The 72,089-nt window shown below is 40.4% G+C and overlaps 2 protein-coding genes across 2 annotated transcripts; one reads left to right on the top strand and one right to left on the bottom strand.

Annotated features, from left to right (window-relative positions):
• The first annotated feature begins 34,156 nt into the window (after window positions 1–34,156).
• Window positions 34,157–34,958, top strand: LOC145819029 (uncharacterized). The gene is made up of 2 exons (XM_082913009.1): window positions 34,157–34,531; window positions 34,668–34,958. The coding sequence occupies exons 1-2, from the start codon at window positions 34,157–34,159 to the stop codon at window positions 34,956–34,958; spliced, it is 666 nt and encodes a 221-aa protein (XP_082769135.1).
• Window positions 34,959–44,325: 9,367 nt separating this feature from the next.
• Window positions 44,326–58,328, bottom strand: LOC145819028 (uncharacterized). Its single transcript, XM_082913008.1, has 9 exons — window positions 58,325–58,328; window positions 53,062–56,280; window positions 52,896–52,966; window positions 52,448–52,793; window positions 52,251–52,342; window positions 52,062–52,172; window positions 50,750–50,824; window positions 50,357–50,460; window positions 44,326–44,569 (listed from the first exon to the last, which is right to left on the bottom strand). The coding sequence occupies exons 1-9, from the start codon at window positions 58,326–58,328 to the stop codon at window positions 44,326–44,328; spliced, it is 4,266 nt and encodes a 1,421-aa protein (XP_082769134.1).
• Between the last annotated feature and the right edge of the window lie 13,761 nt (window positions 58,329–72,089).

Raw genomic sequence — 72,089 nt, 5'->3', positions numbered from 1 at the left:
GGTTTAGCCAAAAGAGCCGATTGAGAATTGGAAACCTTTTTATTAACCAAAGATTTAATGCGCTCAAGACCATTGTACTCCCCCGAGATAGGGGTACCAAACAACTTGGTATAGAACTGGACAAAAGTATCATGAATATCAGTTATCTTAGTGGACTTAGTACCATCTTCCATAACCACACTCATGATTTTACCTCTATTAATATTACTCTTCACAGACCTAAAAAAGAAGCTGCTATTCCTATCCCCAAGACCAAGCCATTGGACTCTGGATTTTTGAAGAGCAAGACACTCTTCCAAATTGCTAAGGTCAATGTATCTTTTCAGCTCCTCTCTCTCCTTAGATTGAAGCTCACAGTTCAAAGGATCCTTATCAAGGTTAATTTGAGCAAGATCCAAACTAGCCTTAGAGATGAGGACACGAGTGGACAGATCACTAAAATCTTTTTTATTAAGAAGCTTAAGGCTGGCTTTGAGTTGTCTTAACTTCTGACAAACTCTGAACATAGGGACACCACGAATATATTGAGACCAGGTGTTTGAAACAGTGCTCAGAAAATCTGGGTGATGGGACCAGAAGTCAAAATATTTGAAAGGTTTCTTAAAGGAGCTACTGTTATCACTGATGTTGACCACAACAGATGAGTGATCAGAAATACCAGCCGGGAGAAAAGTAGCCGTAGACTCAGGAAACTTATCCAGCCAGGCCTCATTAACCAGAACTCTGTCAATCTTGGTAGCTATGAAAGCTCCCTCGCTTCTTTTATTAGCCCATGTGAATTGGCATCCACCATAAGATAGATCAGCCAATTCATATGCGTTAATATAAGTATTAAACTCCTCATTTTCAGAAGTCCAGGAAGGAGAACCCCCAATTTTTTCCTGTTGGTATCTTATAGCATTAAAATCACCCAAAAAAACACAAGGAATTTTGGACTTAGCACGGGAGATGTTAAACATTTTATCAAAAAATACTTTCCTCAAAGTGTGCTTGTTTTCAGCATAGACAAATACAGCAAAGAAATATTCATTTGTAGCCAAGTCAAGAATTTTACACAAAATATGCTGATTTGACATGGAAATCAGTTGAAGATCACAAAAAACATTGTTCCAGCACACCCAGACTCTCCCAGTTTCAGTTGGTTGTGAATTGGAGAGCATAGACCAGTTACCAAAACATTTACCACAGATTTTCCTCTCATTGATTTGCTTTATTTTAGTTTCCAAAACTCCTATGACATGAACATTTTCTTTAGCCACAAAATTCTTAACTTCTTTTTGTTTAGAGGGATCATTCAAACCTCTAACATTCCATGAAGCAATTTTTACAGTCATAAGGATACAAAAAAGAGAGGTGACAAAAGACAACCACAACCAACTGAAACTGGTTACTTCTTCTTCTTCCTCTGGCTGCTGCTACCTTTGCCAGAGGACTTGTTCTTTATATGCTGGTTTACCTGAGATACAGTTGGTGACTTCTTTACCTCTGTTCTATTCTCTATGCAAGTTTACTGGACCTCTTTATTCATCCTTCCAAAGAAGGTCATTAGATCTATAGAGAGTTTGTTTAGAGCTTTCTTTTGGTCTGGGTGTGAGCTAAAAAAACATGGGGCTAAGGTTTTTTGGGATAGAATTTGCTCTCCTAAGAAGGAAGGGGGGCTGGGTTTTAAGTCCCTCACTGTGTGGAATAAGGCTGCCATTGCCAAACATGTCTGGTTCCTCTTCTCTGGGGGAGAGCAGTCAATGTGGTGTATTTGGGTTAAGTCTTATATTCTGAAAGGTAGGAGTTTTTGGACAGTTAGGGTGCCAAATGACCCTTCTTGGGTTTGGAGGAAGATCCTCTCTCTTAGACCTATCATTTACCCTCTAATCAAACATAGGGTGGGAGATGGATCTACGGTTTTTTTGTGGTTTGATAATTGGCACCCTATGGGTTCTTTGTGGGACAAATTTGGTGTTAGAATTGTGTATGATTCTGCTCTTGGTATAGATGCTAAGGTTAGTGAGATTGTGGAGGGTAATTCTTGGAGATGGCCTTTTCCCTCTTCATGGGAGCTTATAGATCTTTATTGATAGCACTCCCCCTACTTTCCTCCCCACTGGTGGGTCTGATGATGTTAGTTGGTGTCTTGCTTCCAATAGCCAATTCACTATCCAATCTACTTGGCACTATTTGAGGAAACATTTTGATCTTGTGAATTGGTCTACTCTCCTTTGGGACCCTTATAATACCCCGAAGGTGAGCTTTGTGGTGTGGATGGCTATTCTTGGCAGATTAAATACTGGGGATAGGTTGCAAACTTTTGGTGTAACCCTATCTGTGAAATGTGTTTTCTGCCAGCATCATTGTGAGGACCACAATCACCTTTTCTTTGAGTGTCCATTCTTGGAAAGGGTGTGGTCTTGCATTAAAGGTCGAATAAATGTGCACTGGCCCTCTATACCTTGGGATGATTTGGTCCAGCTCATTGCTCAATCTGTGAAAGGCAAATCTCTTGGGGCTATTATCACTAAGCTTGCTTTTACCTGTACTGTCTACCAGTTGTGGATTGCAAGGAATAACAGAGTGTTTAGCAAGGATATGGTCCCGGAAGAGGTGGTTATAAAGGGTATTGTGGATATGGTAAGGTTCAGGGTAATGCATATTACCAATCTGAAGTCCCACCAAACTGATAGTTGGTGTCTCCAATCATGGAGACTTCCCCATACTATGGTGAAGCCTTCGGTAGCTGCTGTAAGGAATGAGAGATCCTAAATTGTGGGTTGAGTGATGGTTAGCAAATACATGGTTTCCTAATGTTTGTTATTGTTATAGGTACCTGGATGTCTGGCAAGTTGTTTGTTGAGTGTTTGCCCCATAATCTGAGGGCCGAGTATAGTGTGAGGAGTAGACAATCACCCACCCCAATATCACTAGCCACATTGAGAGAAACTAACATGTTTTTATGTAGCACCTGTGACTTTTCTTTTTTTTGCAGGTACAAGGAGCATTATTTTCCGAGTGATGTGAGTTTATATAATTGTGGGTTGAGTGTAGTGAGCATATATATGTGTGGTATACCGAGTAATCCGTCATTGATTCTTGTATGTTCTCCTGTTGATGAGCTCTTAATACTTTTGGGTATTTGCTGGTTGACAGGGTCCACTACAATGTCTAGATACTGTTCGGGTTGCCTGGGATGGCAGCAAACTGTTTATGTGGATGTTGTGGTCTGGAGATTGGCTGATTTGGTAAACAATTCTGATTCATTGTCTAGAGCAGGCTGGTTTTGTGCAGATGCAAGCAAGAGGCGTCTTTGGTCTACTATGATTGTGTTGATGGCTGCTATATGCGCCTCGTGTGTGAAGAGTGACTTCCCTTTATGTTTGTTTTCTTTAGTGTGTGTTGATATTTTTGCCTACCCATGTGGGATGTACATGGGTTTTATGTTTTTTCATCCAACTTTTGCTACTTAGATATCGGGTGTGTTCATGTTCCTCATCACATTTTCATGCGGCACATGAACACACTTTGGGTGCTTCTTATTATGTATGGTTGCTTCAGTTTAGTTTTTGGCTTATTTTCTTTATTTTGTCCAGCTAGATTATGGTTTGGTCGTTAGTTTTTCTGGGTAATCTTGGATTGGCTTAGTCTTTTTGCTTTCTTTTGGTTATTGTATAGGGTTTTGGTTAGGGCCTGGGGTAAGCCACTTGTCGTGGTGTAAGTTTTTTGCCTTTTATTTTATGACTTATCCACCCAAAAAAAAGAAGAGAAAGTTAGAGAAAAGAATGAGAAATAGAAAGGAAAAGAAAACAAAAAAGAATCAGAGGGAATTCAAATTCATCATTTTGGACGTGAGAATTGAACACTAAGGTGATTTAGAAAATATTTAATGGGTTGCTTAAGTTAAACTAACATGATTAAGCTATAGTTACACAGAAGATTCCATTTCTTACAGGCTAGGCAAGGTTAGTTTGAGTTAAACTTGGCCAATTATTGAGCTTACGAAACAATTAGTTACCTAAGCTAATTAGCTTCTAGAAAAAAAGAAAGAAGGACAGAGAAAGTTGCAGCGAAACTTTGTTCTTGAGAGCCAAAAGAGAGAGTTAGAGAAAGGAAAGAGAAATAGGAAAAAAAAACAAAGGAAATTCAACTTCATCATTTTTGACTTGAGAATTGCACACTTAGGTGATTTAGAAAACCTTAAATGTCGTTAAGCTACAATTACACATAAAATTGTCTTTCTTAGAGGCTAAGCAAGGTTAGTCTGAGTTAAACTTGGCCACTTAAGCTTGTAAAAAAATTAGTTAGCTAAGCTGATTAGTTTCTAGAACAAAAGAGAGAAGGACGGAGAAAGTTATAGAGAAACTTTCTTCTTGAGAGCTAGAAGAGAAAGTCAGGGAAATGGAAGAGAAAGAGGAAGAAAATCAAAAGAAATTCAAATTCATCCTTTTGGACTTGAGAATTTAAGACTTAGATGATTTTGGAAGCCTTAAATGAGGTGCTTAGATTAAACTAATATCGTTAAACTAGAATTACTTAGAAAAATCTCTTTATTAGAGGCCAAGCAAGATTGGTTTGAGTTAAACTTGGCCACTTAAGCTTATGAAACAATTAGTTGCCTAAGAAATTAGTTCCTGGAACAAAAGAAAGAAGGAAGGTGAAGTCAAGATAAACTATCTTCTTGAGAGATAGAAGAGAAAGTCAGAGAAAAGAAAGAGAGAAATAGGAAGAAAATCAAAGGGAGTTCAAATTCACACTTTCGGTCCTGAGAATTGAACAGTTAGGTGAGTTAGAAACCTTAAATGAGGTGATTAAGTTAAACTAATACTGTTAAGCTAGAATTACTCAGAAAATTCTCTTTCTTAGAGGCAAAGCAAGGTTAGTTTGAGTTCTACTTCCTCACTTAAGGTTATGAAAACAATTGGTTGTCTGAGCTAATTAGTTTCTAGAACAAAAGAGAGAATGAAAGAGAAGGGCAGAGAAAGTAACCGAGAAACTTTCTTCTTGAGAGCTAGAAGAGAAAGTCAGAGAAACAGGAAGACAATAAAAGGGAATTCAAATTCAACCTTTTGGTCTTGCACTTAGGTGATTTAGAAAACCTTAAATGAGGTGCTTAAGTTAAACCAACATCGTTAAGCTACAATTACTCAGAAAATTCTATTTCTTAGAGGCTATGCAAGATTAGTTCGAGTCAGACTTGGCGACATAAGTTTATGACTAAGCTAATTAGTTTCTAGAATAAAAGAGAGAAGGAATGAGAAAGGACGTAGAAAGTTATAGAGAAGCTTTCTTAGAGGCTAAGCAAGATTAGTTTGAGTTAAATTTGGCCACTTAAGTTTAGGAAACAATTAGTTACCAAACCTAATTAGTTCGTAGAACAAAAGAAAGAAGGTAGGAGAAGGACAGAGAAAGTTGCAGAGAAATTTCTTCTTGTGGGCTAGCAGAGAAAGTTATAGAAAAGAAAGAGAAATATGAAGAAAATCAAAAGGAATTAAAATTCATCATTTTCTGGGTTGAGATTTGAACACGTAGGTGATTTAGAAAACCTTATATGTGGTGCTTATGTGAAACTAGTATCGTTAAGCTACAATTACTCAAAAAATTCCATTTCTTAGAGGCCTTAGTTTGAGTTAAAATTGGCCACTTAATCCTACGAAACAATTAGCTACCTAAGCTAATTAGCTACCTAAGCTAATTAGTTTCTAGAACAAAAGAGAGAAGGAAGGAGAAGGACGGAGAAAGTTACGGAGAAACTATTTTCTTGAGAGCTAGAAGAGAAAGTAAGAGCAAAGAAAGAGAAATTAGAACAAAATGGACAGCTAGAGTTTGGGTTTGCTGGGACCCAAATTTATGCGATATTTTGTTGGTTCAAAAATCAAACCAGTTTATTTTTGTTGAAGTGATTGTTTTTGAAAATGATTTCAGCTTCTTCTCTACGTTTGTATATGCAGAAAATAAGCATGATTTGAGAATTCCCTTATTTTTTGATCTAAAGAAAATTGCTTTACCCTTCGGTATTTCTTGGTGACTTTAATGCTATCCGTTTTCCTCATGAGAAAGTGGGGGGGAAGGAGGTGTGGAGTCGTGGTCATGATGTGTTTAACAGCACGGTTTTGGACTCTGAGTTTTTTTTTTGGGTGAATAAGAAATAAAATAAAACAGAAAGATTTACACAATTACAAGGGGCATACCCCAGGCCCTACAAACAAAACCCCGCACTAACCTCGGCACAAAACACAAAACTATACAAGGCCGAGAGACACTACATCCGAAGCTCGAGGAAAAGCCAAACGGGATGAACAAAGTCCATGTGAACAGAATAAAAAACCAGCATCCCACACAAGACCGTCCCAGCTAAGAGAGCACAGCAGCAAAGAACCCGACCTTCACAGTCCATAGGACTAGGCACTTGTAGCATTATCATACAAAATAAAAACCCCAAGAGAAACTAATGAGAATATCAAAACAGACACATCCCAACCATTTGCTAGAATACCTATAACACAACCTAACGAAATGCACTAAATTCCACCTACACAGCCCGTAGGGGTAGGAGAAATTACACAATAAAATAATGAACAAACAATACAAGAGACTACTGAATGTACACAACAAACAGCCACCATGCCTCCATGCCATTCTGTATAACTGATCAAGATGTAGCAGGCTGGAACTGCCGAAACAGTGAAGAAGAACTGCAGAAACAGCCCCATTCCAAAAAGAATCTGCCAAGAACCAGCGTAACCTGTAACACAGCAAGGCGCTGAGAGCAGCCATCACCTCGTTACTCATACACTCTTCTAAATGCCTGATGAACATCCAAATATTAAAGCAACTTGTAAACCCACTAATCACGGCGCCATTTGCAGCCATAGTTGAGAAGCAGCATCCAACCGAAATCAGATTACAAGAAGGGCGCAGTTTACAGCCACCTCCACACCACCAATACATGAGCATATGAACCTGTTGAGCGAGATACAAGAGGTAAATGCCAATATTACAACTTTGATCATAGAGCAGAAGGAAAATCATACTAAATATGAGAGACCTCCCACCACTCAACCCACAACTAATAACAGAACTCCACTCTTTATATCTACTCACATCACTAGGCCCTCTACTCACAATCTCACTCACAATGGTCACTGAACTGAATGTGAAAGCTTCCTTAACCTGCATATAAAGAATATAATATATAATAGCAATTAGAGAAAACCAAATATATAGTCTCACATCCCTCAACCCACATTTTAGGGAGAATGTATATAGGCTCTCTACACTCGGCCCACACAAGAAAGTGACCGAAAATGCTGAGGATAGGAAAGACAGCAACTTTTGAATGCAAGCAACCATAATAACAATCTGCAAAGAGAAACCACATTAGAAATCCCACAATATATGCTCACCTTCACTCAACCCTCAATATAGGTGCACTCTCCACACTCAAGCTGCTCCCAGCATTGTTAGCCTGAGACAACTTCAATATTGTAGAAGGAAGATTCCATTGATATAAGTACCAGGGATCACCTGCAGAGTTAATTAAATTGTCCACAGAAAGCATCCTACCTCTAACCATTTGAACAATAAAATTAGTTACAGTATCCACAGGTTTACTTTCCTTGCTGAAAATCCTCCTATTTCTCTCAAGCCAGATGTGATAAACAGTGCAGAGAAAAGAGAGTTTTATGATGGAAGATTGCAAGGACTTACCTTTGATGAACTCAGTTGCATAGATCACAGTCTCCTGCCAAGGTAAATGGGGCCAACTAATATTACATTTGACCTGAATGGCACCCCAAATCCTGGAAGAATACATACACCTAAAAAATAAGTGGGAGTGATTCTCCTCAGGAGCTTGACATAAGGGGCAAATAGGATTAGGAATAATGCCAAACAACTTCAATCTATCCCCCGTATTTAATCTCTCATGTATAGCCAACCAAAACACGAAACTAACCCTAGAAATGGAGGGAGGCCCCCAAACTAGGTTAGCCCAAGGAACTTTAGAGCCCTTATCCCTCCAACAATTCCACGCGGATCGTATAGTAAACGTACCATCAATAGTCAAGTCCCAAACAGGTTTATCCTGGGTATCCCTACAAGGCATTAATGAAGGGGGGGTGGAGGAGATCCATTCCTTAATTTCCCAGGAATTCTCAATAGGCCACTTCCAACCATTATTAGAGATAATAGCACTGAGTTTTGAGTCAAGAGGAAGGCCCGTGTCATACAAAATCCTATGCCCAAATCTATCCCATAAAGATTCAATAGGGTGCCAATTATCAAACCACAAAAACACCTTCTCCCCATTGCCAATCCTGAACTTAATATGGCGAAAGATGTTCTTTCTTAGAGACAAAATTTTCCTCCAGACCCATGAGGGGTCACTAGGCATTTTAACATGCCAAAAACTATTGCCTTTGAGTAAGTAGGACTTAACCCATTGGCACCACATAGGACTTAACCACACATGCTTAGCAATAGCAGCCCTGTTCCAAACTCCTATATATTTGAAACCTAAACCTCCTTCATTTTTAGGCTTACACACATAGTCCCAGGCTATCTTAGCACTGTGCTTTTTCAACTCAACACCGGACCAGAAAAAAGACCTCAATAGACTATCAATCTCTCTAATAACCTTTTTAGGAAGAATAAAGAGCGAAGACCAATAAACTTGCATTGAAAAAAGGATGGATTGGATAAGTTGAGCTCTACCCCCATACGAAAGAAGTTTATTGGTCCAACTCTTAATCCTCTTCGCGATCCTCTCAATCAGAATTTGACAATCAGTGGCCTTAAGCTTAGTAGTAATCAAAGGAACACCCAAGTATTTCATCGGAAGAGTGCCCTCAAAAAACTTAGCAATACGAAGAATATCTTCTTTAAGCTCATGACTACACCCCGAGAAGTATATATTGCTCTTGGTAGGACTAGGGGTGAGACCAGAAAACATTTTGAACTCCTCTAAGCCTTGCATAATGAGGTTAACAGTAGCAGGATCACCTCTACTAAAAATCATAAGGTCATCAGCAAAGCAAAGATTGACAATCTTAGTTTTATCGCACCTCCAGTGGAACTTGAATAGAGGATCATTGGTTTTTTCAGTAAGAATTCTAGCTAGAATTTCCATAGCTAGAACAAACAGATAAGGGGACATCGGATCTCCTTGTCGGAGCCCTTTAGCCCCTTTGAAATACCCATGAAGGCTACCATTTATGCTGATCGAGAACGAGGGACTCGTCATACAAGCCTTAATCCGGGTTATCATAATGGGGGGGGGAAATCCAAGGCATAAATGGACATCAAGAATAAACTCCCATCTCACATTATCATAAGCTTTCATTATGTCCACTTTCATAGCACACTTAGGAATTTTGGAATTCCTGTGATAACCACTCATTATCTCATTATCTCATTATCTCTGAGTTGGATGACCTTTGCTATAAAGGGTGTCAATTTACTTGGTCTAACAAGCGCGGGGGTGGCAATTTTATTACCTCTAAAATTGATAGAGTTCTTGTAAATGAGAGGTGGTTAACCGTTAACCCTAACTCGTATGCTCTTTTCTTGCCTCCTGGTATTTCTGATCATTCTCCTGTGATTGTGAAATTTGGAGGTGAGATAGCCAAGTTTAAAAAACCTTTTAAGTTTTTTGATTTTTGGGCGGACCACTGTGATTTCCTCCCCAGAGTGTATGATGTTTGGAGGAAATACATCAGGGGCTCTCCTATGTTCCAGATCTGTCAAAAGCTTAAAACCCTGAAAATTTCTCTTAAAGAGTTGAACAAGAAGGAATATAGTGAGATTTCCACTCGTGTTGGAGTTGCTAAGGATCATCTTCTTAATTCTCAGATTAAGCTTGATAAAAATCCTTTAAATTTAACTCTTCAGGAGGCGGAAAGGGCTGCTTATGTGCAGTATGTTGACCTTATTAAAGCTGAGGAGAGTCTTGCCCATCAGAAATCTCGTGTCCAATGGTTAGGGTTAGGTGATAGGAACTCCAAGTTCTTCTTTAGAACTGTTAAGGGTAATGTTAACAAGGGGCGGATCAATAGTGTTGTGCTCCCTAATGGGGATAGAGTGACTAAATGTGCTGAGATTCATGCTTCTTTTGTGGATTACTTCACTAACTTGTTTGGGAAACCTTTTGAAGGCCAGTATAATGGGTATGCTAGAATTAGTAGCCTTATCACCAAAAGAGTGTCTGAAACTCAATATCGAATTCTTGCTAGGGAGGTTACGGAGACTGAGATCATTGCTGCTTTTAAGTCTCTAAAAGCTAACAAAGCTCCTGGTCCTGATGGGTATTCTGCGGGGTTTTTTTCTGAAAGCTTGGGACATTGTGGGGAGAGAGGGTTTTTTTTTTTTTTTTTTTTTGGGTGAATAAGACATAAATAAAAACAAGAAGAATACACATTTACAAGGGGCATGCCCCAGGCCCTAACCAAAAACAAAACAAAAACAACAAAACGAAAAAACAAGAAACAAAAAAAAAACAAAAAAACCTAGATCAACGCCGACACAAACCCGAACTTACAAAAATGTTCATGTGTCCCATAATAAACATATGGGAAAGATGAACACAATCAGACAGGTTCGGGACCAAACAGACCAGCTTAAACATGCACATCCCGCAGTTAAAGCATAAGACCTAAAAATAAACAAGCATTCATCAGGCTTTGACAACCAAATAGTCAAATAAATAAGAAGCAAAAGGTTCCTCCCATTCTGGACATTTCCAGCGGTCACAGTAAGCAAAGAAACAGAAGCCCAACCCGTGGCTATCCCATTTATCAGAGAACCTAGGATGCTATCCACAGATATTGGTCCTATGCAAAAGAGGAACCTGTTGAGAGAATACCAAGCACAGCAACCAGGCTTACCAAAGTCCACAGTACGAAACCCACAAAACAACAAACCAGAAATGCCGTGCACATCCCGCACGGATAGGCCAAAAGGAATTAAACACAGCAGACCATTTATAATGTCCAACCGTAATGAGTTAAAATGACAGGAAAGAAGAACACTCATGCTAAACCATGTACAGCCCACACGGTTAGGCCAAAAGGAGTGACAACCAAGCAAAACACTCATAGTCCATACACATTCAAATAAAATAAAAGTAAACGAAAGACAAGTACCCACAAAGGCGCTATAAGCAGCCATCAACATTTGCCAGAAAACACGACCACCCATAGTGCCATCGAACCCAAAACAGTTCATACAGCCCCAACAGAACTCAAACATTTTAGTGTACTCACAGCAACCTGATCTGCCCAGCATAGGAGTTGCGTAACAGCTACATCCTTCAGACGCGTAGCACGTATCCCTATCCAGGCAGCCACCATATTGCTCAAACATTGTAATAGACCCTGTAGAAGAAGTCAGAAGTGAGTATATCCAGTGATACCAAGGACCAATCATAGTAACAGCACACTCAATGTATGATCTCTCAACACTCGGCCCACAGTTTAGGGGCTCACACCACTCGAAATTAGCTTCCTTATCCTGCACATAAAAATTTACAGTATATATAGTCATTAGTAAAAATTTGTTTATGGCTAACATCACTCGACCCACAAGTAATTGGAGAACATATAAAGTAACTTTCATCACTCGACCCTCAAAGATAGATAGATCCACTTGGGACACCCGAGCATACCTGCAAAAGAAAAAAAGTTTAAGTACATAAACTCTCATATAAGCTCACCATCTCTCGACCCACATTTAGTGAACTCACATCACTCAGCAGCCCTCCCATTTCTGATGCTATGGGGCTTCAGAATTGTCTCCGGCAGACTCTATTTGTCTAGAAACCATTTGTCACCATTGGATCTAGGAATATTCTTAAGTGACAGCATTCTATTTCTAACCATTTGGATAACAGATTTAATGACCACCTCTTCAGGTTTTAGCTCTTTGTTAAAGATTCTGTTATTTCTCTCAATCCAGATCATGTAAACAGTACACAAGAATGCATTACTAATGATATTCGCCCTCAAAGAGTAACCTCTAGTCTCCTTAGAAGCAAAAATAACACTCTCAGGCCAGCCAAGGACAGGCCACTTAATGTTACAAGCAGCTTCAATGGCACACCAAACTCTACTAGAGAATATGCAATCAAAGAATAGATGGGAGTGGCTTTCCTCCAGGTGGAGGCAAAAGGGGCATTGAGAACAAGTAGACAGGCCAAACATACGGAGTCTATCACCAGTGTAAAGTCTATTGTGGAGAGCCACCCAAACAATGAAGCTGACTTTAGGGATTCTGTGAGGGCCCCACACAAGCTTATGCCAAACCACTTTATCGAATTTCTTTCTCCAATGGTTCCAAGCTGATTGAATGGAAAACTTACCATCAGTGGTAAGATTCCAAATAGCTTGATCAGTGTTGGAAGGATTAGGATGAAAGCACTCAGGAGTAGAGGAGATTAGCTCCTGAATTTCCCATGAGTTGGGAAAAGGCCATTTCCAAGAAGACCCCTCAATGATTTTACTGACTTTTGTATCACTGTTAAGGGCAGAATCGTAAATAATTCTGTCCCCGAATTTGTTCCAAAGAGGACCAATGGGGTGCCAATTATCAAACCAAAGGAAGGTGGTGTCCCCACACCCAATCTTATGCTTAATCAGTGGGGAAACCCACTTCCTAAGAGACAATAATTTCCGCCACACCCAAGAGGGATCATTTGGAATCTTAACTATCCAGAAACTCTTTCCCTTTAATAAATAGGATTTGACCCACTGACACCACATCGATCCCTCACCACCAGAAAACAAAAACCAAATGTGTTTAGCTATGGCCGCTCTATTCCAAATTTCTAATGATTTAAAGCCCAAACCTCCCTCGTTTTTCGGAGCACACACAGAATCCCAGGCAATTTTGGCACTATGAGTTTTAAGATCAGTACCAGACCAAAGGAAAGCTCTAAGAATACTCTCAATCTCCCGGATGACCTTCTTGGGAAGGATGAAAAGGGAGGACCAGTACACTTGCATAGAGAAGAGAATGGATTGAATGAGCTGGCTTCTACCAGCGTAAGACAAAGCTTTATTGGTCCAACTCTTCATTCTTTTGGTGATCCTATCAATGAGAGAACCACAATCAGCAGCCCTCAACTTAGTGGTAATTAAGGGGACTCCAAGGTACCTAACAGGAAGAGTCCCAACATTAAACTTAGCAATCTCAAGAATAGAACCTCTCAACTCCAAATCACAACCAGAAAAGTAGATGTTACTTTTGCTGGGATTAGGAATTAGGCCAGATAAGGATGAAAACTCCTCAAGGCCTTCCATAATGAGCTTAACAGTAGAGGCATCACCCCTACTAAAGATCATAAGATCATCAGCGAAGCAAAGATTAATGATTTTAGTCTTGTCGCACTTCCAATGAAACTTAAAAAGAGGGTGCTTAGCTTTCTCCGCCAAGATTTTGGCAAGGATTTCCATGGCCAAAACAAATAAGTAAGGGGACATGGGGTCACCTTGTCTGAGGCCTCTAGCACCTTTAAAGTAGCCATGAAGGCTACCATTGATGCAGATTGAAAAGGAAGGGCTAGTAATGCAGGCCTTGATCCAAGAAATCATGACAGGAGGAAAGGCCATAGCCTTAAGAATATCAAGTATAAACTCCCATCTCACACTATCATAAGCTTTCATTATATCCACCTTCATAGCACACTTCGGAGTAGGGGAGTGCCTGTGGTACCCCCTCATAAGCTCTTGAGACAGGAAAATATTATCAGAAATTCTCCGACCCTGAACAAAAGCTGATTGAACAGGGTCAATAAGATCAGGGAGAACGGACTTAATCCTATTGGCTATGATCTTGGCAATGCACTTATAGATGGTGTTGCAACAAGAAATAGGCCTGAAGTCACCCACTTTCGCTGGGTTGGGGACTTTGGGAATGAGAGCTATGATAGTGCTATTAACTTCATTCAGAAGTTTGCCAGACTCAAAGAACGTTCTAATGGCTTGGGTAACATCTTTCCCAACAATAGCCCAGGATGTCTTAAAGAAGCCTGCAGAGAAACCATCAGGACCGGGAGCCTTATTGGTCTTAAGAGACCAAAAAGTATCCTTGATCTCTTGGTCAGTAACCGGGCTCGCAAGCATAATAGATTGATCAGGAGAAACACAGGTCGTAACCAGGGACTGAATTCTAGCAGAACCATTATACTGGTCATCAAACGGGGTACCAAACAAACCAGCAAAAAAAATTGTAAAAGCATTCTGGATGTCCTCTATTTTAGAAGATTTATGGCCATCCATCAACTCCAGATTCAAAATCTTACCCCTATTGATATTCCCCTTTATGGTTTTAAAGAAGAAGCTACTATTTCTGTCCCCTTGGCTAAGCCACTGGACACGAGATTTCTGGAGTGCCAAACTCTCTTCAACAGCAAGGAGGTCAACATGCTGCTTAAAGATGGTGCGCTCAATTTTCTGCAACTCACAATTACTCGGATCCTTATCCAGCTTACGTTGAGCAGAGAAGAGCTCACCCTTAGAGGTTTGGACTCTAGTAGATATGTCACTAAAGTCTCTCTTGTTCAGAGCCTTAGCCTTAAGTTCAGGCTTCAAATATCTCAATTTTTGGCACACCCTATACATAGGAACTCCATAAATATACTGATTCCAAACTCTAGAGACCACAGTATTGAAGTCCTCATGGTTGGCCCAAAAGTCAAAATATTTAAAAGGTTTCTTGAAAGAAGATTTCTTGTCAGAGACATTAACCACAGCAGGAGAGTGGTCAGATATGCCAGAGGGTAAAAATGTGGCAAAAGAGGCAGGAAAGGTATCCAACCAAGCCTCATTAACCAGCACTCTATCAATTTTGGTTGCGATGTAATCCCCACTAGTTCTCTTATTGGCCCATGTAAATTGGCAACCCCCGTAAGAGAGATCAATCAATTCAGATTTCAGAATGTATGTATTAAACTCCTCTTTGACCCTAGACCAGCTAATAGAGCCCCCAGAAGAGATAAAGGAGTGGATCTCTTCTACCCCTTTATCCTTCCTACCTTCCCTTGGCTCTTCTGATACTCCGTTTTGGAATTTGGCGGCTGATGGTGACTTCTCTATCCAGTCAGCTTGGGATTGTTGGAGGGATAAGGGCCCCAAAGTCACTTGGTCCAAACTTATCTGGGGCCCCCCTTCAATCCCTAGGGTTAGTTTTATTGTTTGGTTAGCCATCAATGAGAGACTTAACACTGGTGATAGACTCAATACCTGTGGTCTTGTTACAAATCCTTGCTGCCCTTTCTGTCAAGATCCTGAGGAGACACATTCTCATCTCTTCTTTAGATGCATATTTTCTTCTAGGATTTGGGGTGGTATCCTTGCCAAGAGTAAATCTAACTGGCCTTCTTTGCCTTGGTTGGAAACTGTTGATTTTGCTGTTAGATCTATCAGTGGCACCTCCTTGAAAATGGTGATTCTTAAGCTATCATTTCTGTGCACTGTCTACCACATCTGGATAGAGAGGAATAGTAGGATCTTCAATAAGGTCCAAAAGCCTGAAGAGGTTGTTACTAACTCTATTATCCAAATGGTTAGGGGTAGGCTTCTTTCATTGGAAAATGTTAAAATTTCTGCAGGTGATAATTGGCTTTTGGAGGAATGGAGTCTTCCTCTCAAACTCTTGCAGCAGCACCATACTATTGCAGCTGGCCGGAGAATGAGTGATGTGAGGTTACATACATTGAGGGTTGAGTGATGGTGAGCAACTACTGTGGGGTTTACTAACTGGGTGCTCCTTTGCAGGTTATCATGAATCCTAAATCTTCTCCTACATTGATGGGTCCGTATGGAGGGTTGAGTGCTGTGAGCTACCTATATATTTCCAGACATTGTGGGTTGAGTGATGAGAGACAATACACATACTTTATGCTAACTTTTATTATATCTTATATATGGTTTGTGCAGGTTCTTGGAGCTTTCAAGTATAATGCCCTTCTGATCCTTTCGAGGTATCATGTGAGTTGTGGGCCTAGTGTTGTGAGATCATATATGGAGTGGAGAGACATACTGTGTTGTGGGTCGAGTGAGGAGAGCTCCTATATTGTGTGTCTGTTATTTCTTCTCCTTTATGATTTACGACAGGTTCACTTGTTGGTGAGGAGGTGTGGTGCTGCGTACAGTGCAGTTGCAGGGAAGTGCTGCTGGCATCCTTGGTTTTTGGCGTGGAAGGGTGCTGGATACATGCTGCACAGATTCGGGTGGCAGTATGAAGGGTGTGTCTGTACCATGGTGATGGCTGCTGCTAGCGCCTTGCTGTGCTACAGGAGGGAGAAAATCAGTTGTTCTTCATTGCATTTTTTGCATAATTTTGCAGTGTGTTTAGCTTATTCCTACGGGCTGTGTAGGAGTATTTTTGTGCTTCTTTGTATTCCTCATAGCTGTCCTAGTAACCATGTTTCGGCTTGCACACATTTTAACAGTTTAGTTTTGTTTTTGTTTCTCATTCCTAGCCCTACGGGATGTGTAGGGAATGTTGTTTTTTGTTTTGGCTCGTGCCTTTTGTGGATACAGTGTCCAGATTCTCTTGCTTGGTGCTACAGTAGCAGGAGGTTCTCTTCAAGACCATAGCCTCCTGGATCTATGCTTCAGTTTGCTCTCTTCGCCTAGGTTGTTATAATTGTTTATATTTCTTGTTCACTCTTCCTATTGCTAGATTATAGGAATGGTGAACAGGTTGTTGGCTTTTGTTCTGTCCTCTGTATAGCTGTGTTAGGTCCTGGGGTATGCCCCTTGTAGCTGTGTAAATTTTCTTGTTTTATTTTATCTCTTATTCACCCAAAAAAAATAGAACCCCCAGATTTCTCATATGGGTACCTTATAGCATTGAAGTCCCCCAGGAACATGATAGGAGTATTGGACAGCAAATGGGAAGTCGTAGCCATAAACTCAAAAAACTCTTTTCGAATGTCAGGCTTATTATCAGCATAAACAAAATAGATTTTAAACACGTTATCAGACGAAAATTCATGAACTTCGCAAAAAATATATTGGTCAAAAGCTGATAACAGTGTAACTTTACAAAAATCTGGGTCCCAGCAGACGCAAATCCTCCCAGTTTTAGTAGGTTGTGAGTTTGTCAAAAAGGGCCAATTGTTTACACCAGAAAAAATCTGCTGTTCATTTAAGGCTTTTATTTTCGTTTCCAAAATGCCCAAGATTTTAATGTCTTCATTTAACAAAAAATTTTTAACCTCCTTCAGTCGATGAGGATTATTAAATCCTCTAACATTCCAAGATGCAATTTTTAAAGACATAGGAAATCACAAAAATTATGAACCCACAACCAGATAAACTGGGATTTACCTGCGTTTCTTCCTCTGGCTCTTGTTGCCTTTGCCGGAGGAGCTCCCTTTTGCCTTAGTGCCACCTTGAGCCTTCTTAGTGGCCGAACTACCAGGGGTGGTTTCCACTAGATTTTCCACTTTAGCCCGCAATTCTACATCATTGGGAAGAACCAAACTGGTAATCTCCATCAGACTGTTCTTCAAAGCCTTCAAGCCATCTATCTCTTGGACCTCAATTTCCCCTTCAGTTGGAGTAGACACTGCCGATGGTACTGGGATAGTTTCCTGAGCCACAATTTCCCCTTCGATCTCCACTGACTCCTCCTGAATGTGCTCTAGCTGTATACTCTGCCTTACATCACTTTTCGGTAGGCCATCCTCCTTTGAAGTTGTAGGAGTATCTGTCTCAGGTACATCAACCTTTCTCTTACCCTTGGCTTTGACAGTTTCCCATCCCGGGTCTGGGTTGTCTTCTGTTTGTTTCTGAAGGTTTAACAGGGCAGCCACTTGGGTCTTAACACATTTGGTAGTGTCATGCCCAATAACAACACAGTGGTCACACTTAGGGGGTAAACCCTGATATTCGACTTTTACTACAGCTTCTGCATCTTCACAATTTACTTTAAACATCGACGGAAGATTGGATGTTGCTTCAACCTCCACGCAGACTCTGGCAAAGGACACTCTACTCCCCTGTTCAGTGAGTTGATCCATAAACAGAGGAGTACCTACGGCACTTGTAATCCGGCTCAGCCCATCACTATCCCAATATTCAAACGGCACATTGAAGAACTTAGCCCAGACTGGAACAGTAGTAGCTTTTTCCTTCGAAAGCATCATCATTCGAGTCCATTTTTTCAGAAAAAGGTTGGATCCACCTATGTACCATGGCCCTCCTTCAAGGACCGCACTACAACATTCAGGGCTTTCAAAAATGAAGAAACTGAAGCCTTCTCCATTTGCTAGAACTTCCTTCAAACCCTTGTTTTTCCATAAAGCAAACGCACTATTTTTCAAGTAATTATAAGCCACCCCTTTGTCCAGGAAGTACCCTACCAGACATGAATCCCATTTCTCTAAGGGGTTGGGTCTTGGGGGGAGGCTCACACTAACAAAGCCATCATTCCGAATAGGGGGAACATACCTCAACGGGATATTGGATCGCGATGATGATGCAGCCACATCAGCCCAGGATTTCGAAGGGCCTTGACCTCTGCCTCCTCCTTGCCCTCTACCTCCTCTGACATTTGAAAGCCCACCCCTTCGGGAAGCCGTCTCTTCGCGACCAACATCTCCGAGGATCGGCGACTGCACTGGAATCTCTTCAGTAGTTTGGACCTCCTCGACTGAGACAGTATTCACTTCCAGCCCTAGATCTGTGGGTCGATCTAGAAGATTATCATCATGATTCTTACCATCGAGCCTATTTCGAGCAACCAGGACACTATCTGGTAGATTTTGAAACAAAGGGGTTTCAAAATCCGTACGATCTGACCATCGCGGTGAAAATAATGAACCCGCTATAGGTGGCGAGGTCATAATCGATGATGATGGGTCTTTCATTCTCGCTATACGATCGGCCAATTGTTGAAAGTTTGAGGGTTTCATCGCCCTTCGTTCTCCCTGATTAGAAGATTTCTCCACAACCTCGGTTTCGTTGGACTGCCCAAGCTTCAATCCATCCACATCTATATGATCTAAAGGCAGATCCATGGACGCTGCACTCAAAACCCCAAATCTGTTGTTAACAAACCCTCGTGTATCACTCACTATACCCTCCGTATGAACTATGCTCACCTTATCCTTTACCCGTAGATCCAAAGGACTCTTAGTATTTAGTACCGCATTAACTCCTGTCATCTTAATCAATAAGGAATTGAAACCCTAGAAACGCAGGTTTCTAGAGAGATGCGGGAGCTTCTCACTCTAACCCATTTCTAGAAAAGGCCTACAGAAAGAGATTGTGTTTTTTTTTTTTTTTTTTTTTTTTTTTTTTTTTTTTTTTATGGGGAGAGAGGTTGTTGAAGCTATAAGATCGTTTTTTACTTCGGGGGAGCTTCTTCGGGAATTAAACAGCACCACCATTGCTTTGATTCCGAAGATCCCCAATGCTGAAAAAGTTGGTGATTTTAGACCTATTTCTTGTTGCAACACTTTGTACAAATGTATCTCTAAGATCATTGCTGATAGGATTAAAGTTGTCCTTCCTGATCTCATCGACCCTATCCAATCAGCTTTTGTCCCTGGTAGAAGGATTGCTGATAATATCTTCCTTTCTCGGGAACTTATGAGGGGCTATCATAGATTTTCTTCCTCTCCCAGGTGTACTATGAAGGTGGACATTATGAAGGCTTATGATAATGTTAGATGGGACTTTGCTCTTGATGTCCTTACTGCGATGGGTTTCCCCCCTAATATTGTCCATTGGATAAAAAGCTTGTATGACTAGCCCCACGTATTCCATTTGCATAAATGGGAGTCTGCATGGTTATTTTAGGGGGGAAAGAGGTTGAGACAAGGTGATCCTATGTCTCCTTACCTCTTTGTTATTGTCATGGAAATTCTCTCTAGAATTCTGGCTGAGAAGGCGTCACATCCGGCTTTCAAATTTCATTGGAGATGTGACAAAACCAAGATTGTTAACTTATGCTTTGCAGATGATTTGATGATCTTCTGTAAAGGGGATGTGTTCACTATCCAGTCCATCAAACAAGGTTTAGATGAATTTACAAGCCTGTTTGGGTTGTCCCCTAGCCCTAACAAGAGTCATATCTTCTTTTCTGGATGTCCTATTCAGCTTAGAGATGAGATCCTTGGGGTTTGTAACTTTAGTGTGGGCACTTTACCTGTGAGGTATTTGGGGGTCCCTTTGGTATCCACAAAACTTAAGGCCACTGGTTGTGATCAACTTGTGGAGAGAATCACCAAAAGGATTAAGAGCTGGACAAATAAGTGTCTCACTTATGCTGGACGTGCTCAACTGATCCAATCTGTGCTTTTCTCTATGCAAGTTTACTGGACATCTTTGTTCATTCTTCCAAAGAAGGTCATTAGATCCATTGAGAGTTTATTTAGAGCTTTTTTTGGTCTGGTTGTGAGTTAAAAAAGTACGGGGCTAAGGTGTCTTGGGATAGAATTTGTTCTCCTAAGAAGGAAGGGGGGTTGGGTTTTAAGTCCCTCACTGTGTGGAATAAGGCTGCCATTGCTAAGCATATATGGTTCCTCTTCTATGTGGTGCATCTGGGTGAAGTCTTATATCCTTAAAGGTAGAAGTTTTTGGAGAGTTAGGGTGCCAAATGACCCATCCTGGGTTTGGAGGAAAATCTTGTCTCTTAGACCTATTATTTACCCCTTAATCAAGCATAGGGTGGGTGATGGTTCTGCTATTTTTCTGTGGTTCGATAATTGGCACCCTATTGGGTCTGTTTGGGACAAGTTTGGTGCTAGGATTGTATATGACTCTGCCCTTGGTATAGACGCGAAGGTCAGTGAGATTGTGGAAGGTACCAGTTGGAGATGGCCATTTCCATCTTCCTGGGAGCTTATGGACCTTATTGATAATACTCCTCCCACATTCCTCCCCACTGGGGGGTCTGATGATGTGAGTTGGTGTCCTGCAACTTCTGGCCATTTCACTATTCAGTCTACTTGGAACCAATTGAGACAGCATTTTGATACTGTGATTGGTTTAATTTAATTTGGGGTCCCCATAATATCCCAAAAGTGAGCTTTGTTGCATGGATGGCTTTTCTTGGTAGATTAAATACAGGGGATAGGTTGCAAATTTTTGGTGTAACCCAAAATACTGCTTGTGTTTTCTGCCAGTGCCCTTATGAAGACCACAACCACCTGTTTTTTGAGTGCCCTTTCTCGGAAAGGGTGTGGTCTTGCATTAAGGGTAAACTAAATGTTGATTGGCCTCCCATCCATTGGGGTGACTTGGTCCAGCACATTGCTAAATCTGTTAAAGGGAATTCCTTAGGGACCATTATTACCAAGCTTGCTTTTACTTGCACTGTGTATCAGTTGTGGATTGCTAGGAATAATAGAGTGTTTAGTAAGGATATGGTCCCTGAAGAGGTTGCTATAAAGTGTATTGTGGATATGGTTAGATTCAGGGTAATGCATATCACCAATTTGAAGTCTCACCAATCTGACAGATGGTATCTCAGTTCATGGAGATTACCCAACACTGTGCTGAAGCTTGCGGCGGATGATGTGAGAAATGAGAGTTCACAAATTGTGGTTTGAGTGATGGTTTAGCATATACATTGTGGGGTTTCCTAATGTTTGTTATTGATGTAGGTGCTTGGATCACTGTGCAGCCGAATGAGGAGTTTGTGCCATTTGTTATGAGGGTTGAGAATAGTGTGAGGAATAAAAATCACTTACCCCAAAATCACTAGCCACATTGAGAGGAACTAACATGTTATTATATATTTTCTGTATTTTTTTCTTTTGCAGGTATATGGAGCAGTGTGTTTCGAGTGATGTGAGCATATATATTTGTGGGTTGAGTTTAGTGAGCATTTATAAGTGTGGTGTAAACTGTAAAATGTCACTCATTCTTGAATACTACTTTGTTGATCAGCGTTTAATCTTGCTTGATATCTGCTGGATGACAGGGTCTATTATAGAGTCTGAACATTGTTCGGGTTGTATGGGGATGGCAGCAATGTTCCCGTTGGTTGATGCTACATGCTTTGGTTTTCAGCTAGAGTGGTGCCTGAAGCTGGACATGTTTCGTTGTGATGGCTGCTATATGCGCCTCCGGTGTGAAGAAAGACGTTACTTTATGTGTTTGTTTTGTTTAGTGTGTGTGACTGCTTTTGGCTTACCCGTGTGGGATGTACACGGGGAACATGGATTTTTCTTTTTTCATTTTGTATGTCTTTTGCTACTTAGATTTCTGGGTGTGTTCATGCTCCTCATCTGATTTGCATGCGGCCCATGAACACATTTTGTTTTGTTGCTAGTAGGCTTGGGATCTCTAGTTTTGCAGTGTGCAATTTTATTTTGTTTTTTCTTTTATTTTTGGGTTAGCATTTTTTTCCTGGGGTTTTATAGGGTTGGCCTTGTTTCCTTGGCTTTTTTTAATTCTTGTATAGTTGTGGTTTGGGCCTGGGGTATGCCCCTTGTAGTGGTGTAAGTTTTCGTCTTTAATTTTATGACTTATCCACCCAAAAAAAAAAAAGAACAAAATGGAAATTCAAATTCATCCTTTTGGACTTGAGAATTGAACACTCAGGTGATTTAGAAATCGTTAAATGAGTTTCTGAAGTAAAACTAATATCGTCAAGCTAAAATTACTAAGAAAATTCTCTTTCTTAGAGGGTAAGCAAGATTAGTTTGTGTTAAACTTGGCCACTTAAGCTTATGAAACAATTAGTTAGCATAACTAATTTGTTTCTGGAACCAAAGGAGAAAGAAGGAGAAGGAAGGAGAGAGTTACAGAGAAACTTTCTTCTTGAGAGCTCGAAGAGAAAGTTAGAGCAAAGAAAGAGGAATAGGAAGAAAATCAAAGGGAATTCAAATTCAACCTTTTGGACTCGAGAATTGAACACTTAGGCGATTTCAAAAACCTTAAATGAAGTTCTTATATTAAACTAATATCATTGAGCTACAATTACTCAGAAAATTCTCTTTCTTAGAGGCCAAGCAAGGATAGTTAGAGTTAAACTTCGCCACTTAGGGTTGTGAAACAATTACTCACCTAAGCTAATTAGTTTCTAGGATAAAAGAGAGAAGGAAGCAGAAGGACGGAGAGGGTTACAGAGAAACTTTCCTTCTTGAGAGCTAGAAGAGAAGTCAGAGAAAAGAAAGAGAAATAGGAGGAAATTCGAAGAGAATTCAAATTCAATTTTTGTGAAATTGAGAATTGAATACCTTGGTGATTTAGAAAATCTTAAATGAGGTGCTTATGTTAAACTATTATCGTTAAGCTACAATTACTCAAAAAGTTCACTATCTTAGTGGCTAAGCAAGATTAGCTAGAGTTAAACTTGGCCACTTAAGCTTATGAAACAATTTGGTACCTAAGCTAATGAGTACGTAGAACAAAAGAGAGGAGGAAGGAGAGGCACGGAGAAAGTTACAGAGAAACTTCCTTCTTCGGAGCTGGGAAAGAAAAAAAAAAGGTTAGTGCAAAGAAGGGGAAATATGAAGAAAATCGAAAGGAATTCAAATTCGTCCTTTCTGACTTGAGAATTGAACACTCAGTTGATTTAGAAAACCATAAATGAGGTACTTAACTTAAACGAGTATCGTTAAGTTACAATTGCTTAGAAAATTCTGTATCTTAGAAGCTAAGCAAGATTAGTTTCAGTTAAACTCGGTCACTTAAGCTTACGAAACAACTATTTACCAGGCCTAATTAGTTCTTAGAACAAAAGAGAGAAGGAAGGAGAATCCATCAATGACAATTCTCTGAAAACTGTGATTTTGAAACTCTCTTCTCTCTGCACTATCTACCACATTTGGATGGAGAGAAACAGTAGAATCTTTAGTAAGGTTTTCAAACCAGAAGAGGTTGTCACTAACTCTATCATCCAAATGGTTTGGGGTAGACTCCTTTCTATGAAAAATATGAAAGTTTCTGCAGGTGACAATTGGTATTTGGTGCAATGGAACTTGCCTTCTACAATCCTGTTGCAGTCCCAATCTGCTGCAGTTGAAAGGAATTTGAGTGGTGTGAGTTTACCTACATTGAGGGTTGAGTGATGGTGAGAAGATATGGAGGGTTTTTTCTAACAAAGGGTGCTGTCTTGCAGATGGTTTTGTTCTCAGATTCTATTAGCTATTATGGATCCCAAATTTTTACAAAATCTGGAGCCTATGAAGGGAGGGTTGAGTGATGTGAGCCAGTATAGATGCTATTGGAAATGTGGGTTGAGTGGGGGGAGGAGGTACATATATTTTTGCCTAACATTTACTATATGTTATATATATTTTATGCAGGTTAATGGACTTCTCAAATTCATTGTTCAGCTGGCTGGAATGAGAGAGCACGAGTTATGTGGGCCGAGTGACGGGAGATTTACATTGAGTGGAGAGCTCTCCTTTCTTGTGGGTCGAGTGAGGGGGAGGTCCTATACTGAGTGTTTGCTGTTTCTTCTTCTTTATGACTCGATATTTTGTTATGGAAATTCCTTTCTATCATATGTTGAACAGGTTAAACAGCAATCTGTATGGTGGGGTGGTTACTGGCAGTTTCTTTCGGAGTGTTATCGGGATTAGTATTGGGCGATGGCTGCAAGTTGCCTGCTGTTGGTGAATGCTCTTGTGCGTTGGCAGCAATCTGTGTCTGTGCCTGGTTACCACTTCACTGATGCCTGGTGGTGTGGAGGTGGCTGCAACCAGCGCCCCTCTCTGACGTTGTACGCTGTGTGGACATTCTCTTCGGCGATGGCAGCAAACTGCGCCTTGTCTAGGCATTTCAGTGGGTTCATAAACTGTTTTCAATTCTGGTTGTATAATCCATATGGTGTGTTTGTAATTTTTGTATATCATAATTATGTTCCCTTTTTGGGCTGTTTTTGTTTATTAGTTCTGGCCATGTTTGAGACTAAGAACTGGGCTGGTTTTTTGGCATTTCACGTGGGATTTTGTATTATTCTTGTTCGGTGCAACTGTTGGGCTGATGTTGTATTTGTGCAAGACCCCTATCTGACGTGGGGACATGGTTCTTGAACAAATATTATGTTCCGCTAAGTTGTCATGGCTGCGCGTGTTCTCGGTTTAGTGTGATGGTAGGCTTTTTGTTTTGTGGCTGGAATCTCTTCTAGTCTTTTCAGTTTGGGCGTTGTTATTGTAATTTGTGGTAGGGCCTGGGGGATGCCCCTTGTATTCGTGTAAATTTTCTGTTTTATTTATTTCTTATTCACCCCCCAAAAAAAAAAAGAAAAAGAAAAGGAAGGAGTGGGACGGAGGAAGTTACGGAGAAGCTTTCTTCTTGAGAGCAAGAAGAGAAAGTCATACAAAAGAAAGAGAAATTGGAAGAAAATCAATCGGGATTCAAATTCATCCTTTCGGACTTGACAATTGATCACTTAGGTGATTTAGAAAGCCCTAAATGTGGTGTTTAAGTTATAAATTAATATCGTTGAACTACAATTACTAAGACAATTCTCTTCGTTAGAGGCTAAGGAAAATTAGTTTGATTTAAACTTGGCCACTTAGGCTGATGAAACAGTTAGTTACCTAAGCTAATTAGTTTCTAGAACAAAAGGGAGAAGGAAGAAGATGGACAGAGAAAGATACAGATAAACTATCTTCTTGAGAGCTAGAAGAGAAAGTTAGAGAAAAGAATGAGAAATAGAAAGGAAAAGAAAACAAAAAAGAATCAAAGGGAATTCAAATTCATCATTTTGGACGTGAGAATTGAACACTAAGGTGATTTAGAAAATATTTAATGGGTTGCTTAAGTTAACATGATTAAGCTATAGTTACACAGAAGATTCCATTTCTTACAGGCTAGGCAAGATTAGTTTGAGTTAAACTTGGCCAATTATTAAGCTTATGAAACAATTAGTTAGCTAAGCTAATTAGTTTCTAGAAAAAAAGAAAGAAGGATAGAGAAAGTTACAGCGAAACTTTGTTTTTGAGAGCCAGAAGAGAGAGTTAGAGAAAGGAAAGAGAAATAGGAAAAAAACAAAGGAAATTCAACTTCATCATTTTTTACTTCAGAATTGCACACTTAGGTGATTTAGAAAACCTTAAATATCCTTAAGCTACAATTGCACATAAAATTGTCTTTCTTAGAGGCTAAGCAAGGTTAGTCTGAGTTAAACTTGGCCACTTAAGCTTGTAAAAAAATTAGTTAACTAAGCTGATTAGTTTCTAGAACAAAAGAGAGAAGGACGGAGAAAGTTATAGAGAAACTTTCTTCTTGAGAGCTAGAAAAGAAAGTCAGGGAAATGGAAGAGAAAGAGGAAGAAAATCAAAAGAAATTCAAATTCATCCTTTCGGACTTGAGAATTGAAGACTTAGATGATTTTGGAAGCCTTAAATGAGGTGCTTAGATTAAACTAATATCGTTAAACTAGAATTACTCAGAAAAATCACTTTATTCGAGGCCAAGAAAGATTAGTTTGAGTTAAACTTGGCCATTTAAGCTTATGAAACAATTAGTTGCCTAAGCAAATTAGTTCCTGGAACAAAAGAAGGAAGGAAGGTGAAGTTCCTGGAACAAAAGAAAGAAGGAAGGTGAAGGACAGAGAAACTTCCAGATAAACTATCTTCTTGAGAGATATAGAAGAGAAAGTCAGAGAAATAGGAAGAAAATCAAAGGGAGTTCAAATTCACACTTTCGGTCTTGAGAATTGAACAGTTAGGTGAGTCAGAAACCTTAAATGAGATACTTAAGTTAAACTAATACTGTTAAGCTAGAATTACTCAGAAAATTCTCTTTCTTAGAGGTAAAGCAAGGTTAGTTTGAGTTCTACTTTCCCACTTAAGGTTATGAAAACAATTGGTTGTCTGAGCTAATTAGTTTCTAGAACAAAAGAGAGAACGAAAGAGAAGGGCAGAGAAAGTAACAGAGAAACTTTCTTGCTTAGAGCTAGAAGAGAAAGTCAGAGAAAAGAAACAGAAACAGGAAGATAATAAAAGGGAATTCAAATTCAACCTTTTGGGCTTGCACTTAGGTGATTTAGAAAACCTTAAATGAGGTGCTTAAGTTAAACCAATATCGTTAAGCTACAATTACTCAGAAAATTCTATTTCTTAGAGGCTATGCAGGATTAGTTCGAGTCAGACTTGGCGACCTAAGTTTATGACTAAGCTAATTTGTTTCTAGAATAAAAGGGAGAAGGAATGAGAAAGGACGTAAAAAGTTACAGAGAAGCTTTCTTAGAGGCTAAGCAAGATTAGTTTGAGTTAAACTTGGCCACTTAAGCTTATGAAACAATTAGTTACCAAACCTAATTAGTTCGTAGAACAAAAGAAAGAAGGTAGGAGAAGGACGGAGAAAGTTGCAGAGAAATTTCTTATTGTGGGCTAGCAGAGAAAGTTATAGAAAAGAAAGAGAAATATGAAGAAAATGAAAAGGAATTCAAATTCATCATTTTCTGGCTTGAGATTTGAACACGTAGGTGATTTAGAAAACCTTATATGTGGTGCTTAAGTGAAACTAGTATCGTTAAGCTACAATTACTCAAAAAATTCCATTTCATAGAGGCCTTAGTTTGAGTTAAAATTGGCCACTTAATCCTATGAAACAATTAGTTACCTAAGCTAATTAGTTTCTAGAACAAAAGAGAGAAGGAAAGAGAAGGGCGGAGAGAGTTATGGAGAAATTATTTTCTTGAGAGCCAGAAGAGAAAGTAAGAGCAAAGAAAGAGAAATTAGAACAAAATGGAAATTCAAATTCATCCTTTTGGACTTGAGAATTGAACACTCAGGTGATTTAGAAATCGTTAAATGAGTTTCTGAAGTAAAACTAATATCGTCAAGCTAAAATTACTAAGAAAATTCTCTTTCTTAGAGGGTAAGCAAGATTAGTTTGTGTTAAACTTGGCCACTTAAGCTTATGAAACAATTAGTTAGCACAACTAATTTGTTTCTGAAACCAAAGGAGAAAGAAGGAGAAGGAAGGGGAGAGTTACAGAGAAACTTTCTTCTTGAGAGCTTGAAGAGAAAGTTAGAGCAAAGAATGAGGAACAGGAAGAAAATCAAAGGGAATTCAAATTCAACCTTTTGGACTCAAGAATTGAACACTTAGGCGATTTCAAAAACCTTAAATGAAGTTCTTAAATTAAACTAATATCGTTGAGCTATAATTACTCAGAAAATTCTCTTTCTTAGAGGCCAAGTAAGGATAGTTTGAGTTAAACTTCGCCACATAGGGTTGTGAAACAATTACTCACCTAAGCTAATTAGTTTCTAGGATAAAAGAGAGAAGGAAGTAGAAGGACGGAGAGAGTTATAGAGAAACCTTCCTTCTTGAGAGCTAGAAGAGAAGTTAGAGGAAAGAAAGAGAAATAGGAGGAAATTCGAAGAGAATTCAAATTCAATTTTTGTGAAATTGAGAATTGAATACCTTGGTGATTTAGAAAATCTTAAATGAGGTGCTTATGTTAAACTAATATCGTTAAGCTACAATTACTCAGACAGTTCACTATCTTAGTGGCTAAGCAAGATTAGCTAGAGTTAAACTTGGCCACTTAAGCTTTTTTTGGGTGAATAAGAAATAATATAAAACAGAAAGATTTAAAAAACTACAAGGGGCATACCCCAGGCCCTAACAACAGAAAACAACACGAGCCTCAGCCCACAGGCATCGAAGCCCAAAGAAACACAAACAATAAAAAGACCAAACCTAAGAGCTACATCCGAAAATAAGGAGAGCCAAAAGAAAAACTTAGCCAATCGAACTGTACAAAGGCCATATCCTGTGATGAATAGGGACCTTGTACAAAGGACAGACCAGCAACTAACAAGCACCATAACAACAGTCTAAAAACTCCCTACACAACCCGTAGGGATGGGCATCTTCTACACGATTTCCTCCCGTATGATGAGCCTCATTTTTTCCATTTCGATTTGCCGGAGGTTGGTACTAAAAGGGATGAACGACTATCCCGAAAATTGAAGCTGTTAGGGCTCTACATCCAGGGTGTAGTTTTACGTCAAACTGGCGGTCTCTCCGAAGTTGCAGTTGATACGCCTGGTCTCGAAAGCGACATGCGTGATGCCCCTACTCAGACTGGGGAACAAACTGTGGCCATCGATCCATCTGCTATACTTGACAATGGACAGTGTGAATTTGTCGTTGTGTTGGATCGGTTTCCTAATCCTGCGTATACACCTAAGTTTGAAGATGTTTTTCTGTGGTCCAGTGGTGACCCACGAACTGGTTGTATGGTCAGGGGCACGGAAATAGACCGTTTTGTTGTATTGCGGCGTGTCCCCGTTGTAATGCCGCCGCAATCGAATGAATATCCAGTTGTTAGCCGTCAAGGCGTTAAAACATTTATCAACATCGGAAAAAAATGTTGTGTCCGAATTCCGAGATAGTTTAGGCCAACTGAACGGCGCGTACAATAATATTTTAAAAAACGCAATTATTTGTTATTTTGTGTGGGAATGTCGCACAAAATCGATTGTAAGCACGCATTTGAATTGTAGATTGAAATATTGTTACTAGTAAAATAATTTCTTATTAATACAAATATTTGTTACAAATTATTTTACAATTGTCTCCGTTGTACATTTGCTTTCTGGGCTGATGTGGATCCTTCCAGTGCGGCTTTTACAGCTTCTCCTATTAATTTAGCCGCGTCATCCGTAGTGAGTCTTGATGATTCTGAGTTATTGGATCCGGCCTCGCTTACTGATGGGCCTATGTCAACTGGGCCGCTAGGCTGATTATTTGGGCCAGAGTTGATTAATGATGGGTCGTGGGTCGGCAAAATTATGTCCCGCCGACTGAATGATTGAGGCCCATCCCGAATTGAACTTGCTGACATTCGCGCCGCCATTATTCTTTGGGCCGTTGAACCGTATTGGCCCATCGGTGCTGACAATGTCTTTGTGGATCGAAAATGTGATTCGGAATTGCTGCGTGTTAGTCTTGCCTTCGTCACTTTGCGCTCCACGTGCCAAATATCCACGTGGCTGTTTGTTGAATACCTTGGACAAAACAGTTATTAATGGCGGCCGATAAGTAATTTCCTCTGGGAACGATGATGTTTGGAAAGCCAATGTTGCTTTCATTTTGCAATATTTCACATCATCGTTGATGTTTGTTTGTAGCAATTTGTAGGACCCTGTCCATGGACATCCTTTTTTATCTGCGGCAGCATAAGCGTTTCCAAAATATGTTATGTCTACTGGGCATGTAACTGGAAACGTAAAGCGGGCCTGTAATTGATCATCTGCCCGTAGCCGTGTGTCTCGTATTTCGACTTCGACGCGGCCGGTGGAATTAAACGGACACTGTGGCCTGTAGCTTAGTTTGCATTTGTCAATCATCATAGACTTAAACGTGAGTTTTTGCCACATCGTATCGCCTATCTTTGGATTATAGATTGGTATGTTGGATACCGGCACGTTTGATGTCGCGCCTATGATTTGGGTTTCCAAATCACCCTCTTCATTTTCATGGAGATTATCTGTAAGATCGGCTTGTTGTATTTCTTCAGACATTATGATAGCGCAGCGATATGTTAGAATTGTCAGGCACACAATTCTCGTATGGGCATCAATGGCTAATGTTCTTATATATCTTATTTCATGGAGTTGGGAGAATAATTAATTTAACACGCGTTGTCTAAAACGACGTCGCATTGATGCCATAACTCACTCTCGATGACGTCACTTACTCTCTCGGATGACGCAAGTCACTCTCTCAAAAACTTTACTGGTGGAAGAGAGTTAGGGAGTGAGTTATATAGGTGCCCAGGAGCGTCCCACTAATATTACCTGGGACGCTCCCCCCCGCGCCACGTGTCGTCCCCCGATTGGTGCTCCCTTCCGCATTTTGAGGCGTGTTGTTGGCTAGTGTCTCCGCTCCGCGCCCAGATCTGCGGCCAGGATTAAAAATCTAAAAAGGCAAGCGCAAGCGGGAAATTTCAATTTAAAGGCAAGCGCAAGCTGATTGTGTAAACAGTTAACCTACGTATGGCCCACGCTTTGATTTTTCTGCATTGTGGTGATCTGTTATTATTCTGTGCCATACGTTATACAGGAACCTGATTTAAACATGGTTAACTGTTCATGTTGACCCGTGTCACGGTCAACATATTACGCCTATAAAATATAATCGATGTGATGCATTTAATGATGGGTTCCTGACCATCGATTATGGCGACTACTTTCCGATTTTCGCAACGGCGTCCATATACCGCCAGAACTAAATTAAATTTTAGTCGCCGTTGGACAACCTCCCGCAGATCTGGTGTTTCCGGTCGAAGTTATTTTAAATTACGGAAACATAGTTATTACAAAAAAAAAACGATTCACGTCTAAATCGTTGTGTGATTCCATCTGGAGGATTGACGATTTCCTCCCGTATGATGAGCCTCATTTTTTCCATTTCGATTTGCCGGAGGTTGGTACTGAAAGGGATGAACGACTATCCCGAAAATTGAAGCTGTTAGGGCTCTACATCCAGGGTGTAGTTTTACGTCAAACTGGCGGTCTCTCCGAAGTTGCAGTTGATACGCCTGGTCTCGAAAGCGACATGCGTGATGCCCCTACTCAGACTGGGGAACAAACTGTGGCCATCGATCCATCTGCTATACTTGACAATGGACAGTGTGAATTTGTCGTTGTGTTGGATCGGTTTCCTAATCCTGCGTATACACCTAAGTTTGAAGATGTTTTTCTGTGGTCCAGTGGTGACCCACGAACTGGTTGTATGGTCAGGGGCACGGAAATAGACCGTTTTGTTGTATTGCGGCGTGTCCCCGTTGTAATGCCGCCGCAATCGAATGAATATCCAGTTGTTAGCCGTCAAGGCGTTAAAACATTTATCAACATCGGAAAAAAATGTTGTGTCCGAATTCCGAGATAGTTTAGGCCAACTGAACGGCGCGTACAATAATATTGTAAAAAACGCAATTATTTGTTATTTTGTGTGGGAATGTCGCACAAAATCGATTGTAAGCGCGCATTTGAATTGTAGATTGAAATATTGTTACTAGTAAAATAATTTCTTATTAATACAAATATTTGTTACAAATTATTTTACAATTGTCTCCGTTGTACATTTGCTTTCTGGGCTGATGTGGATCCTTCCAGTGCGGCTTTTACAGCTTCTCCTATTAATTTAGCCGCGTCATCCGTAGTGAGTCTTGATGATTCTGAGTTATTGGATCCGGCCTCGCTTACTGATGGGCCTATGTCAACTGGGCCGCTAGGCTGATTATTTGGGCCAGAGTTGATTAATGATGGGTCGTGGGTCGGCAAAATTATGTCCCGCCGACTGAATGATTGAGGCCCATCCCGAATTGAACTTGCTGACATTCGCGCCGCCATTATTCTTTGGGCCGTTGAACCGTATTGGCCCATCGGTGCTGACAATGTCTTTGTGGATCGAAAATGTGATTCGGAATTGCTGCGTGTTAGTCTTGCCTTCGTCACTTTGCGCTCCACGTGCCAAATATCCACGTGGCTGTTGTTGAATACCTTGGACAAAACAGTTATTAATGGCGGCCGATAAGTAATTTCCTCTGGGAACGATGATGTTTGGAAAGCCAATGTTGCTTTCATTTTGCAATATTTCACATCATCGTTGATGTTTGTTTGTAGCAATTTGTAGGACCCTGTCAATAGACTTATCACCAAAAGAGTGTCTAAATCTCAATATCATAATCTTGCTAGGGAGGTTACTGAAGAAGAGATCATTGATGCTTTTATGTCTCTTAAAGCTAACAAAGCCCCTGGCCCTGATGGTTATTCTGTGGGCTTCTTTCTGAAAGCCTGGGATGTTGTGGGGAGAGAGGTTGTTGAAGCCATCAAATCTTTTTTCACATCGGGGGAGCTTCTTTAGGAATTAAATAGCACCTCCATTGCTCTTATTCCGAAGATCCCCAATGCTGAAAAAGTGGGGGATTTTAGACCTATTTCTTGCTGTAACACTTTGTATAAATGTATCTCTAAGATCATTGCTGACAGGATTAAAACTATTTTGAGCGATCTTATTGATCCTATTCAATCAGCTTTTGTTCCTGGTAGGAGGATTGTCGATAATATTTTCCTCTCACAGGAACTTATGAGGGGTTATCATAAATCTTCTCCCTCTCCCAGGTGTGCCATGAAAGTGGACATTATGAAAGCATATGATAATGTTAGATGGGATTTTGTCCTTGATATCCTCACTGCTATGGGTTTCCCCCCTAATATTATTCTCTGGGTCAAAGCATGCATGACTAGTCCCACTTATTCCATTTGCATCTATGGGAGTCTGCATGGTTATTTTAGGGGGGAGAGAGGGTTGAGGCAAGGTGACCCTATGTCCCCTTATCTCTTTGTTATTGTCATGGAAATTCTCTCTAGAATTTTGGCTGAGAAGGCTTCTCATCCTGCTTTCAAATTCCACTGGAGATGTGATAAAACTAAGATTATTAACTTATGCTTTGCAGATGATTTAATGATTTTCTGTAAGGGGGATGTGTTCACTGTCCAGTCCATTAAAATTGGTTTAAAGGAATTTAAGAACTTGTCTGGGCTGTCACCTAGCCCAAATAAGAGTCATATTTTCTTTTCTGGTTGTGATAAGAAGTTGAGAGATGAGATTCTTGGGGTCTGTAATTTTAGTGAAGGCAATTTGCCGATGAGATACTTGGGTGTTCCATTAGTCTCCACTAAACTTAAGGCCAATGATTGTGATTTTTTTTTTTGGAGAGAATAACCGAAAAGGATTAAGAGCTGGACAAATAAGTGTCTCACTTATGCTAGCAGAGCTCAGTTGATCCAATCTGTTTTATTCTCTATGCAAGTTTACTGGACTTCTTTGTTCATCCTCCCAAAGAAGGTCATTCGATCCATAGAGAGTCTATTTAGAGCCTTCTTTCGGTCTGGTTGTGAGTTAAAAACTTATGGGGCCAAGGTGTCTTGGGATAGAATTTGTTCTCCTAAGAAGGAAGGAGGTTTGGGGTTTAAGTCTCTCTCTGTGTGGAATAAAGCTGCGATTGCTAAGCATGTTTGGTTCCTTTTTTCTGGGGGTAAGAAGTCTATGTGGTGTATTTGGGTGAAGTCTTATCTCCTCAAAGGTAGGAGTTTTTGGAGAGTTAGGGTGCCAAATGACCCTTCTTAGGTCTGGAGGAAAATTCTCTCCCTTAGGCCTATCTAAACCCTTTAATCAAATATAGGGTGGGAGATGGCTCTAGAGTTTTCTTATGGTTTGATAATTGGCACGCCATGGGTTCTGTTTGGGATAAGTTTGGGGTTTGGATTGTGTATGACTCTGCCCTAGGTATAGATGCTAAGGTTAGTGAGATTGTGGAGGGTAATAATTGGAAATGGCCTTTTCCATCTTCTTGGGAGCTTATGGACCTCATTGATAGCACTCCTTCCACTTTTCTCCCTACTGGTGGGTCTGATGATGTTAGTTGGTGTCCTGCTACTAATGGAAAATTCACTATCCAATCCACTTGGAATTCATTGAGACAACACTATGATCCTGTGAATTGGTCTAATTTAATTTGGGGTCCTCATAATATCCCTAAAGTGAGTTTTGTGGTGTGGATGGCTATTCTTGGCAGATTGAACACGGGGACAGATTGCAACTCTTTGGTGTGTCTTAATCTGCTGAGTGTGTCTTCTGTCAACACCTTTGTGAAGACCATAACCACCTTTTCTTTGAATGTCCTGCATTAAAGGTAAAATAAATGTTGATTGGCCATCTATCCATTGGGATGATTTGGTCCAGCTCATTGCTAAATCTGTGAAAGGGAAATCCTTAGGGTCTATTATTACCAAGCTTGCACTTACTTGTACTGTGTACCAGTTGTGGATTGCTAGGAATAATAGAGTGTTTAGCAAGGATATGCTCCCTGAAGAGGTTGTTATAAAGTGTATTGTGGATATGGTTAGATTCAGGGTAATGCATATTACTAATTTGAAACCTCACCAAGTTGACAGTTGGTATCTTAGTACATGGAGATTACCTCATACTATGTTGAAGCTTGCTGCTGCTGATGTGAGAAATGAGAGTTCATAAACTGTGGGTTGAGTGAAGGTTAGCTTATAAATTGTGGGGTTTCCTAATGCTTGTTAATCATATAGGTGCTTGGATTTCTGGAAAGCCGAATGTTGAGAGTGTGTCGTACATTCTGAGGGTTGAGCATAGTGTGAGGAATAAACACTCCATTACCCCCAAATCACTGGCCACATTGAGAGGAACTAACATGCTTGTATATATTCTTTGTATCCTTTTCTTTTGCAGCTTTGTTTTCCGAGTGATGTGAGCATATATAACTGTGGGTTGAGTGTAGTGAGCATCTATATGTGTGGTGTAAACTGTAATCTGTCATTGATTCCTGCATGTTACTCTGTTGGTAAGCATGTAATCTTGTTTGGTATTTGCTGGATGACAGGGCCTATTACAATGCCTAGAATTTGTTCGGGTTACATGGGATGGCAGCAATTTCTCCCCTTGGATGGTGCTGCCTGGTTTGGTCTACAGTTCGGGTTCACTCGAAGTTTGGAGCTAGAAATGTTCGTGTTGATGGCTGCTATAAGCGCCTCTTGTGTGAAGATTGATTTTCCTTTATGTTCGTCTTATTTAGTGTGTTTGGTTTTTTGGCCTACCCGTGTGGGATGTGCATGGGAGAAGATGGATTTTATGTTTCCATCTGACTTTTGCTACTTAGATATTGGGTGTGTTCATGTTCCTTATCAAATTTACATGCGGCCCATGAACACACTCTGTATGCTTGGGTTTTTAGATTAGTATAGTGGCCTCTTTATTTTAGTGAGTCCATTTAGCTATGTTTTGTTAAACAGTTTATTCTGGGTATTCTGGGATGGCTTAGTTCTTTTGGTTTAATTTTGTTCTTTGTATAGTGTTTTGGTTAGGGCTTGAGGTATGCCCCTTGTAGTGGTGTAAGTTTTTTGTCTTTTAACAAATGGAATTTTTTGAGTAATTGTAGCTTAACGACACTAGTTTCACTTAAGCACCACATATAAGGTTTTCTAAATCACCTACGTGTTCAAATCCCAAGCCAGAAAATGATGAATTTGAATTCCTTTTGATTTTCTTCATATTTCTCTTTCTTTTCTATAACTTTCTCTGCTAGCCCACAAGAAGAAATTTCTCTGCAACTTTCTCCATCCTTCTCCTACCTTTTTTCTTTTGTTCAACGAACTAATTAGGTTTGGTAACTAATTGTTTCATAACCTTAAGTGGCCAAGTTTAACTCAAACTAATCTTGCTTAGCCTCTAAGAAAGCTTCTCTGTAACTTTTTACGTCCTTTCTCATTCCTTCTCCCTTTTAGTCTAGAAACAAATTAGCTTAGTCATAAACTTAGGTCGCCAAGTCTGACTCGAAATAATCCTGCATAGCCTCTAAGAAATAGAATTTTCTGAGTAATTGTAGCTTAACGATATTGGTTTAACTTAAGCACCTCATTTCAGGTTTTCTAAATCACCTAAGTGCAAGCCCAAAAGGTTGAATTTGAATTCCCTTTTTATTATCTTCCTGTTTCTGTTTCTTTTCTCTGACTTTCTCTTCTAGCTCTCAGCAAGAAAGTTTCTCTGTTACTTTCTCTGCCCTTCTCCTTCGTTCTCTCTTTTATTCTAGAAACTAATTAGCTTTTTTTTTGGGTGGATAAGTCATAAAAAAAAAGACAAAAAACTTACACCACGACAAGGGGCATACCCCAGGCCCTAACCAAGCACTATACAAGAACCAAAGGAAAAACAAACCTAAGCCATTCCAGAATTACCCAGAAAGACTTACAACCAAACCATTATGAAACTAGACAAATTAAATAAAAAAGGCAAAAACTAAAAATAAAGCAACCATACAAAATAGGAAGGAACCAAAGTGTGTTCATGTGCCGCATGAAAAGCAATGAGGGACATGAACACACCCGATATCTAAGTAGCAAAAAGGTCGAATGGAAACATAGAACACCCGTGTACACCCCACACGGATAGGCAGAATACCAAACATACTCTTAAAGAAGACAAACATAAAGGAAATTAAATCTTCACACACGAGGCGCATATAGCAGCCATCAACACAGTCATATCCAGCAACCCATGCAGCACCGTCCAAACACTGCATAACAGGCAATTCCACAGCTTTCTTCACACACATAGGCGCCTTCAGCAGCCATCAACACGATCATAGACACTTCCACAGCTTTCACTAACCCAAGTTGATCACCGAAACAGGCAGCATCAATACGGGTACACTGATGCCACTCCATACACCGAAAACAGTGGTTAGACATTATAATAAACCCTGTCAATATCAAATACCAAGACAGGATTAGCCAATCCCCAAACCGATAGCAATCATAAGACAAGGGCATATTACTTGTAACAACACACATATATATGCTCTCATCACTCAACCCACAAATATATATACTCTCATCACTCAAGAACAATGCTCCACACACCTGCAAAATAAATATACAGAGAATATTCAAAATAAACATGTTAGCTCCTCTCAATATGGCTAGTGATTGTGGGTTAGGATTAACTATACTCAACCCTCATAAAATATGGCACACACTCAAGTTGCTCCTTCCCAATGAGCCGCAAACCTATATCAATAACAAACATTAGGAAACCCCACATTGTATTTGCTTTCCTTCACTCAACCCACATTTTGTGAACTCACATCCCTCACAGCAGGTTCGGCATGTTTCAGCACAGTATGAGGAATCTTCCACGAATTCAAGTACCATCTATCAGTATGGTGAGACTTCAGATTGTTTATGTACATAACCCTGAATCGAACCATGTCCATAATATACTTTATGACCACTTCTTCAGGGACCATATCCTTACCAAAGACTCTATTATTCCTAGCAATCCATAACTGGTACACAGTACATGTGAATGCAAGCTTGGTAATAATAGTCCCTAGAGATTTCCCTTTAACAGATGTTGCAATAAGCTGAACCAAGTCACCCCAAGGAATTGATGGCCAATTAACATTCATCTTCCCTTTTATGCAGGTCCACACTCTATTAGAGAATGGACACTCAAAGAAAAGATGGTTGTGATCTTCACAAAAGTGCTGGCAGAAAACACACTCACTAGTTTGGGTCACACCAAAAATTTTTAACCTATCCCCAGTGTTCAATCTGCAAAGGATAGCCATCCACACCACAAAACTTACTTTGGGGATATTATGAGGGCCCCAAAGAAGCTTAGACCAGTTCACAGGAACAAAATGGGCCCTCAAAACATGCCAAGTGGACTGAATAGTGAAATTAGCTCAGACAACCAATTGTTTTCATAACCTTAAGTGGGAATGTAGAACTCAAACTAACCTTGCTTTACCTCTAAGAAAGAGAATTTTCAGAGTAATTCTAGCTTAACAGTATTAGTTTAACTTAAGCACCTCATTTAAGGTTTCTGACTCACCTAACTGTTCAATTCTCAAGACCGAAAGTGTGAATTTGAACTCCCTTTGATTTTCTTCCTATTTCTCTTTCTTTTCTCTGACTTTCTCTTCAATATTTCTCGAGAAGATAGTTTATGTAGAAGTTTCTCTGTCCTTCACCTTCCTTCTTGTTCCAGGAACTAATTTGCTTAGGCAACTAATTGTTTCATAAGCTTAAGTGGCCAAGTTTAACTCAAACTAATCTTGCTTGGCCTCTGATAAAGAGATTTTTCTGAGTAATTCTCGTTTAACGATATTAGTTTAATCTAAGCACCTCATTTAAGGCTTCCAAAATCATCTAAGTCTTCAATTCTCAAGTCCGAAAGGATGAATTTGAATTTCTTTTGATTTTCTTCCTCTTTCTCTTCCATTTCCCTGACTTTCTCTTCTAGCTCTCAAGAAGAAAGTTTCTCTATAACTTTCTCCGTCCAATCCCGAGGAAACCCAAGGTGCTTTTATTGATTATTTTTCTAAACTTTTTGGCACTCCGTCACAGAACAATCATAGAGGCACTACGAGAGTTCATGATCTGATTAAAGCTAGGGTCACTCACGATCAAGCTATTAAGATGGCCAGCCCTGTTTCTGACAAGGAAATCAAGGATGTTTTTTGGTCCTTGAAAACCAATAAGGCCCCTGGCCCTGATGGTTATTCAGCTGGTTTCTTTAAAAGCACTTGGAGTGTTGTTGGTAAAGATATAACCCAGGCCATAAGAGCCTTCTTTGAATCTGGGAAACTTCTGTCTGAAATCAACAACACTACAATTGTGCTCATTCCGAAAGTTCCTAATCCGGTAAAAGTTGGTGACTATAGCCTATCTCCTGCTGTAATACAATTTACAAATGTATTGCTAAAATCATTGCTAACAGAATTAAAGGGGTTCTTCCTAACCTCATTGATCCTGTTCAATCTGCCTTTGTGCAAGGAAGGAGAATTTCGGATAATATTTTCTTATCTCAGGAAATCATGAGAGGCTATCATAGGAACTCCCCTGTTCCTAAATGTACCATGAAAGTTGATATAATGAAAGCCTATGACACTGTCAAATGGGAGTTTATCATTGACATTCTTACTGCTATGGGCTTTTCCCAAACTATGATCACCTGGATCAAAGCTTGCATAACTAGTCCATCCTTTTCCATATGAACATTCTTTGAGTCTGGTCGGTTACTCTCTGAAGTCAATAGTACCATTATCGCTCTTATTCCTAAAGTTCCTAACCCTGTAAAAGTTGGGGACTATAGGCCTATATCTTGCTGTAATACCATTTACAAGTGCATTGCGAAAATTATTGCTAATAGGGTTAAAACAGTTCTCCCTGATCTGATTGATCCTGTTCAGTCCGCATTTGTTTCTGGTAGGAAAATATCTGATAATATTTTCCTTTCCCAAGAGCTGCTGAGAGGGTACCATAGAGGTTCCCCTACCCCTAAGTGTGCCATGAAAGTGGACATTATGAAAGCTTATGATAGCGTTAGATGGGAGTTTATCATTGACATTCTTCGAGCTATGGGCTTTCCTCCTATTATGGTGTCTTGGATACAAGCGTGCATTACTAGCCCTTCCTTCTCTATCAGTATCAATGGTAGCCTGCATGGCTATTTTAGAGGTGCTAGGGGGCTTAGACAAGGTGATCCCATGTCCCCCTACCTTTTTGTCCTAGCCATGGAAATTCTTGCTAGGATTTTTGCTGAAAAGTCTCATCTTCCGGCTTTCAAGTTTCATTGGCGGTGTGACAAAACTAGAATTGTTAACCTCTGTTTCGCTGATGATCTTATGATTTTTTGTAGAGGGGATGTCCCCACGGTTGAACTTATCATGGCTGGCCTTGATGAGTTTAGTAGTCTCTCTGGCCTTACTCCTAGCTCTAACAAGAGCAATATCTACTTCTCTGGTTGCAACCATGAGTTGAGAGAGTCGATCCTTAGAGTTGCTAAGTTTAGTGAAGGGACCCTCCCTGTTAAATATCTTGGGGTTCCTCTCATTACTACTAAGTTAAGAGCGGTTGACTGTAACCAACTCACTGATAGAATCACTAAAAGGGTTAAGAGCTGGACTAACAGGATTCTGTCATATGCTGGAAGAGGCCAGCTCATTCAGACCATTCTCTTTTCTATGCAAGTGTATTGGTCTTCTCTTTTCATCCTTCCTAAGAAGGTGGTTAAGGAGATTGAGAGTATCCTTCGGGCGTTTCTTTGGTCTGGTACTGAGCTCAAAAAGCATAGTGCTAAAGTTGCGTGGGACAAGGTGTGTGCTCCTAAAAATGAGGGCGGTCTGGGTTTTAAATCCATTGAGATTTGGAATAGGGCTGCTATTGCCAAACACATTTGGTTTCTATTTTCCGGGGGGGAACAATCTATGTGGTGCCAATGGATAAAATCGTACTTACTAAAGGGTAGAAGTTTCTGGCACGTCAAAACTCCTAGTGACCCTTCTTGGGTTTGGAGGAAGCTATTGTCTCTTAGGAATATTGTCTCCCCTCTTATTCTCCACAAGATAGGTAAGGGTGACTCCACATTCCTTTGGTATGATAATTGGCATCCTCTTGGGCCCCTTTGGGATAGATATGGGGATAGAATTCAGTATGATTCTGGCTTTAATAGTGAGACCAAAGTTAGTCAAATTGTTCGTGGTAACTCTTGGCATTGGCCTTTCCCTAATTCATGGGAGATTCAAGAGTGGATCTCGTCTACCCCTGAGAGTTGTAGACCTGATTCCTCTAAAAATGACCTTCTTAGTTGGACCCTCACTTCTGATGGGGAATTCACCATCAAGTCTACCTGGCATCACTGGAGAAGTAAGTTTGCCAAGGTAGCTTGGCATGATTTTGTCTGGGGCTCCCATAAAATACCTAAGGTTAGCTTTATTGTCTGGCTTGCTATCCAGGAGAGGCTTAATACTGGTGATAGAGTGTCTGCTTTTGGGGTTATCACAACCTGTTCCTTTTGCCAGGATCCCAATGAAAGTCATTCTCATCTCTTTTTTGATTGCATATTCTCGTCAAATGTTTGGCAAGCTATTCAGGGTAAATGCAATGTTAACTGGCCAGATCTTCATTGGCCTGGGATCATTACTCATGCTACAGGAGAAACTAAGGGTAAATCTCTCAGAGCTCATGTCCTTAAGTTGGCTTTGATGTGCACTGTTTACAATCTTTGGCTTGAGAGGAATAACAGGAAATTCAGTAATGTCTCTAAACCTGTACAGGTTGTGATCAAATCTATTATTCACATGGTTAGGGGGAGATTACTTTCTGTTAATACCTTTCCCAGATCTCCAGGGGATAAATGGTTTCTAACTCATTGGAATTTGCCTGAAAATGTCTTGAAGCCCCTTTCCTCTGTCAGGAATGGGAGGGCTGCTGAGTGATGTGAGTTCCTCTACATGAGGGTTGAGTGAAGGGGAGCAAAATTTGTTTACTAACTGTTTGCTCATATTTGCAGTTGCTGTGCTTACGGATTTCTCTTGAGAGTTGAGTGTTGTGAGAAACAAACACTTTCAGTAGCTTATTGTGGGTTGAGTGAATCCAGTTCCCAAATTGTTTTGTACTAATGTTTATATATATAGTAATTTTTTATATGCAGGCTAAGGATGCTGTTATTGAGTGGTGTGAGTTCCTATATTGTGGGTTGAGTGTTGTGAGGTCCTATATTGTGAGCTCTATTATTATGTTCCTGAAGCATGGTTTTCTTTCTTCATTTGGTTGTAATGTCTTCAAGTTACACAATGCAGGGTTTACTACAGAGTGTAAGCAAGGCATGGGTGGCATGGGAGGTCAGCTGTGTCTCTATGGGTATTGCTGGTCTGCTGGTACAATTGCCTCGGTTTTAAAAGTTTCTTGGTGTGTGGTTATGGCTGCTTGTAGCGCCTCTGGTGGGAAGATTGTCTTTCTTTTCGTTTATTTTGTCTTCTTAGGTTTGGACATTATAGATGGTTTGCTATGTTTAATTCTTTTTGGCCTATCCGTGCGGGATGTGCACGGTATTTCTGTTTTGCTGCTTTTTGGGTTTCGTACTGTGGGTTATGGTACGCTTGTGAGCTATCCTTGGTCTTCTTTCGACATGTTCCTCTTTTGCACAGGAGCATTATCTGTGAATAGCATTCTAAGTTCTCTGCTAAATGGGACAGCCAAGAGATGGACTTCAGTTTTTTTGCTAACTATGGCTGCTGGAAATGCCCAGAACGTGATGAACTTTTTGTTTATTATTTATTTTATTATTTGGTTATCAAAGTCTGATGATTGCATGCTGTATTTTTTGGTCTTATGCTTTAACTGCGGGATGTGCATGTTTAAGCTGGTCTGTATGGTCCCAAACCTGGCTGATTGTGTTCATATTTCCCATATGTTTATTATGGGACATATGAACATTTTTGTATGTTCGGGTCTGTGTCGGTGTGTGTGGACTGTTCATTAGGCATGTTTATTATTTTTGGTTCTTTTGTATCCTTAGCGTGTTGATCTAGGTTGGTTATGTTCATTTGTTTTCTTTGTTTCTTTGGTTAGGGCCTGGGGCATGCCCCTTGTATATTTGTATTTTTCTGTGTTTTTAATTTATGACTTATTCACCCAAAAAATGTATTAATGGTAGCCTTCATGGCTATTTCAAAGGGGCTAGAGGCCTAAGGCAAGGAGATCCTCTATCTCCTTATCTTTTCGTCTTAGCTATGAAGGTTTTGGCTAGAATTATGGAGGAAAAGTCTAAGAATCCTCTATTCAAATTTCATTGGAGATGTGAGAAAACCAAAATTGTTAACCTTTGCTTTGCTGATGACCTTATGATTTTTTGTAAGGGTGATACTAATACTGTTCGTTTGATTATGGAAGGCTTGAATGAGTTTAGTGTTCTTTCTGGCCTCACTCCGAATCCTAGCAAGAGTAATATCTATTTCTCTGGCTGCTCTGAGGAGTTAAGGGCCAGTATCCTTCATATTGCTACTTTCTCTGAGGGTATGCTCCCCGTCAAATACCTTGGAGTGCCTCTCATTACCACTAAGTTGAAAGCCACTGATTGTAAACAGCTGGTTGATAGGATCACTAAGAGGATTAGTAGCTGGACCAATAAACTTTTATCTTATGCTGGTAGGGCCCAGCTCATCCAAACCATCTTATTCTCTATGCAAGTTTATTGGTCATCTCTATTCATCTTACCCAAGAAAGTTATTAAGGAGATTGAGAGCCTCCTTAGAGCTTTCCTTTGGTCTGGTACTGATCTTAGAAAGCGTAGTGCGAAGATTGCTTGGGATAAAGTTTGTGTCCCTAAGAAAGAGGGTGGCCTGGGGTTCAAATCTATGGAGGTTTGGAATAAGGCTACCATTGCTAAACATGTATGGTTTCTGTTCTCTGGAGGGGAAAAGTCTATGTGGTGCCAGTGGGTCAAAACCTATCTCATAAAGGGTAAATGCTTTTGGAAAATTAAAACTCCTAATGACCCTTCTTGGGTTTGGAGGAAAATTCTTTCTCTCAGGCCAGCAGTTTACCCTCTTATTAAACATAGGATTGGTGATGGCCAGAACACTTTCTTGTGGTATGACAATTGGCATCACCTTGGCCCTATCTGGGAAAGATATGGTGACAGAATCATGTATGACTCTGGCTTAAATGGGGAGTCCAAAGTCAGTAAAATTATTGTTGGGAGTTCTTGGCATTGGCCCTTTCCCAACTCCTGGGATCTCAGGGAATTAACATCCCAAATCCCCAACAATTGCCTTCCTAACCCCTTGGAGAGGGATACTACTATTTGGTCACTCAACTCTGATGGTGCCTTCACAATTAAGTCTGCTTGGGATTTGGGGAGATACAAGCAGGATTCGGTGCCTTGGTATAAACTTGTCTGGGGCCATGCTACTATCCCCAAAGTTAGCTTCATTGTTTGGTTGGCTATCTATGGCAGGCTGAATACTAGTGATAGACTCTAATTATTTGGAATCCATTCTAGTCCTACCTGCCCATTTTGTCTTGATTTAACTGAAAGCCATCCACACCTCTTCTTCGAGTGCAGTTTTACATCCAGAATTTGGCATGTCATGCAAGGTAAGTGCAATGTGCAATGGCAGCAGGTCTCTTGGCCTGAGACTGTTATTATTGTCGACAGAGAAAGTAAAGGGAAGTCCATGAAATCCATCATCACTAGACTTTCCTTTCTCACCACTGTATATCATATTTGGCTTGAAAGAAACAATAGAGTTTTTAACAAAGAATGTAAACCTGTAGAGGTTATCATCAAATCTATTGTACTTATGGTGAGAAATAGAATGTTATCTGTTAGCAACATTCCTACTGCAACAGGTGATGATTGGTTCCTTGATCAATGGAACCTCCCTAGATCCATTCTGAAGCCCCATCCTTACAATGGTGGGAGGACCACTGAGTGATGTGAGTGCAGTATATTGTGGGTTGAGTGGATGTGAGTCTAACATTGAGTGTTTATCTAATTAGCTGTTAAGTGTGTAGGTGTGCTTACTTGAAGATGAATATTATTTGTGGGTCGAGTGTGGTGAGACATATAGTCACAATTTCCTCGAAAATCTGTGGGTTGAGTGAATTTAGAATCTATATGTTTTACAAGCTAACCACTATATATATTGTATCTTTATTGCAGATTAAGGAAGCTTTATCCGAGTGTGGTGAGATTCAATATTGTGGGTTGAGTGAAGTGAGATCAAAATTGAGAGGCTCTACTTTCTGCTTTGGTTACTTAATTCTCATGGTTTCTATCTTCTGCTACTTCATTGGCAGGTCATTCTACTATGTTTAACCTGCATACGCAACATGTGCAATTTTGGGAATTGTTATTAAAGCTGCAGTGGAAAATCTCGGGGTTTGTTAACTAAAAGCTGTCATGGGATCCTCCAAATCTATGGGTATGGCTGCTGTATGCGCCTTCCAAAAGTTGCTGAATGATCAAAAGCTGTCTTTAATTTACTGTTTGTATCTATTTAAAACATATTCAGTTTTGGCCTACTCTAGTGGGATGTACTAGAGAATATAGCTGGGTTTACCTTATTTTTCTAGGTGCTGGGTTCATATTTTCTCAGCTCATCCTAGGTCTTTGGCTGATAGCCTTTCGGAATGTTTTGCTGGTTCACTGTCGTGTGGTTACTGTTTTGAATTGAGGCAGCCTATTTTGTGCTGATGTATGGCTGTTCCTCCTTTGATTTATTGGTCATTTTTCGTTCCTTCGCTTGTGTTCATCTGCTATTTCTCTTTGAGATAGGTTTTGAACATTGTGTGTATGGCTTCCTATTCGTTTGTTCGTCGAGGCTTGTGCCCTCTTTTGTATAGCTCTGTAGGTCCTGGGGCATGCCCCTTGTATCTTTGTATATTTTGCTATTTTTTTAATGTCTTATTCACCCAAAAAAAAAAAAGTTTAACTCAGACTAACCTTGCTTAGCCTCTAAGAAAGACAATTTTATGTGTAATTGTAGCTTAACGATATTTAAGGTTTTCTAAATCACCTAAGTGTGAAATTCTCAAGTCAAAAATGATGAAGTTGAATTTCCTTTGTTTTTTTCCTATTTCTCTTTTCTTTCTGTAGCTCTCTCTTCTGGCTCTCAAGAACAAAGTTTCGCTGTAACTTTCTCTGTCCTTCTTTCTTTTTTTCTAGAAACTAATTAGCTTAGGTAACTAGTTGTTTTGTAAGCTTAATAATTGGCCAAGTTTAACCCAAACTAATCTTGCCTAGCCTGTAAGAAAAGGAATCTTCTGTGTAACTATAGCTTAATCATGTTAGTTTAACTTAAGCAACCCATTAAATATTTTCTAAATCACCTTAGTGTTCAATTCTCACGTCCAAAATGATGAATTTGAATTCCCTTTGATTCTTTTTTGTTTTCTTTTCTAGCTCTAACTTTCTCTTCTAGCTCTCAAGAAGACAGTTTATCTATATCTTTCTCTGTCCATCTTTCTTCCTTCTCCCTTCTGTTCTAGAAACTAATTAGCTTAGGGAACTAACTGTTTCATCAGCTTAAGTGGCCAGGTTTAAATCAAACTAATTTTCCTTAGCCTCTAACGAAGAGAATTGTCTTAGTAATTGTAGTTCAACGATATTAATTTATAACTTAAACACCTCATTTAAGGCTTTCTAAATCACCTAAGTGTTCAATTGTCAAGTCCAAAAGGATGAATGTGAATCCCGATTGATTTTCTTCCAGTTTCTCTTTCTTTTATATGACTTTCTCTTCTTGCTCTCAAGAAGAAAGCTTCTCTGTAACCTCCTCCTTTCCATTCCTTCCTTCTCTCTTTTGTTCTAAGAACTAATTAGGCTTGGTAAATAATTGTTTCATAAGCTTAACTGACCGAGTTTAACTGAAACTGATCTTGCTTAGCGATACTCGTTTAAGTTAACGATACTCATTTAACTAATTAGGCTTAGCGATCTTGCTTAACTAATTAGGCTTGTAACTTAACGATACTCGTTTAAGTTAAGTACCTCATTTATGGTTTTCTAAATCAACTGAGATTTCAATTCTCAAGTCAGAAAGGACGAATTTGAATTCCTTTCGATTTTTTTTTTCGGTAAGTAAGTCATAAAATAAAGACAATGAAATTTACATGTTTACAAGGGGCATACCCCAGGCACGCCCAACAACAATAATAATAAAAACAAATATAACCAACATAACCTACCACTGCACCCCTAAAAAGGGGGGTAAACAAGAAACTAAAAACACAATAACCCAACTCTGCCCATATATCCATTTTGTCCTCAAGTAACCGCTACGATCAGAGATAATAGATGGGAACTTGAGATGGATATATCGGCAAAGACAAACATAAAAGCACCACAAGCTAGTAAACAAAACATACACACTAACAAAACAACAACCCTCAAGCCGAAACAAAGATGATAGTCAACCCCACAAGCTATAGCGACACCGGTTTTTTCCCATTCGGTTGTTGTATCCGGACTTATGTTCCGTAGACCCCGTTGTTATATAATTGTTGTTGTTGTCCTTTAATTTCTTATTTTTGAGTTATAGGATATGTTGGGCAGGTTTGAAACAGGTTGGTTGTGTTTGGAAACCAAGGGTTGATGTCCATTTAATTCCAACTAGTGTCTATTAAATTTTCATGATGGTTCATTCAATTCCAATTAGTGATCCATTCATATTCCATTAGTGGGATTTTATGACAAACTTGTCCATTCATATTTCTAACTAGTGTTCATTTAATGCTAGTTAGTGTTCATTTAATTTTAACTTGTCTTTTCATTTTCCAATTAATGGGCTTTAATAACAACCTTTCAATATCACTTTTTCATCTCCCTTTTGATTTCAAAACCCTAGAACCATCTTCTCTCTCTCCCTACACACCTTCTCTCTAGGTTTTCATCTCCCTCTAGTGTAAATCTATACTAAGTCCTTTGTAAGAAAGGTTGAGTGGGTTGAGGGCTTCATTTTAATCTGAAAGTTTGGCGATTTGGAGCACTTTGGTTTTTGGCCTTCATTTTCTCCATTCGGGTTATTTACTTCGAGGTAGGGGTTTCCTACTCCATATTATAGGTTTTGTCCTAAGTTTTGGTATTTTGATATGTTGGGGGTTGTTTGGTAATTTTGGGAAAAACTCTAATTGTTGTAATAAATTAATTTGTATAATTAATTTAGGGAAAATTGGGGAATTTAGTTGAGTTCATGAAATTGAGGAATTTATTAATTAAATGATGTAGTTGATTTGTTTAATCACTCACCTATGAAAATGTTGGAATTATATTAGTTGATTCATTTATTTCCTGTTTAGAAATAATTGTTTTGGGCTATCGGTGGAGGATAGTTGTGATTGTTGTAGACCTTGCATGTGGATTAGGAAAAACTGAAACTAATCACATTGGTTAAGTCGTTGATTTTGACTGTTGAATTAATACAGAAAATACGTGTATTGATTGTGTGTTGTATATGCCAAGTGTTTAATACATTGTATATGCATTTTGTTTGGGAGGAGATAGGGGATGTACTCCACGGTTTAGGGGAAGATAGGGGATGGACCTCTAACTGGATTTTGTTTGAGAGGAGATAGGGGATGGACTCCATTAGCACCACTATATGTGTGCTTATTGATTTATGGAAGTGTTTTTGCATGTTGTTGATACAGCACTAAAATGTTTATCAATCGGGAAGTATGGAAGTGTTTTGGTATGAGCCTTAGTCTCATTTATTTTGTTGATATTGGAAGAAATGTTAATGTGATATTTAGTTCACCGTTATAGTTTGGCCAGGTTATGAGCCATATTGATATAAATGGAAAGTTGAACAAATAATGAAAAATGAAACGTGTCATCGACATTAATGTCATGAAACTGTATATTTGGTTTAGTATGTTTCTACTGGGCTGTGGCTCACCCTATACGGGAACATCATTTTTAGGTTCAGGTGATATGCTACCTCCAAGGACTTAGCTTGGAAGTAGTTGGAGTTGAAGACTCTGTTTAGTTTAGTTTAGTTGTTATTTATTTTATTTGATATTACATGTAAACAATCAAGCCAAGGGCTTAATTTGTAGTTGAGTTAGTACTCACATTTTGTGTCCAAGTGTTGGCTTGGAAAGATGTAAGCCCGTAGGGCATTTACTTTTGATGTTACATGTAATGCTTTTCAATAAGAATACTCTGATGAATGGTATAATGGTTGGTTTTCTTTTATTAATGCATGTCAATGCTATATATTATGGGTTTATTTTGAGGGCATTACACAAGTCCCCAGTCTCTACTGCAGATAAAACATGGAATCCAATAAGCATCCCACTCCTCACCGCCGTGACTTCCAAGCCACTTAACCAAAACCGTGACGGATGAAAAAGTCTACCCCATGAGAAATCCCAGCAAAGTCACATGAAGCTAGCTCGATCAAGAACAATAAGTCACGGTCTAGGGAGTTGAAGTGAAAACAATAGCCCCTCAGCAACAAACCAAAACACAGCCAATAAAATCATGAGATCAAACATCACATCCCCCAGTCCCTTCCTTGGTAGATCACAAACCTCAAGCCCTACGGCAGTGTGCCCTTCACTCCCTGTCAGGCGTGGTAATACGATCAATTAGGACGGGTCACATGAAGACAAGAAGCGACCAGAAAACCGGTGGCTATCCTCCTACTTATCTCCCAGTCTCTAACTCGGTTGGTTATCGAACCACTATTCCCCAAAGCAGTGACTCCCCAATCACCCTTGGCGGAGATGGCTCAAAACTACCCTTATATCGAGTCACATGAGGATCACACGAACAATCAACACGAGAAAATCAACTATAAATGGTCCGCTACCTTGTGGCTAAACAGGAATTTATGGGCTCACCACTCATATAAATATATGTAATATGCCCAAAAAAAATCAATGAGCCCAAATCAACAGCAAATCCGTGGGACAACCCACTAATCCAATAAGAAGGCCCACCACTTAGCAAATTAACACATATTAACAAACTGCCACCCCAAAATAAAATATAAACGTAGGCCCAGCGGGACCCACAGCCCAATACAAACTCAAAAAACAACCACCACCATGTTGGAAAAATAAATGCAATATCCACGAAGGACTACTGTAACATGGCAACACCATAGCAATGTTAATGCTCTCACATGGGACCTTTCAAAACCAAATACCAGCAAAAGAAACCCATGAAAAAAGGGCCCACGTATTTGACTATGCATATATAATAAATATTTATATATATATATAGAAGACAAACCAGCCATAACATCTCTTGTTTGTCAGCACCAATAGAGCCCCACCATGCTCTACACGTACACCCAAAAGCTTGCTTTACAGCTCCCAAAATCCATGGGCCAAGCAAACCCACGTGCAATACTATCCCCATGTACAACCGACAGCAGCACACAACTACTTTCCATAACCTGTTCAAACCTCAAACCTCAGTAGACTAGGCGGGAAGCTCACCTTTTTGAGCTCACACATATACCAATCTGTGAAATACAAGCCCAACAACACAGACCATACCAGTAGCGGATTAGCCCTCCCCGGAGCACCAAACCGACTACGAACCTGGTAACGCTTGGAGAAGGTGTAACCAACACCAAAGGCAACAACCACCGCCGGTAACTTAACCCATCATTTCGTTCTGCAGAATCATCCATGGTGTAAAACCGCTACGGACATAGAAAAGAAATATATCCAACCAGCAGCTATGCACCTCAGAACAGCGATAGGCCTGCCAGTACCTGCTCACTGTAATAATGGCACCGGAAGACCAGTACCAAGCTCTGCTTGTGTTCCATCACTAAAGCTGGACAACCCAGTGATGGTGAACCCACGATCGGAACGCCAAACAATGGAACAAACACCAAATAAGCATCATTTCCGTCGGCAAACAACCAGAACTAGAGGGAGAGGCGCACTCAACGCTTCGACAAACGAACCAGCACGCTAAACCATTACCAAAGCAGAGCAACCTCTCGCCGTAGTGGAACGCTGGACAAGAGTCAGACCCCAGCATCGGTTATTGGAATCTAGCTGGATCCACACTCAAACACCAAAAGTCACTACCCCACATCCGATGGATGAAATCCATCTCGATGGATGATGAAGCACAGAGAAGCCACCACCACTAAGCACCATAATCTAAACAAACTGTAACCTCACAAAAATCATACAGAAGACATGCTCACTCACACTCATATAAGTGGGTGGAGGAGCTAACCATGCTGGCCAGAACTACACCAGAATCACCTCCGGGGGGAGCTTTTCTCTCTCTAGATTCTAGAGAGAGAGGCTCTACTTTCTTCCCCTGTGCCTATCTTCATATGTGAATCTCATTAATTCCTTTCGATTTTCTTTATATTTCCCCTTCTTTGCAATAACCTTTTTTTTTTCTTTCCCAGCTCCGAAGAAGGAAGTTTCTCTGTAACTTTCTCCATCTCTCTCATTCCTCCTCTCTTTTGTTCTACGTACTCATTAGCTTAGGTACCAAATTGTTTCATAAGCTTAAGTGGCCAAGTTTAACTCTAGCTAATCTTGCTTAGCCACTAAGATAGTGAACTTTCTAAGTAATTGTAGCCTAACGATATTAGTTTAACATAAGCACCTCATTTAAGGTTTTCTAAATCACCAAGGTATTCAATTCTCAATTTCACAAAAATTGAATTTGAATTCTCTTCGAATTTCCTCCTATTTCTCTTTCTTTCCTCTAACTTCTCTTCTAGCTCTCAAGAAGGAAAGTTTCTCTGTAACTCTCTTTTATCCTAGAAACTAATTAGCTTAGGCGAGTAATTGTTTCACAACCCTATGTGGCGAAGTTTAACTCAAACTATCCTTGCTTGGCCTCTAAGAAAGAGAATTTTCTAAGTAATTGTAGCTCAACGATATTAGTTTAATATAAGAACTTCATTTAAGGTTTTTGAAATCGCCTAAGTGTTCAATTCTCGAGTCCAAAAGGTTGAATTTGAATTCCCTTTAATTTTCTTCCTATTCCTCTTTCTTTGCTCTTTTTTTTTTTTTTTTTTTGGGTGAATAAGAAATAATATAAAACAGAAAATTTACAAAAATACAAGGGGCATACCCCAGGCCCTAACAACAGAAAACAACACGAGCCTCAGCACACAAAACACCGAAGCCCGAAAAAATAACAAAGATCTAGACCAAACCTAGGAACTACATCCGAAGATGGGGAGAGCCAAAAAGAAGCTTAGCCAATCAAATTGTACAAAGGCCATATCCTATGATGAATAGGGACCTTGTACAAAAGACAAACCCAGCAACCAACAATCACCATTACACAGATAGAAAACTCCCTACACAACCCGTAGGGAAGGGCATCATCACACCCACAAAATCTCCCTACACAGCCCGTAGGGATGGGCACCTGTAACAAAACAAAAATAATATACAGAATAGGAATCCAAACAAAACCGAAGAAAGGAACCAAGAGGGGCCCATCTACCGAGTTGCTCAGAAAACCTGTAACCCGAGACACCAAGGTACACATGAGGCCTCCTACACAACCCGTAGGAGTAGGCAGACTGCACACTCCACCTGTGAACAAATAAAATAAAAATAAAAATAAAAAGAACAACCACTGATTATCTCCCACTTGTAGCATAGCAAGGCGCTTGGAGCAGCCATCACCATGGTACATACACACACTGCCAACTGCCACCCAAATCTGAACAGCAGTCAGCCACCACTTCTCCACAGCAAGAGAGAAATAAGCTGTTAACAGCCTCAGGTAACTACGGAGTAAGGAGCTACCATACCACCGAACCACGCCATAAACCACAACCTGCCATGAATAGGAATTACCACCTCCGTAATGAAGATCATAAAGCAGCAGAAATAACAAACACACAGTATAAGACCTCCCCACACTCGGCCCACAGTAACCAACATTCTTACACTCCATATAGAACCTCACATCACTTGGCCCACATCTCACCAGATTTCTCAATAGAACAAGATAGGTAGTATACTTGAAAGCTCCATAAACCTGCAAAAAACATATATAATATATAATAAATGTTAGAGCAAAACAAGTATACTGTCTCTCTTCACTCAACCCACAGTGGCATAGAGTACTTTGCTTGCTCACATCACTCAACCCTCCAATCAGCCTCTTCAATGATATAGAGTGCATCATAACCTGATAAGAGAGAAGAGAACCTACAAAATAACATCCAATTAGTAAAACCCCACAGTATATGCTCACCATCACTCAACCCTAATTGTAGGTGAACTCACATCACTCATACTCCTACCAATTGCAGTAGCATTGGTCGGCTGCATAATCTTGTAGGGAAGGTTCCATTTCTCCAAAAACCAGTGATCACCTGCAGAAAATTTAATGTTATCCAAAGAAAGGAGCCTACCCCTAACCATTTGGATAATAGAGTTAGTAACAACCTCTTCAGGTTTGTGGACCTTACTAAAGATTCTACTATTCCTCTCCATCCAAATGTGGTAGACAGTGCATAGAAAAGACAACCTCAGAACCAGCATTTTCAAAGAATTACCCCTAGTAGATTTAGTAGCAAACTCAACAGTACCCAGCCAAGACAGAGAAGGCCAGTTAGTATTACATTTGGCCATCATGCCACCCCAAACCCTGGAGGAAAAAATACACCTGAAAAAGAGATGGGAATGATCCTCCTCAGGAGCTTGACAGAAAGGGCAGCAAGGATTAGAGACAAGGCCAAAAGATTGAAGCCTATCACCAGTATTAAGTCTCTCATTAATGGCCAGCCAAACAATAAAACTAACCCTAGGAATAAGAGGGGGGCCCCAGATAAGTTTAGACCAAGGGACTTTAGGCCCTTTTTCCCTCCACCAATCCCAAACAGATTGGATAGAAAATGTACCATCAGCAGTCAAGCTCCAAACCGGAGTGTCAGAAGAGCCCGGAGAAGGTAAGAGAGATGAAGGAGTGGAGGAAATCCACTCTTTAATCTCCCAAGAATTAGAAACAGGCCACTTCCAAGAGCCATTAGAGACAATAGAGCTAACCTTGGAGCTGTCAGGAAGGTTAGTATCATAAAGGATCCTAGGCCCAAACCTCTGCCAAAGAGAACCTAGAGGGTGCCAGTTGTCATACCAAAGAAACACAGTGTCACCATTACCAATCCTAAATTTTATGAGAGGATAAATTAAGTTCCTGAGAGACAAAATTTTCCTCCAAACCCAAGACGGATCACTGGGGGTCTTAACGGACCAGAAACTCCTACCTTTGAGCAAGTAGGACTTGACCCATTGGCACCACATAGAACAATCCCCGCCCGAAAACAGATACCAAACATGTTTGGCTATAGCAGCCTTGTTCCAGACTTCCAGATCCTTAAAGCCAAGGCCACCTTCACTCTTATTTCTGCAGATATACTTCCAAGCAATCTTAGCACTATGCTTTTTCATCTCAACCCCAGACCAAAAAAAGGATCTAAGAATACTCTCAATGTCGCTAATTATCTTCTTAGGAAGGATAAAAAGAGAGGACCAATAAACCTGCATAGAAAACAGGATAGACTTTATGAGTTGGGCTCTACCAGCATAAGAGAGCAATTTATTGGTCCAACTTTTGATCCTCATGGTAATTCTCTCCACCAGAATATGGCAGTCAGACACTTTAAGCTTAGTAGTGATTAAAGGCACACCAAGATATCTGACCGGAAGGGAACCCTCAGTAAATTTTGCAATCTGAAGGATTTCCTCTCTAAGCTGTATGCTACAACCCGAGAAGAAAATGTTACTCTTACTAGGATTAGGAGTGAGGCCCGACAGATCTCTAAATTCCTCCAAACCCTGCATGATAAGATTAACAGTACCAGGGTCCCCTTTGCTAAAGATCATCAGATCATCAGCAAAACATAAATTGACAATTTTGGTTTTTTCACATCTCCAGTGGAATTTGAACAGGGGATTCCTAGACTTTTCAGCCAAAATCCTAGCAAGGACCTCCATAGCCACCACAAATAGATACGGGGACATAGGGTCCCCTTGTCTTAACCCCCGAGCCCCTTTAAAATACCCCTGAAGGCTCCCATTAATACATATCGAAAAAGAAGGGCTCGTGATACAAGCCTTTATCCAAGTAATCATGCAAGGAGGGAAAGCCATAGCTGTAAGAGTATCAATAATAAAATCCCACCTCACAGTATCATATGCCTTCATAATGTCCACTTTCATGGCACACTTAGGCGTAAAGGACTTCCTATGGTAACCTCTCATAAGCTCTTGGGACAGGAAAATATTGTCCGAGATCCTTCTACCTTGGACAAAGGCAGATTGCACAGGATCAATCAGATCAGGAAGAGCCAATTTAAGTCTATTAGCAATGATCTTAGCAATACATTTGTAGACGGTGTTACAACAAGAAATGGGTCTATAGTCACCAACATGCATAGGGTTGGGAACTTTAGGAATGAGAGCAATGATGGTACTATTGACCTCAGAAAGAAGTTTACCAGTATCAAAAAATGACTTGATGGCTAATGTGACATCCTTACCAACAATATCCCAAGATTTTTTGAAAAACCCAGCGGAATACCCATCAGGACCGGGGGCTTTGTTGGCTTTTAAGGACCAAAAAACCTCCTTGATTTCAGTCTCAGAGACAGGTTTAGACATCAAATCATATTGAGAAGGAGAGACTTTTTTATTCACCAAAGATTGAATTCTTTCGAAGCCATTATACTGGTCCACACAGGGAGTGCCAAATAACTTGGTATAGAAATTGACAAAAGAGGTGTGGATATCAGAACTGTTAGTTGACCTAGTACCATCACCCATGTCAACACTCAAAATTTTCCCTCTGTTGATATTGCTCTTCACAGACCTAAAAAAGAATTTGCTATTTCTGTCCCCAAGCCCAAGCCATTGCACCCTGGATTTTTGAAGGGCAAGACTCTCTTCTAACTTGCTAAGCTCAATGTATTTTTTCAACTCCTCTCTCTCCTGAATTTGCAGCCCATTGTTCACAGGGTCTTTATCCAGCTTGTACTGGATCAGCTCCAAATTAGCCTTAGCATTCTGAACACGAGTAGATATTTCACTAAAATCCTTTTTGTTCAAAAGCTTAAGGCTGGTTTTTAGATGCCTAAGTTTTTGACAGACTCTAAACATAGGAACGCCCCGGATATACTGCCCCCAAGTGTTAGAAACCGTACTCAGAAAATCTGGGTGTTGAGACCAGAAATCAAAGTATTTGAAAGGTTTCTTGAAGGAGCTCATAGAAGCATTAATATTGACCACAGCAGGGGAATGGTCAGATATGCCAGACGGAAGAAAGTTGGCAGTAGCCTCAGGAAACTTATCCAGCCAAGCCTCATTAACCAGGACTCTATCAATTTTAGTAGCAATATAAGCCCCTTCACTTCTTTTGTTAGCCCATGTGAATTGGCAACCACCATAAGATAGGTCAGCCAACTCAGATGCAATCACATAAGAAAGTTTCTCTGTAACTCTCTCCTTCCTTCTCCTTCTTTCTCCTTTGGTTGCAGAAACAAATTAGTTGTGGTAACTAATTGTTTCATAAGCTTAAGTGGCCAAGTTTAACTCAGACTAACCTTGCTTAGCCTCTAAGAAAGACAATTTTATGTGTAATTGTAGCTTAACGATATTTAAGGTTTTCTAAATCACCTAAGTGTGCAATTCTCAAGTAAAAAATTATGAAGTTGAATTTCCTTTTTTTTTTTCCTATTTCTCTTTCCTTTCTCTAACTCTCTCTTCTGGCTCTCAAGAACAAAGTTTCACTGTAACTTTCTCTGTCCTTCTTTCTTTTTTTTTTCTAGAAACTAATTATTCCTATCCCTACGGGATGTGTAGGGAATGTTGTTTTGTTTGGCTCGTGTCCTTGTGGATACAGTGTCCAGGTTCTCTTGCTTGGTGCTACAGTAGCAGGAGGTTCTTTGTCAAGACCATAGCCCCCTGGTTTTATGTTTCAGTTGTTTCTCTCGCCTAGGTTGCCATAATTGTTTATATTTCTTGTTCACTCTTCCTATTGCTAGTTTATAGGAAAGGTGAACAGGTTGTTGGCTTTTGTTCTGTTTTCTGTATAGCTATGTTAGGTCCTGGGGTATGCCCCTTGTAGTTGTGTAAATTTTCTTGTTTTATTTTATCTCTTATTCACCCAAAAAAAGCTTAGGTAACTAGTTGTTTCATAAGCGTAATAATTGGCCAAGTTTAACTCAAACTAATCTTGCCTAGCCTATAAGAAAGGGAATCTTCTGTGTAACTATAGCTTAATCATGTTAGTTTAACTTAAGCAACCCATTAAATATTTTCTAAATCACCTTAGTGTTCAATTCTCACGTCCAAAATGATGAATTTGAATTCCCTTTGATTCTTTTTTGTTTTCTTTTCCTTTCTATTTCTCATTCTTTTCTCTAACTTTCTCTTCTAGCTCTCAAGAAGACAGTTTATCTGTATCTTTCTCTGTCCATCTTCTTCCTTCTCCCTTTTGTTCTGAGAGCTAGAAGAGAAGTTAGAGAAAAGAAAGAAAAAGAGGAAATTCAAAGAGAATTCAAATTCAAGTTTTGTGAAATTGAGAATTGAATACCTTGGTGATTTAGAAAATCTTAAATGAGGTGCTTATGTTAAACTAATATCGTTAAGCTATAATTACTCATAAAGCTCGCTATCTTAGTGGCTAAGCAAGATTAGCTTGAGTTAAACTTGGCCACTTAAGATTATGAAACAATTTGTTACCTAAGCTAATGAGTACATAGAACAAAAGAGAGGAAGGAGAGGGATGGAGAAAGTTACAGAGAAACTTCCTTCTTCAGAGCTGGAAAAAAAAAAAAGGGTTAGTGCAAAGAAGGGGAATAACGAAGAAAATCAAAACGAATTCAAATTCGTCCTTTCTGACTTGTGAATTGAACACTCAGTTGATTTAGAAAACCATAAATGAGATACTTAACTTAAACGAGTATCATTAAGTTACAATTGCTTAGAAAATTCTGTATCTTAGAAGCTAAGTAAGATTAGTTTCAGTTAAACTCGGTCACTTAAGCTTATGAAACAATTATTTACCAAGCCTAATTAGTTCTTAGAACAAAAGAGAGAAGGAAGGAGTGGGACGGAGGAAGTTACAGAGAAACTTTCTTCTTGAGAGCAAGAAGAGAAAGTCATAGAAAAGAAAGAGAAATTGGAAGAAAATCAATCGGAATTCAAATTCATCCTTTCGGACTTGACAATTGAACACTTAGGTGATTTAGAAAGCCTTTAATAAGGTGTTCAAGTTATAAATTAATATCGTTGAACTACAATTACTCAGACAATTCTCTTCGTTAGACGCTAAGGAAAATTAGTTTGATTTAAACTTGGCCACTTAAGCTGATGAAACAGTTAGTTACCTGAGCTAATTAGTTTCTAGAACAAAAGGCTGAAGGAAGAAGATGGAGAGTTAGGGTGCCAAATGACCCTTCCTGGGTTTGGAGGAAAATCCTCTCTCTTAGACCTATCATTTACCCTCTAATCAAACATAGGGTGAGAGATGGTTCTACTGTTTTTTTGTGGTTTGATAATTGGCACCCATTGGGGTCTTTGTGGGACAAATTTGGAGTTAGGATTGTGTGTGATTCTGCTCTTGGTATAAATGCTAAGGTTAGTGAGATTGTGGAGGGTACTTCTTGGAGATGGCCTTTTCCTTATTGATAGCACTCCCCCCACTTTCCTCCCTACTGGTGGTTCTGATGATGTTAGTTGGTGTCCTGCTACTAATGGCCAATTCACTATTCAATCTACTTGGCCTTTCTTGAGAAAACACTTTGATCTTGTGAATTGGTCAACTCTTCTTTGGGGCCCTTATAATATCCCTAAAGTGAGTTTTGTGGTGTGGATGGCTATTCTTGGCAGATTAAATACTAGGGATAGGTTGCAAATTTTTGGTGTAACCCAATCTGCGGAGTGTGTTTTCTGCCAGCATCCTTTTGAGGACCACAATCACCTTTTCTTTGAGTGTCCATTCTCGGAAAGGGTGTGGTCTTGCATTAAAGGTAAAATAAATGTAAATTGGCCCCCTGTACATTGAGATGATTTGGTCTCATTGCTAAATCTGTGAAAGGCAAATCTCTAGGGGCTATTATCACCAAGCTTGCTTTTAATTGTACTGTTTATCAGCTATGGATTGCTTGGAATAATAGAGTGTTTAGCAAGGATATGGTCCCTGAAGAGGTGGTTATAAAGTGTATTGTGGATATGGTAAGGTTCAGGGTAATGCATATTACCAATCTGAAGTCTCACCAAACTGACAGATGGTATCTCCAATCATGGAGACTTCCCCATACTATGTTGAAGTTGCGGCAACTGATGTGAGGAATGAGAGTTCCTAAATTGAGGGTTGAGTGATGGTTAGCAAATACATTGTGGGGTTTCCTAATGTTTGCTATTGATATAGGTACCTGGACTTCTGGTAAGCTGATTGTTGAGTGTAGGCCTTATAATCTGAGGGCCGAGTATAGTGTGAGGAATAAACAATCACTCACCCCCAATATCACTAGCCACATTGAGAGGAACTAACATGTTTTTATATATCTTCTGTGATTCTTTCTTTTGCAGGTATAGGGAGCATTGTTTTCCGAGTGATGTGAGCTTATATAATTATGGGTTGAGTGTAGTGAGCATATATATGTGTGGTGTAACAAGTAATCTGTCATTGATTCTTGTATGTTATACTATTGATGAGCTTTTAATACTTTTGGGTATTTGCTAGTTGATAGGGTCTACTATCGTGTTTAGAAACTGCTCAGGTTGCATGGGTTGGCAGCAAATTCTTTATCTGGATGATGCTGTCTGGTTTTTTTTTTTTTTTTTTGGGTGAATATTTAAAATTTTGGGTGAATATGCTGTCTGGGTTTATTATAATGTTTGAGATGCATGGGATAGGTAGCAATCCTGGGTGGTTGTTGGTTGATTTGGTAAACAGTTCTAGATCCTTGCTCTGGAGCAGGCTGTTTCGTGCAGATGGCTGCTAGAGGCGCCTTTGTGTGAAGAAATTTTCTTTTATTTGCTTTTTTACATCTCTGGGTTTGGTATTTTACTTTGGTACTTATTAGATACTTTGATAAAATTCACCCAAAAAAGATACTTTGATAGTATTTTGGCCCACCCGTTCTCATCTGCGATTTTTAGCCCAGAGAGTGGATCTCTAGCGTACCTAGCCCGAGAGATAGTTAGCAAATGGATTGCCTTGCAGAACCGAAGGACCAAGAAAGAACTGTATCGGGCCCATATCAGACATTTCAAATCAAATTGTTGAGCTAGCTTGGTCTTATAGTCACTTGTGAGCTGTTCACTAGAGCTGGTTATGAGGAGGGCATCCACATAAAGTGGGAGGAAAATGGAATCGTCTTTGTCCCTTTTAACAACAAGGGCATTATCACTTACACATTTTGGAAAGCCGACTCAAAGAAGGAAAGAGCGCAGTCTCCGCTCACTGACTTCAGGACAGCAGCTCCGTAACTGACTTTGACTTAAAAGCACATCTGGCCACTTTCCGTTTCCGATTGCGAAGTCGAAGCTGACAGGCGACGATTGGGAATGGTTTTTCACCGAAAGTTGGTCCCAAAAAAAGAAGGAGCCAGCCAGATTGAAAGCGAAGGGAGTTGAAGAGAAAGCCCTAGTGAACGAAACTGCAGCGCAAGTAAGTTGAATCAGAAAGACGACTCTTTTGGAAGTAGTAGGGTTGAGAAGTAATTTCCCCGGATGCAAAGACTGAAACAAAGCATCTCGCTATATTTTTCCTAGCATTGAGCTGCTTGTGAAAGTTAACAATTGGGTCTGTCGAAAGTCTCGCAACTTGACTCTTTTTTTCTCCCTTTGGCGCAAGGCCTACAATGTTGGCGTATTTTGCTAGTCAGATGAACCAAGCGAAGCGGAACTTGACTTTGAGTGTGTAGAGAAGATTTGATTAGCAGATAACAGGCTGCTTATAGGTCGATGGTCTGCAAGACATAGATAAGGAAAGGGAAGGAGAGCTCTCCGTTCGTAGTTCAGAGCTATCAGAGCGCTACGAAGAGCAAGTGCTTTCTCAACACGGATAATACTAATATATGAATAAAAAAAAAGATTCAAAAACTAAGTCAAAAAAGTGCGTATATGGTGTGATACCAACTTTCCCAAGCACTACATTACTTGGCTTCATCCTAGCCGCTTTTTACTTACTGGTGGTGTGAAATCCCTCAATCAGGGGGTCCCCTAAGATAAAGAAAGGGATGGTTTCTGGTTAGCAGAACTAGATAGACGGAAGTAGGTCCTCTATTCCCACCTCGGGATGCTGGGAAATAAGCCCTTCTCTAGGTAAATTTAGGGTATCCCCCTCAAGAGTCAAACTCCATTCTAGCAGCTACATAGCGGCAAACGGTGACTCCGGAGGTAGCGACAGATCCCGGCATCAAAAGCGGGGGAAAGCGGGTAACTGTAATAGAATACCATCGAATCGTGAGAAGGGAATACCTAGCTAGCTCCCCAGCTCTTGTTCTCCTCCAGTCTTGTTCTAGGGAAGGCCCGCCAGTCCCGAGAATAACCTCGTAGCCAAAAAGAGCCTTGTGGGTCATGCCGCCTTCCTTACATTAGGGTTGGGATGCCCTTCTCATTCTCTTACGGCTGGAAAGGGTTACCTTATTACTTTATATATAATATGCTTGGTTCCGATGATTAGATCTCCTTGGCCGTCCGTAAGGTGCAGGTCCAATCTATCTAGCTAGGGCGGAAGGGCCGGGTCAAACCCGCTTGACTCAAAAAGAAAATACCAATCAACAACCCAATACTAAGATGGAAAAGAGGAAATAAGAGCCGCTCTCTTCAACTGGTAACCATTGGGGGTAAAATTCTGCAACAACAAAAGTGACTGGTCAACCTTTGGTTCGATAGGCTGGTGATCTCAGAATCCGATTCAGTACTCGATGATGGTATTATTCTTTTTTCAATTCAGTATTTGACTAGGTAGGAGGCTCTCTTAAGCCTGACTCCGATAGCCGCTCTTCAAGCTGATGCGCGGTAAGATACTTCTTTTTCTGGTGTAATAGAGTATATTCATTACAAACCTGAATTCTCGCGTTTCCTCTATCACTAGATATTCCCTCGTGCGGATGAGATATAGTAGCCCTTAAGCTGTTGAGCAGTGAAATCCTTGTTTTGTTGGTGCAGGTCTGGGATCAGTAGTAGCTTCCTGAGCGACGAGAGCCTTCCACCTCTGCATTGGCCGACAGTAGAACTCCTGGGTGAAAGGTAAATTCCGAAAAAGAGTAGTTTCTCCGTCTACAAGATGCTCGAACCTTTACTTTCAAAATCTTCCACACCGAAAAAGCCCGTTCATCTCTTCTTTCTCGGAAAGATGGAATAGGAATCTATTTGGTAGAGTCTGCCGTGGGAAAGCCTTAGCGACTCGAATAGATAATAGTGATCACCCAGTGAAACGTATAGTTCCACCTCTGGTAACACGGTTGGATTGCTAACTTCTTCTTTTTCATTAGGGATGGGTTTTTTCTTCCCTTTGCGGAGGGGTATGAATAGGGCATACAAGGGGCTCGATCGAAGAGAGACAGTGGTGACTCGCCAAGAAAGATTTTAGAAGTGCTACCTGAGTCGGTTGATGTTATAAAGTCCTCCATTATGGAATGGTTCTCAGCAACACGTGAATCTCCTAACTCGCTGAAAGTGACAGCGTTTATTTCATTTATATATATTATATTAGCTTAGCTGAAACGGATCGAGTGTCCTACAAATCAATAGAATCTAGTTCATTCGGATGATGTACTTGGGAGGACCGTAGCCCAAGCCACCAGGCGAGGAAAGGTTTCTTTCATATGGATCCACTTCTTGCCACTCTTCTCATAATCTAATGGTGGAACTCTTCTTTCTTGAATCATATGCATTGGATTCCCAGGAAGAGACGAAAGATACTCGCGAAGAACAGTCATGGCCAAGTGGATGGAAATAGCATAAATAGAGCCAAGCCTTCTCTAAAAGAAGCAAGTGCAAGTCCCAGGAAAGCAGCTACTAGCTAATGTCAGAGGACCTTTGCTTGATTTTACTTCTGCCTTGATGTGCCTCCTCCTTTTTCAATATGAAATTCGAGATTAAGTAGGTTGGTCAGTCACACAAAAAGGAGTAGCGAAGGGTTGCATTAACTTCTGCGGATACGAGGGAGAACTCGCTATTCCTAATACTAAGACTGCGTCTCTTGCATACACTTACTAAAATGCAGATAATCTTGAATGACCGTCGGGCATTTTCAGGTGGCGAAAGCCCAATGTATTCATTTTTTCTTTGATTCCGCCCGTAGGCGCTAACAAATAAGTAAGAAGCAGGTCCGATAGTGAAGGGAGAACACTTGCTTGGTACAACTCTCATGTGGACGTCCTGCTTGATACAAGCAATCAGTAGAAAATAAGACAATAGGCAGAGGCTATTAGTCAAGCGGGCGATTCCCTTAGGAATTTAGTGAATATGATACCTTCTATTCTATTGATCTGGAATTGGGCCAATACGATTGATAGGTAGTCGCCGGTAATGGGCTAGAGGAAGCAAATTCCTCTGTCCACGCGTGGACTAGACCGATTGAAAAGATTGGAAGGTCGGGTAAGGCAAACAGGTATTACTCTCCTAGAAGAACCCCCGGAGGTGAATTAGAGCTATTGAGTGCCATTACTACCCAATCAGTCTTTCCCTAAGGGATTTTCCTTAGTTGCAAAGAAGTGAAGTAAGGAACTAGCTCGAACGTAGGCAATTGCCTTATTAAAAGATGGGGCTTTCCCTTCCGATTTATACCCCAAAAGAAAAGGGTGGCTTGCTGTCAAAGCTAAAGAGAAAACCTATGGATTGGCTCGTTGACCAAAACCGACATCGCGAACGGCTTCTACTCCTGGTTTGCCAACCTTGTCGACTTCCTCACTCGAGACAGGAATACTCAGGCCAAGTTCCATAATGAAAAAAGCCAGTTAGGGGTGTCAAAGCTCACCTTAGTGGCATAGAAAACGACGATTTCTTCTTAGTAAACCTTGCAAATGCCTTTGCTTTTACAGCTGCCAGAAAGCTGACTTAACCACTGAACTCGGTCAGCTTACTATGGATGAGCAAGACCAGAGGACTAGCCCGCAAGCGCAGCTTGAATGGAAGATAAAGGATTGCGTGCGCATCTGCCTATTGATTGATCAGAAAACCTTTTTGAGGATTCCCAAAAGCTTGAAAGGGCGAATGAGGGGTGAAGTAAGGAATGAGACAGACAAAGACTCACGTACGCCCGAACGAGGCCAATCAACAGGAATCCACCTGACCAAAGATTGGATCATTCCTTGCGCGCGAGACAAAGCCCACTTTCCTTCATTTGCATGCCTTTCTTTCCTAACTTTTTAAAGCGATCGATGAGCTAAACAGAAGATCCCTACTTGATACGAAACAGAACAGGAACTTCACTCATACTGAAATACTTCAATCGATGAACTCCTTGCAGCATCGATGCTCGAGGAAGCAAGAGCGGGATGAGTACCAACTACAACTAAAAATTCCTATTTTTTGGCTTCCGGATTTCGATCAATCTGTGAACAGTAGAAACAATTCCATGGACACAGGTGAAAGAACAAGATCTGGCACTGGCAGCGGAGAAGCAGAGTGACAACCAGCCGGGCCAGAAGCCCCGTTTCCTTCAACTAATTCAAGCGATTTAGTCAGTAGGAAAGTAATCTCAATGAACATTGGTTTTTTATTCCTCGTGAAAAAACAACGAAAAATCGAAAGTCCAATATAGATATATAACTCATCTTTCTCCCCTTATGAACAATAAAATCAAGTGGCTTTTTGTTGAAGGTCGTTCGAGCGAGAGTATGGCATGGGTTACTTCAGCGCCGTAGCGCCTAGTACTCGAACATTTGCTCGAGGCATTTTCTCTATCCCTTCTTACCCTATCAATTCTCTCAGTCTCCTGGATCCTCTGGCACAGTTTCTAACACCAAGGCAACCATGGCTTCCTCACCATCTACTCTCCCAACAAACTGGTATGTTGACTCTGCTGCAACCAACCATATAACCAATGACCTCAACAATTTGAGTTTCTATGAACCCTATCAAGGCTCAGATCAAGTTCAGGTAGGCAATGGCTCATCACTGTCCATTCAAAACACTGGTCAAGGTATTCTTCCCACTCCTACTTTCCCTTTTCAACTAAAAAATGTATTGCATGTGCCTGAAATTGCCTCTAATTGAGTCTCTGTGCATCAATTAGCTACTGATAACAACTGTACCGTAACCTTTTCTTCTGATTCCTTCCTTATTCAGGACAAAATCACTAAACAAGTTCTCTTCAAAGGCTATCACTGCAATGGTCTTTACCAGCTTCCTACTTCTCAGTCTATGTCTTCTCCTCAAATTATTAAAGCTTCAAGCTCAGTTTGGCATCAGAGCTTGGGGCATCCCTCTCCTGCCAAGTTTGATTTTATAGCTAAGAAATAGAACTTTCCCTTTTCTTCTGTTCAGTCATCATCTCGTACACATTGTCATGTTGCCAAATCCCATAGACTTCCCTTTGTTCTTTCTACTACTACTGTAAATAAGCCCCTTTGTTTAGTACATAGGGATGTATGGGGGCCTATTTCACCCTCCATTGATGGATAGGCTTGCCGCTATGTCTTCGGATAACTGCCAATGACAAAAAGACAATCCGGAGACTCGAAAGGCAGCTATGTCTTCTCCTTAGGAAGAGAGCTTCCTAGCCTATCCCTACTTTCGGAGATAGCTCATTGGAATGAGAGCGAAGAACGCAAGGATGATTGGTCGATTGGCCTTGTTAAGGGTGTCGTTTTTCGCATTGGCAGTTGAGAATGAGTTCGTCCGAGCCGGTGTTCAAAAAGGTTGGCTGTAGAGAGTTAGTCCGAGTAGGTTCGGGTAGGGAGAGGAAGAGCACCCATTAGACGCAATAGGTGCGGATCTTACTCTTTTTCATTCCAAGCAAGACTCCCGAATGAACTAGGAAGGGTGAGTGCGCGCAGTTCCTATTCGAATCTTGGTTTTTTGAGTTCCTTCGGTGCTGGAGAAAGTCTCAATTCCTTCTTCTGAGAGTGAGTCTGTTCGGAACGGTAGAAAGCGGTACTTCCTTCTTCAAATAAGTTCTATGAAGGTCGGGTAGTGGAACCACGGAGCAAGGTGGAAGGTAGGAACGAGAAAGCAAGTAATACGGGACGATTGGCTAGTCCGGCTTTCCCCCTACAAATTGAAAATAAAATTCAAGCGCAGCGCCGTTTCGAAGCAAGTTCACTCCTAAAAGTGGTACTTAATCAACTCTAGGGCATCTACCTTCGCCTTAAAGAGAAAGGCTGGTTCTACTACTACCTGGTATGATAGATCCAAAGAAAGTCTCCTGCATCCCTTCTTGGTCGAGAGGCATAGCCCTCGGCTTCCCTTGGTGCGGTTGCTTCATATCCAGGCGCGACCCCTAATAGTGTCAGGTCGAGATGTAGTTCCACCCATTGAGGAGGCAAGAGCATCACCTGTGGTTTACCCGGAAAGACTGTCACTTGCTTGCTTTGGGCTCATCCCGTGCTTGGTCTCTTCGATATGCGATATCACGTTCGATATGCTCTTTCTTTATGAAACTCCTCCCGTTAAGCACTCGGGGTACAGGTAGACAGAGGAGTTAGAGGCTGGCAGTTAAGCATTCGCTATGTGGAATTCCTTTTCTATCAGTACGATTCCCATCCTTTGTTGGAAAGGGTATCCACTCTTAGTCGTAATCGGTCTTTCCTGTATTCAGGACTCGGGCTATATGCCCTCTTTTCTATAGTGAAAAGCTTTTGACTCGAATAGGCGGCACGAAACATGCGAGAAAATGCTCTTTTTTAAGGCCTGGGAGTGAATTCAACTTTAGACAAGTCTAGCAAAGCAGCTCATCTGGTAACACGGTTATCCGTCCAACCTCTATCAATTGGTCTTTCCTCTTTCAATCGCTTGAATCGGTCCAACCGGGAATCTTGAATCTCTAACGATCGCATCTGTCTGACTGATGGGAGAGATTGGCTCTATGGCCACTTTTCCTTAAGCTTCATGCCTCTGAAATCGATCGAATAAGCTCACGAGGTACTACGCTTAATTAAAATGCCAAAAAATGCATTATTGAAAGCCTTAGGGCATAATTACACTATCGTTATTAAAGTAGTAAGGAAATAATTAGAATATGCGCAAGAAAGACTAGAGGTCATAGACCGGCAGATAGGGGCAGAGGTCAGCATTCCTGCAGTTAAGGAGGACGGATAGTCACTTTTATGATACTGTCTGATGAGAGATAGGCGAGGCGGGAGTCAGCCTCGAATCAATTTCGTTAATTTGACATTTCTCCTGTATAGTCTTTATGACGCTCATCTGGAATCTTTCCTGTTGCAGTACGATTGAAGTATGAGTTTCAAAATTGGAGTCTTTCAGTAGTTAAACACGATTTCAGTATTCAAGTACCGGTAACATTCCCTGTATAACTCTAGTACTTCTGTAAGTAAGGTTATTTCCTACGGTGGAGTTAAGGCAGCAAGCATAGGTGCTTCGGTTTTCGGTAGCAGGTAATCAGGTATGTCTAAAGCAAATCCGTCCATAGTGCCTTCTCATCCCTTTGCCGGATCATTGTCCGGTGAAAGGAACGAATGATGAAACCCTCTCTCGCTTTCTCGAGCTGTCGAATCCAAGTTTTCGCTTGCCTCTCTTGAGCCAAATCCTCTTTTCGTACCCTTGCTTTCCTACCCTGCCTACCTATTATTGAGGGAGTCTGTAGTCCCCCCCATGAGCATATCTAGTTCAGAAAAGACATGAGATGGGAGGGCGTGAGGCGGAAAAAGCAGAGTAGACCAGACGCTTTCTGCCATGATATGATGTTTGCTTTCAGTGCACCCATATTCAGGCTAAAAGAAGATTGAAGTAAGGAATGCCCGAAAAATAAAAGCATGACCTGAGGCAAGGGATGAGAGCGAAGAAAGCGCTTGACCAAGGACTGACTGAAAGCGCTTGACCTAGCGGGGTTAGCTTACCTTTTCTATCCCTGCAGCTGTAACATAGTTGTACTCCAAGGACAAAGGAAAAGAGAAGCTCAAGATTGAACATGTGGGAGGATCCCAAAACTACCGGATAGAAATCGTCCACCAACAACCCCCCATAGATGGATCAAGAAAGTAGGGCTCTTATCTTTCAACCAGTCAGTTTGACCAGGCTCAAGAGCACAGAAAAAGAAGGAAGAGCCAGTAGGCCATCATTGCATATGAAAATATAGAAAGTAAAGAGGAAAAGGCATGACTTTTAATAAGGGGTGCGTTAGCGCTTTAGAAAGATTGCAGGGCCTTTAGTACTGATAACATACATATATAGGGATTTTCCCAACCTAGGTTAGGGGCGCCCCTATTAGTCAAGCTTTGATTTGAAGCCAGCTGAAAAACGGATGCGCGCTACTAGCGCGGCTCGTTTCGCTTTTGTTGCGGAGCTCGCTGCTTTTCATTTTGTTAGGAGTAGGTGCTTGCCCTTAGTTGGTTGGGGGAAGAGGGCATTTCCATCGCGAAGGATTCAATCCAGCCACAGATTTCCTGCTTGTTGCGGCTTACGTTTTAGTAGTTTACTAGGTAAAGGAGCTACTACACATGGCAAGCGTTAAATAGGCAACAAAGAGTATCGAAAGAGTGGCCTTTCTTTTATGTGCCGTGTTGATACTCAGGGAATCGAATTCTTCAATTTCACTACCAATACCCTTGCTTTTTGGTTGAACAGCTCACTCATTGGTAATGACCTCCAATCTATATCTATTTTACCATTAGCATCAGGCACTGGCACAGACACACCGTGTTTGATTACGGTCATAATTTTGATTGTTGTCTTCATTAGCTTGATCCATTTTACATCTAGGCATACATCTTTGGGATCAAAATAGATTAAAAACTCTGGCAATTCTGTCCACCAAATAGTGAATCCTATAGCTAATATAATAAGCATTTTACATTTCAAGGTCGAAGCCGTCAAACCAGCAACACAATTGAAACTAAAAGTATCAATGCTATCTAAAAAGATCTCCTTATCTTTAGCTTTCAGTTTCGGTTTATAGTCTAAAAATAGATTACTATCCCTCATGACATCCTTTAAACCATCGACCTCTTGATTCGAAACATCCTCTTCAGTGGTGTCAAAAAAGTCTTTCGAAACATCCTCTTCAACTGTATCATAAAATCTTTCCTCTTCTTTCGGTTTAAATGAATTAATTCGAATGCTCTCCTTTGTTGCGTCCTGTAAACCTCCATCCTTTTCGATCTTAGGAGCATTTTCCTTATCTATATTAAGAATTTTCAATTGGCTACTAGCTCCAACAACTAATTGCTTCCCTAAGTTTGAATCCTGCATAACTTCCCTTTTTGGTCACAACCTTATATCCTAATGAACTTTCTTTATCTAGCACTAGGAACGAACCAGATACCCTATGCTGGGGTAGTATTAACTTAGTTGGATCAACCGGCTCGTCCCTCATCACTGGCATGTTGACACTCCTAGTCTGACTTAACCTTTCTAATGGACTACAACGTTGGGATGGGGAAATAACGAAATGGATTCCAGAATTCATACAATTGAATAACATATAAGAATTCTTTTTTTTTTGGGTAAGTAAGTCATAAAATAAAGACAATGAAATTTACACGTTTACAAGGGGCATACCCCAGGCACGCCCAACAACAAATAAAAAAAACAAATATAACCAATATAAACTACCACTGCAACCCCTAAAAATAGGGAGGACAAGCAAGAACAATAAAAATACAGGAAAAACCCCAACTCTGCCCATATATCCTCTTTATCCTCAAGTAACCCCTACCATCAGAGATAATAGATGGGAACTTGAGGTGGATATATGGGCAGAGATACACACAAAATAACACCACTAAGCTAATAAACAAAAGCAGATATAGACCAAACAACAACCCTCAAGCCGAGTCAAAGATAATAATCAACCCCACAAGCCCCCAGTCTCTGTTGCAGATAAAACATGGAATCCAATAAGCAACCCACTCCTCACAGCCGTGACATCCAAGCCACTAATCCCAAGCCATGACGGAGGATAAGATCTACCCCATGAGACATCCCAGCAGAGTCACATGAAGCTAGCACGATCATAAAAACCATAAGCCACGGACCAGGGAGTTGAAGTGAAAAGACAGTAGCCCCTCAGCAACAAAACCAATACACAGCCAGCAAAATCATGAGATCAATCATCACATCCCCCAGTCCCATCCTTAGTAGATCACAAGCCTCAAACCCCACGGCAGTGGGCCCACACTCCATGTCAGGCGTGGCAGTACGATCAATTAGGACGGGTCACATGAAAATAAGAAGCAACCAGAAAACCGGTAGCTATCCTCCCGCTCATTTCCCAGTCTCTAACTCGGTTGGTTATCAAACCACTGTTCCCCATAGCAGTGACTCCCCAGTCTCTAACCGGTAGGTATAAGAATTCTTTAGTTTATTTAATAACATAATATCTTTCATTTCTTATTATTATTTTAAGTCTTTTCAATAAGAGTAGGCTTTTCATCTACTGTTACTATTAATAGTAATATTAACATCAATACGAATACAATTAGTAAAAAAATGATAAAATGTAAGTCTTTCTCATATGCTGAGAATTTGGTACTGTTCTGTCTATAATTAACACTGGAAGTCTCTTTGTCTTGAATAGGGGCATCACTGTTGGTATCTTTCATAGTTATCATTACAGAAAGAACAACTAAAGGAATTCCCTTTCGTGACTACTACACCATCAAAAGCGGGTCGATCAACGATGCTACTTATGATCTCTTTTGGTACTCGTCCGGATTGCTCTTTCTGGGATTGATTCCCAGTCCCAACAAAACAACCGGAGAGGGGCGACCTTGTATGAATAGGTTATGCCGATACTTTTTTTAGTTAAAACGTTAATTCATGTCGTACTTGTTGACAGTTTCTCACATACATTTCTCTAGAAATAAAGCTTCATGAGGGCTCAACCAGCACATACTTATAAAACAAACGTCTTATTTATTTAGCCACGGTCCCACCAGACGAGATTCATTTATGGCCTAACAGGTTCGGCCCAGACACTCAGTTTGGGTGGCCCATATCTTTGAAAATATTATCTTAACTCTTTTTTATTAAGTTAAGACTTTTTAGTGGGTCGCAGGCCCATCGGGGCACAGAAATGGATTTTCTTCTTACTGAACTATGCCTTTTAAAAAAGTTTCTCTATGTTAGGCAGGATGCCGCCGATTGATTTAGCCACTTGCTGGTGGGAGAGCGTAGGAACCAATTTGTTGCCGGGTCTCCTCCCCTACAACTCTTTCTCCAATAGCTCCTCACAGACTAGGGGATGAATCTCTAGACCTAAAAGCAGTTATATAAAGCACTGCTGCCATTTCCTTTGCTACCGGCTTCTTTCAGTTCGAAAGTAAATCAAGAGGCTAAACTCGATCTATCTTTCCGGCTTAGCCGAACTCCTCGCCTATTGGGTTATTTATTTTACCCTGCAGGACGAACTCGCCCTTTTAGGCACCCTTTCTCGACTTAAGACCTTAGACTTTCTCTGTTCTTACTACCCCTTCGCGCACCTGTAAGCACAAAGAAGGGTCACCCATATCTAGTCTAGTCGGTAAGACCCTACCGCCTTTTTCTTATTTATTACGGGCTTTGCTGCATGCAATCCTCGTAACCCGAGCTCGGAGCGCGATAACAAGAGCAGAAAGCGAGAGCTTAGCCGTAGGTTTAATTATCCATAGGTGCCTTCTTTCTCTTCCAGTACGGAGGCTTGAAGGATAATCTTTTCTTCTGTTGTTTGTTCCTATAAAGTAAAGGTTTTCCTATCTTAGATCGACTTCTTTGACGAACCTGAGCTTGGCTCGGAGATAGAGCAATTCGTGTACACAAAAAAAGAAGGAATATTCGGTGCCCCAAATCACTTATAGTTAGGGCCGCTACTAGGAGAGCTGACTTCGAGCCTATGATAGCGGGATGCCCTGTGATACCCTTGAACAAACGGGATCCAGAGTATCCTATCCAGAGGAAATCATTTCATTGGTTGATCCCCTGCTTATTCCGCTGCGGATTGGCATTCGTAGGTGCCTTTCTTTGCCTATCTATCTATAAGTACTTTCCTCGAGACTCCTTAACCCCGCCAATACCAAACCTGCTAGGCCCGATACTTTATTAAGAACCCTTGGGTGGGGGCAACTTAGCTTACCAGGAAAGGGCGATTTCGATCCTTTAAACCAAACCCACGACCTGGGGCAAGAGCTGCAGAAGAAGTTGGCTAGGATAGAGTCTC

This window comes from Camellia sinensis, chromosome 2, assembly GCF_055761805.1.
Source record: "Camellia sinensis isolate YWXY chromosome 2, ASM5576180v1, whole genome shotgun sequence".
NCBI classification, from domain to species: Eukaryota; Viridiplantae; Streptophyta; class Magnoliopsida; order Ericales; family Theaceae; genus Camellia; species Camellia sinensis.
Note: the sequence above shows the minus strand (reverse complement) of the source record. Positions and strands in the feature narration are given on the sequence as shown.

Bases quoted from the DNA above. Each gene is read 5' to 3' on its own strand.
- LOC145819029 (XM_082913009.1), top strand. From the start codon at position 34,157: ATGGGTTCTGTTTGGGATAAGTTTGGGGTTTGGATTGTGTATGACTCT. The intron at 34,532-34,667 runs GTGTGTCTTAAT...GATTTGGTCCAG, and splicing joins GGACAGATTGCAACTCTTTG to CTCATTGCTAAATCTGTGAA.
- LOC145819028 (XM_082913008.1), bottom strand. The intron at 52,967-53,061 runs GTAGGAGTATGA...GTTATTTTGTAG, and splicing joins GACCAATGCTACTGCAATTG to GTTCTCTTCTCTCTTATCAG. The intron at 44,570-50,356 runs GTTCGTAGTCGG...TAACCTCTACAG, and splicing joins CCTTCTCCAAGCGTTACCAG to GTTTACATTCTTTGTTAAAA.